Source organism: Candoia aspera, chromosome 7 (genome assembly GCF_035149785.1).
Source record: "Candoia aspera isolate rCanAsp1 chromosome 7, rCanAsp1.hap2, whole genome shotgun sequence".
Lineage (NCBI taxonomy): Eukaryota > Metazoa > Chordata > Lepidosauria > Squamata > Boidae > Candoia > Candoia aspera.
In genome coordinates, this window is record NC_086159.1 from 63,354,818 (window position 1) to 63,426,906 (window position 72,089).

Below are 72,089 nucleotides of genomic sequence, written 5' to 3' on the forward strand. Positions count from 1 at the left end.
CAAAATCCCATGCCCAATATTCCAAAGGCTCCTGTTCATAGAAATGTAAGATTCTGTGAGGCCAAAAATCCTTAATTTCTATTTCAATTACTTTGGTTTCTGCATAAATCAAATCCATCAACTATGGAAGGATACTGTTTTAAAATTAATCATGTAAACTGGATGTGGTGGAGAATGGACAGAGGTTAGTGGGTAAAGAAAACAAATGCAGATTTTCTGTCCTTTATGTATTATAACACAAAAGGCTTCATCCTGCTTCTGTCTAGTTATGTCTTCTGAGCACCCAGGGCATTTAACAAACTTCTTTTTACCAATGTTCGTTTTGTAACATGAAATAGGGATATATTTATTATCCCTGTTATCCTTTTCCATTTCCTAAGACTTTGAGTAGTTTATAGTTACGGTATTAACACAAAGTAAATAATTCATAGGGTTTTAAAAAATATATGTTGTGTTTAAAGCAGCAGTCTTATGCATCCTTAACTGTGAGAAAATACCACTGAGTTAATATTTGTTTATTAAATGCATCTTTCTATACATAATTTTGGTGTTAGTCTGAATGTGTTTAGAGTTTTACCTCATGACCATTGCTTGAATGAAGAGATGTGATGTAAGAAAATTCTACCTTTAGCTATATTTTTTTTCATTCCACACCAGTGTATTTTTCATGAAGAGACATGTATGTTGATTAAATACACAGAATTCCATCATATTTGACTGAACCATGTAATTATCAGATTACTGCTTGGTTCACTCCCAGGCATTTGTCTCTTCAGCATTTGAAGGATTCTGTATTAAGAGTATGCTTAATATCACCATTATGACCCATTAAAAAAAATACTCAAAAAACTTTTGTTCACTTACTTGTTTGACCAGTTGCATGCCTTTGGGCTTATATCAAGATAAAACATCAATATTTCTTCTTTATTTTTGTGAGAAATATCTCTACAGAATTGTTTGTATAATGTAATTTTGCCTCTCATACATTTTAAAATACTAGAAACATGTAGGCATTTAATTAGTCTCTGAAAATCAGGTGTAATTGCTGAAAGTATCCTTTTGTGCAAGTCATGATGATAAACCTGACCAGGGAAAACTGGATGACTCATAGATGTATATATTCATTTTATTTTTAAACCTTTTGTGGCAATTTTGTCTATTCGGTTAAAGCCTGTCATCTAAAAATAAATAAAAATAAATAAATACATTTAATTTTATTAAGACCTATGCTTCGTACTTAAGCTGCATCCTGATTTATTGTATAGTGGTCTTTTTTTATGGTAAGCCTTTCTTTTAATGGTAGAAGGATAATTATTAAACTGTTAAAAATGTAAATGTAAGCCTACAAGTAGAAAGGGTGGTACTACTTCTGTCTTCAGTGATCTTTGCTTTGTACCACTGCATCACAAACACTTTAAACCCAAAACCATTATTTAAAAGATAAAATAGAACTGAAAACTAGCATTTGATTTGGAAGTGCCCCAAGCTTATTAAAAAAAAAAGAATGAGAGAGGTTCTGGAAGCAATTACAGAGTGTGCAAAGTGGAGTGAATGAATTTTGCCTGTATTTGGAATATTCATTAGTAACACTAGATTTTGTTTGGTGAAATGTATTTCATTATTTGTTGTTATCCCTTGGGATACCTAAGCAGTAGCCTTGAGTTTCAGGAAAATTTTTCAAAGAACATTTAAAAATGTATTTCAAATACCTGAAATTGATGGAACCTTCAAAAAATAGTATTCAACTATTTTGAATACAAGACTTGTACTCAGATATAAAGTACAGGTAGTCCTCACTTAACAACCACAATTGAGACAGAATGTCAGTTGCTAAGCAAAGCAGTCCTTAGGTGAATCTGACCTGAAGTTTGACCTTTTTTGTGGTGGTCGTTAAGTGAATCAGTGGTCATCAAGCGAATCACACAGTTCCCTATTGATTTTGCTTGCCAGAAGATGGCCAGGAAGGTTGAAAATGGTGATCACATGACCACAGGATGCTGCAACAGTCATAAATGCGAACCAGTTGCCAAGCGCCCAAATTGTGACCGCAGGGATGCAGTGATGGTCATCTGAGCAGTGTAAGTCTGAACCATCTCTAAATGAATGGACATTAAGTGAGGACTACCTGTATTTAAATACAATACATTGCTAATATATGGAAACCTGATTAGTTATGAAAGGTAAACTTTAGCATTAAGTAAAAGTTATTTTGCTTACTGTAATTTCTATAGAGCTCTAATTAGGCATTTTCAGTTGCAGTGCACAATAAATATTTCCTTAATTTTTAATATATTTTCCCTCTGTAATGAATATTCAGTTTTTCACGAGTGTCAATTTATGAAGGCTGTTTTTTCTTTCATTCTCAAATAATAAATCTGCACATTTTAAAATAACTTGCAGATAGTTATGTTGATCTATTATTTGAACAACTGAGTAGAGTGAAAGAAATTGGCAAAATCTTCAGGATGGCTACAGTATAAATGTGTATTGTGATCATGATCCAGGTTAAAGAATTCTTATTAAAACCTGTTTATTATGTTGTTGCAGTTTAACTGGTCCTGATAAATTTTATACTTTTTGTGCAGATCTTTGCTTATCCAATGGTTTGTTTCTGATGATAGAATGACATCTGTGAGAAAAATGAATTCTTCCTCCATCTTGAACATTTGTGCTGGGTAGGTAGAGATTGAAGACATCTGAAGAACTAAAGGGTGTGGGGAAGTTCAGTTTAGTCATTTAGTTTAATGCCTTTTTCTGTCTTAAACTGTAACTACAATAAGCTTTTTAAAAAATCTCTAATAAAGACTTTATAATGTAACAGATAGCATGCACTTATATTAAATGTGCTTTTCAGCTTCAGACTGCTAATAAAAGCTTTTTGCTTGTGATTTTTTTAGTTTTGGGGTTGAAAGAAGCTGGCTTGAGTGATACGGTGGAATTTTTTATCAATTTTGCCAAAAACTGAAATAGATTTCAATCATTTATTCAGTGCAGACTTTCCTTTTGACTAGCTGAAAAGTGCATCTGATTATACAACTAAAATCACTGCCATATTTTGATCAGTACCATATTCTAAAATGACTTCAAATGTTTATATATATATATATATATGGTCAAATATATTCGCCAGTTAGGGTTTTGTAAAATAAAAATGAGGATAGCTAGTCATTAAATATTTATAACTATGCATGTAATAATTTCACACTGGCTTACCTTTATAACATCTCTCCATGTTATGTGCGTAGACTTGCATAGAAAAGTTTGCCCTTGGTCATATGGTATGTGTCAATTAACTCCTAAGCAGAAGCTGACAGAATGTCTGCATGACACAAAGTTAAACAAGATATCTTTCTGCAGATCAGAACACATACTATTTATGTTCCATTGTTTATAGATTCAAAATAAGGAACCACTTACTGAATATGGCAGGTGTAGATGCTTGTCCTTCTGAGCTTGCCACCTTCTTTAGGCACTTCCTCCAATAGCCTTAAAGCAAATTAATTCCTTGTATCATGGGACGATATAGCTAAAAAAAACCAACTAATTCATATAACTGTCATTTCATGAACTTCTGGTGGGGAAATGGAGGACTGAACAGCTGTGCCTGCGGGCTCAGCAGGCAGAACTGACAACACGGCAGTTTTTTCCGGCTCAGGCAGGTTTTTCTTGAAGCCCAGGAGTATTTTTCCAGAAAAAGGAAAACCCCTGGAATCACCTCATCTGTGCTTGCAGCCAGAAGATTGCAAACAGCATTCGCATTCAGCTAGTAAGAGCTAGCCGGGAGGCTGGGGCATCACCATTTCCAAGCCGCGCTGTAGCTTTAAAGGGACACAGCCAACCCATTTCTAAATCACCCAATTTATATTTCTGTTAAGTACGCATACCCTAAGAGAATCTTTCTATAGCAAGGAGAAGTGGGTTTTCTTGGTACTTATCATTATTTTTGGGATTACTTTTTTAAAAATTATTTTTAAGTTTTGCATCGTGTTTTCCCTCCAAATGTTAAGGAGGATTGAGAGTAAATAATTGTCTCCCTGTTATTATTTGTACTAAATTTGAAGATAGTAGCATTTTCCTACACGTTGAATAGGCAGTTTTGAACTTTCAGTTTTCTGCTGCTATATTCCCTGGGGAACTGGCTGCATGTTTCACTTTCACTTGTATAAACACATTTCGGAATCCTTTCATATCTTCGACCTTCGCTGGTTAAGCTCCTAGGGGGCACCATAATCTACTGTGTGAGACATGGAGGATTTTAAACAGACTTTTTCTGACTTCCAACAAGATTTAAAACAGATTCTTTCTGATTCCTACCAAGTTTTTATGCAAGGCATTCAGGACATTGTAGAAAATATGAGGTCTAAAATGTTTCATCTGGTTGGGGATGTCGTGGATGAAACTGAGGAATTTAACAGCGACAGAAATGTCTCTTCTAAGAGTGAGATCAGGACTTCTGTTGAAATGCTGGATGAAGATCGGGTAGTTGAATTGAAGAAATTAAAGGGAGAGATTGAGTTGCAAGCCATAAATGAAATTGATCTCCTGGTGGAACACCATGGAAAAGAAGGGTTTATTGTGTATGAGAGGTTTCCTGAAGAGAAGTTGGAGTTTTTGAGGGGGGCAGCTGGGCTGTTCGATTTTTTAAAGAAAAAAGCTCTGTACGCATTGTGGGGATATGTAAATGCTCTGGTTTATTTTGAAGTGGGATGTGGGTTAAGAATATCTGGATTGCTTTTCGGGTTTGGCTGATTTCGTTTATCTTTAACGATTTGGATCAAGATTATTAAGGTATAATAGAAAATAAATATCTGGTTTTAGGTTTAATATGATTAAGATTATTAAAATTCTTGTATTATCAAGTACAATGGCAGACAATTTATGTTTTTTAGTTTAAGTCTGATCTTTACTATAGTAGACAGGAATTTATAGAATAGTAGTAGGAAGGAAATAATTAAATTAATGGGGGTTATTTATTTATTTATCAAATTTGTCACTGCCCATCTCTTTCCACCAAGTTGATTAGGAGGTATGTGTGTGTGTATTGCTTTTAATATAAATGGAGGGAGTAACTGTATTTAGTGATTTTTATAATGTGCCAATGGAATGATTTATAGAAATAATGTGATTTTGGTTTAATATAGAGTAAGGGATTGATTATGGAACATTGTTATATATTCTTGCTCTTAAAAGTCAGAAGTCACCTCTTTTTGTCATTTTGAAAAAAATTCTCTTGTGTCTCTACACTTTTTTAGTTTTTTTTCCTTTGTAGTTTTTTTTCTGTAGCTTTTATCTTTACTTGAAACTTAATAAAATTATTATAAAAAAATCTGTGTCATTTCATTTCAGGGTTTCTCAACCAGGGTTCCACGAGAGGTCCCTGGGGTTCCCTGGGAGATTGTGATTTATTTTAAAAGATATTTCAAATTTGGGCAACTTCACATTAAAGAGGTCTCATTTTTTAGTTTTAATTTAAGAACAGTGTTAATGCATATATACAGGCCTACCCGTGAAACAAATGTAATAATTTTTTAACTTGTGGCCTATATTTGAGCCTGAATGTGCATGGGTTCCCCAAGGCCTGAAAAATATTTCAAGGGTCCCTCCACAGTCAAAAGGTTGAGAAAGGCTGTTTCATGTAATTATTTATACCACAGGAAACTATTAGAAGATGTGGCTGAAAAACCTCATACATAAAGACTAAAATCTTGTATTTCCAGTTGATCCACAACCCACTTGAGTTCAGTGGATGCCTTTATTTTTATTATTTGTATTGAGGTACAGTACAGGTTTAATTGCCTTTTATTCTTTTGCACTGCTTTCATGTGGGAAAGCCCTTAAAACGTGGCTTTTTCAACAGGTCGGGGGACAGGGTTCTTCATGACTCCATACTGATACTGGAATTTTATTCCATAGTTCTTTGTTTCCTTCTCTAGTATGTTGCTTATTAGTGTTTTCTATTTGTTTTAATACCTTGTAAGTTGCCAACAATCACTTCGGACGATTGAGACACACTATAAATCGAATAAACAAAACTCTGAATGTAATTGGACAATTATTGTTTATTATTATTCATGGAATTTATATAGCTGCCCATCTCACAGAAAGTGACTCTGGGCCTCGTAGGATAATTAAATAAAAACAATACATATATAAAAATAAGCATTTATATATATTTTTAGTTTACTATTTTTTTAAAAGTTTCAAGAGTAGAACCATGAATCTGAGTTTTATTGTTTGAATTTCACGCTATCCATTCAATGGCTTTTTACAATTGCATTCTGATTAAATCTGTGTAGATAAATGTCTCAAGTTTAGCTACAGCTGAAAGACAGTAACTATTTCAAAGCTTGTGTCTTACATGTTCTAGCAGAAATCTTACATTTGATTTACTTGGAAATAAAACCAACTGAATTTATAAGATGAACTGAGTCGTCCTGCCTCTCTTGTCTGAGTTTCATGTGGATTTGTGGGACAGGCTATAGCCGATCCTCAAATAGAAGTGTAAACTTTTAAACATTCACATTCATCATTTCTACCACAAAAGGTATTTGTATAATACTGTCTATCCTGCAAAGTAGATTAGACCAGAAGATCAACTCCCCCAGGTAGACTACAACTACACTTTATTCAGTTAGGCTACAACAAAAGGTTCTTCCAAGTTTGATTGTGCCCTACGTCCACCTTCTCATACCTTGTGAGCGACAGAGGTGTTTGCCTGAGCGGCTTCCGATTGTTAATCTTACTTCCCAGGATTAAAAAAAAGTTTCAGCCCCCTTTGCTTAGGTAACTGTTCTTGCATGTTTCCGTCAGGGTCATCTCCCTTACTCTCTACACCCCCGCAACCCTGCGGGGCAGGCTAGTTGAAGAAAGTGACTGGCGGCCACCCAATACTAGCGGGGACTTAAATCTGGCTCTTGTCTAGAGTTATGCACAGGGATTCTATGATCGTAAGATCCCGAATTCCTGCGCTGAGACTACCGTACCCAGAAGCAAAGTGATTGGCTTTCGGGAAGAGGAGCGCAAGAGTCCCTGCTCGCTTATTACTCGGCAATCCGAGCCTCTTCCACGAAACCAAAGTTCACCCCGAAGCCTCATCCTTCAACTGAGGAGATTAATAGGTGTGAATCAAAATGGCAGTCGTCGCCGTGGTCAAAACTAGCTTCTAACCGCCCTTTTGCTTTTTACCCGGCGCATTTTAACGTCCAGCCGTCGAAAGGCCTGCCAGCCCGCGCAAACTCGCGCTTCTCGATCCCGACCGGCAGCTTAAGTCCGCCACGAGAGGCTTGGAGGAGGGGGACCTTGACGCTTCTCCACGACGATTGGCTGATGTAGGGGTGACGAACCCCGTGGGGGGAGGAGTGCGACCCGTTGGCTCCGCCCACAAAACGCGCGGCGTCTCGGCTTGCCGTTCGCGTCGGCGTCGTCCGCGGGGCTGGGAGGTGCCTGGCGCCCTCACGTCCTGCTCCTCCTCCCCCCTGGCGGACTCCCTCCCCTCCCCCGCCGGCGCGAGCGCTGTGGTGAAGCCGCCGCATTGTTTGTGCCGAGGGGGGGAGGAGGAGGAGGAGGAGGAGGGGAAGATTCTCGGCCCCGGGCGCCTCCGCACCCAACCCGCAGCCGGACTGCGGCCCTTGGCGACGCGCTCCGCCTCCCGCCCCGAATGCGTCGCTGCAGCCGGATCCAGCAACCGCCACCCCCTCCGCCGCCACAACCGGGAGCCCGCGGGCAGCCGCGACGGCGCGGGCTGCTCCTTCGCCGCCGCCTCCGCCGCTTCCTCCTCGGTCTCCGTTCCGCCGGGCGCTAACAGCCGGAGCGAGCGCGTCCGCCGCCATTAGCCCAGACCCAGCCCGGTGTCTCGAGTAAAAGGAGGGCCTGTCAGCCGCGTCCTTGCGGCTCCCTCAGGTGAGCGCTGAAGATCTCGGGTGGGGGAAAGGCTGGCTGCCCTGGCACAGCCTCTGAGGCGGCTCCCCTGGGGCGAGAGCGCGGAGGCAGGATGGCATTGGGCGGGCGCCATGTTTGCGGCCCGAGTATTGTCCCGGCAGGGGTGGGGAAAGCGGCGAAGGAAGGAAAGGGCGCGCGGGGGGGCCGCTCGCGCTGGAGGAGGCTGGAGAAAGAGCTGCTGGGCCTGGCGTGGAAGGAACCATTCGCGGAGTGCGGGGGATGGTGGGGGAGGGGAGCGCTGTGGGTCTGGGCAGGAACCATTGGCGCAGAGACGGGGTGTGGGAGGGGAAAAGAGGCGTGCTTCGGAGCCATTCAGCGAGTGTGTTTATGTCACGATGGGCGCGGACAGGGCGGGGAGAAACCAATGTTTGGGGGTGGGGGTGACTCGTGCGGGACGAACTATTCTAAGATGAGAAGGCATTGTAACTTAATGTTCTTTTCCTGTGCGGGGGAATCCAGTGGCTGGGAGGCGGCGGCGGTGGGGGGGCGGTCGGGGGAGTTGCTCTCTGTATCTCATTTCAGGCTTTCATATCAATTGTCTTCCTGGGTATACTCTGGAAAGGGTTAGGTTTGGTGATGTCAGGGGGAAGGATTAATTTCTGTGGAGATTACTTTCACTTTTTGGGTGAAACGCAATTTGTCCTTCCATTGACTTGGTTGCTGTGCTACAGTGGGTTCTAACGACTAAACGGGTATATATTTGAGTGTAACCATGCAGAAGATTAGGCTGCTGGAGTTCTTAAGATTAGCATTTATAGATTGGGTTCTGTTCTGCCCAGAGTTATTGAGAGTTGGGTGGCATACAAGATTAATAGATTATTATTACTATTCCTCTGAATATATCCTTTTAAGTGAGCTGAAAGAATGTTCTCATTATGCTTTTTATTATATAGATATAACTTCAGCAAATAGTAATGTTTACTTAACAGTTTTCTAGAATCTTCAATAACTTCAACTGCAAGACGTTTTGACTGCTATTGCTGACGTTTGATCAATTAGGTTGAGCAAGTCTGTTACTCTATCATATCTGTTCATTGTCTGAAATAATTATTACAGCTGTTGTGCCTGTGATTTAAGCATTCTCTGAAGATGATGTAGATAGTTTATGTTGTATTAACTTACTGTTCAGGGTATGTTTAATGCATGCCTAGATCTGGGATATCTGGCTTACTGGCTTTAAAATGATAATAATGGCCTACTGTATAAGAAAGCAAACAGAAATTTATGGCTATACTGTACAACGCTATGCATTTATCTGAGTGCGAAACCAGTTGATGTCTTTTCTGCCACTTTACAAGCATAGTGGTATGTTCTGAATTGCTGTTTGTAAATTATACTTGTAAAATTGTTATAAACATTTTCTTATTTCAAAGAGAAACATTTCAGTGTTTCGTATAGAAACTAAACTTGTCTATCAGATGCTATTTTAAAAATAACTCAAATCTTTTAAGTCTAAACCTAACAAATTGGGAGTTTTGTAAAGGTTTATATTTTGATGCAAATTTTGTAGATACAGTGTTGTATGCATGAAAATATGTGTTATATAGCCAGTGGAATAAAGTTTAAGCCTAACCGTGTTGTTAATTCTATGAAACTCTGCACATATTTACATTTCCTACCACCAGTTTAATATTCATGCTTAAATACAGAAATGCTTTCTTAATTATGCTTACCACTATCTTTTCCAAAGTTAAGTTTTCTTAAAATATATACTGTCTAAAAAGACATTTTACTCTATAGCAGTTTAGCAATTCTGGTGTAAATATTTGTACAATAATTGGTATTATGCATTACCTATATAAAGTTCTTCCCAGAGCAGAAATTTATTCAGTGTTACTTACATTTTCTAGTCTTTACATCATATTACTCCACTTACCTGTTTATATATATATATATAAAAAATCCTACAATGAATGAAGGAAAAGCTAGGGGGCACTACCCTGTAGACATTTCATTGAATGACTAAGAAGGAAGCAGCTGTTGCCTGTTGCATTTGTTTCTGTCACATATTTTGCATGGCAGGAATGCTTTCTAAAACAAATCAATTTCAATAACAAGTTACGTGGTTATTTCTAATTGTGCTCTAGAATTGTATTTTATTTTGTAATAAAGCTTTATAATGAGTTTGAAAAGTGGAAACAAACTAAGCTCCTAATCAGGGTAAATTATAAGCACAAGTTAATCGGTGATTCAGAAAAACTGGTACTATGACTTAAGACAGAGTTTGCACAAGGGTCTTGATACATATTCGTATTGGAAGAAGTATGAGGTTTAGAGAGTTAGCAGGGATCTACGAGGTAATCCAACCCCCTACACCATCCCTGATAATTGACTGTCCAGCCCCCCCTGAAAACCTCCAGTGAAAGGACTGACTGATTGATAGCTCTTAGACTTATGTTAACAAAATGTCTGAATAAATGTTTAAATGTATATTTAAACTGTTGGAAAAGCGACTTTACTGCTCAAGATTAAATATATTTTGCTCCTAATGGTTTATTTGTTTGCTTATTTCTAATTAGAGGGCATGGTTCTTTCCTGATTGAGTATGGAATCTTCATAGGTGGGAATAAGATATTACTGAGATTTGTTCCCTACTCTTCACCAACTAATTTGACTCTATTTGCTTATGTTCTTTGGCTTATTGTTGGTAAGGGAGCTCTGTACAAATGTCTTCTGTGTTCTTGAGCACTGTATATCCATATGCTAAAGTTTGAGAGGGGAATTACTGGGAATAGCTGAACTCTATCATGTATGTCTTAGTGAGTAGTCTTTATCTGGGTATTCTTGACTAGAATGATCCAAAGATGGATTATTTTTCTTCATGTTTTAAATGTGTACTTTTAGACTAACCTACTTCAGCCATTGAGGTTTACAACTTTTCCAAATAAAACACTATGTTTGTGGTACACGGGGATCATCAGTTGTTCTGTCTTGCACCTTTGCTAAAATGGAATCAACTGATTACTTAAACTTTCCACAAGAAATGAGAAAAGATGCGCTCTGATTGGCTCACTGTTTTGGATTTAGAGTTTTCATTTGTTTTCCAGGAAATATCCCCCCTAATTCCTGCTAATAACAGTGAAACGATGTGTGATTTTGTCCCATTTTTAGTTCCCACTCTTCATGAAAGGTCTCCAGATCTTTTATAGCAAACTCTCTGTGTGTGTGTGTGTGTGTGTGTATGCGTGTGTAAGAAATGAATGTTAGCAAAGATAATTTCCTCCCATTTTACTTTTGGGATTCAAAATCTTCCCTGGACAAGGCTGGTGTTGCTCAAAGGGCTCCTAAGTTGCATATGGGCAAGCAAGACTGAAAATTAAATGCTGGCTTTGGTAGTGCAACAATGTAATATGATCTGAGAATTTAAAAAAAAAAATAGGCAATCTGCATCATAAGTGGAAGTTACTTTTTGGTCAATTATTATTCCAGATAATTTTTTTCTCCATTGTTTCTGAGAAAGATATAGTTGTATTTTGCTCCAGGTGTAAAAGCTAGAATGAATGGAGTACCAGTGGAATCTGATAAATTTACAAGGAATTTCATGCTTTGGATATTTATATAATTCTGGATTTGCAAAATTATTTACTAGAGATAATGCTTTTAAATAAAACAGTAGATGTTTAGTTTATACTGTCTATAAAAAGAAACAAGATTTTATTTAGGAGGTATAGTGATTGACAAGTTTACTTGTTTAGATAAATTTACAACTTGTTTTTTTTTCAGCAGGATTCCTTTACTATTACATCAACCATCCAAATATTAATTGTCTGCCAATAATTTAATCAGGTAATACAATATGGGGGGATAAACCCATTTCTTTTTGGGGTATATCGGTTACAAGGATCTTATACTTCAACAGGTGTCCCAAAGTTCTCATACTACAGTACTAGGGTTTATGTACACTGCTTCTCAAATAAGGGTGTACACAAAATGGGGGAAAATGGTTTTAAGCCCAGAACATTCAAAATGGAATGTTCCTCATATTCTGTCTCTGAAAAATTCCTAGTGTTCTGTAAAAAGTAATAAGAGCTAGATACGTGCCTTGTCCTTACCCCCTTTTTTGTCCTAGCATCAAAAAAGAAATGAATTAATAGTCCATTCTGAATGCATATTATTAATTAAATTAGTCAAATGGTTGAATTTTTAAAAATAAATCTTCCCACAGTGAACAATGAACACAACAGTTAAAGTCTGTTTCTTGCTCTCTGGCATGCCCACACAATCATACAAGTGAGTCAAAGAAGTAAGCACAGCAATGGCTTCTCTTCAGCATAACCCACAAACAACATACTAACAAAAATACACACCTGTAGACATCAGCAAACAAAGCATCATAAATATGCATTTACCATCTAAAAGTTTAATAGTGTATCACTAATATTCATATGCTACACAGGACATATTTTTGCATTTGGGAATTTGACAGAAAAGGAAAGCATAGTCCCCCTAGGAACAACAAGGTTACATTGCAACCATGAATTCTAATTTACTTAGTAAAGAATGTAAACTGATACTTAATATACCTATCAAGCATTCACAAGTCTTTTTTTGATATCCAGAATGGTATCCATTTTTGAACATGTTTTTGTTTGCTTATTTAAATAATTTATATGGTTGCCCAACTTACAAGTAGCAACTGTGGACAGCTAACATATGATTAAAAATATAAAAACAAAGGAAGCAGTAAGAAAATGCAAAAACATGCCAAAATACCGCACCACCAGAATCAAGTCACATGTGCTTAATTGAGTGTCCTTCATTCTTGCCCTCCTCATCAGCCAGCATCAGACTGTTGCAGCAAAGATGGAACTGTATCTCCACATCTCCTTAACTTCAAAGAATTTAAATGAAAATGAGCTAATCATGTGAGGTTGGATTTCTTGAAACAACTGGAACGAGATCACATACATATCTCTTGTCCTGAACTTGAAACAAGCAAGGGATATTTTGTTCTGAACATGGAGCAAAGCTTCAGAACGTGGGATGTTTTCTTCCAAGTTCAAGACATGTAAAGGTGCCATTTCTAACTAGGAATGTTGCATCAGACTTGCCTTTCTCTTCCAGATGTGTCCTAGACAGAGCTTTGAAATATGAGAGCTGTCCAGAGAAGAATAAGGATAAATGCAATACAGACAATACTGCCTAAAGATGTCAGTATATTAAAAAGGCTGACATTTTTACCCTTTTGAATGTGAGAGGTGGGAAAATCTATAACATCCTGTGGCATAACCTGAGTGTGGGAAGGAGGATAATTATTGGAATAGAAGAAATAATATAAGTACTATATGTATGTATGCTTGTGTGTTAAAAGTTTTTTTCCCCTGCAGCAATTGTGAGGATTATCTTTGTTCTGAAGTCATTTAAGAGCAAAGCAAAAATTTCATACATTTTCATGAGTTTATATACATAAATAATAGATAAAGCATTGGAATTTAATTCTAGATAAGTGTATGTAGAAATGTAACTTCAATTCATATGGAAGACAAAAATAATTTTGTGAATGCCTGTAATTGACTTTTTTAAAAGTAAGGATTATAGAATAATTTAAATATTATTTTAAGATAATAGTAGTATGAGTAGGCTTGTATAGCTGGATAGATTGAAACTCTGTATCATTTTTTTTCATGTAAATTAGCCTTTCTGTTAATTCTTCTGTCTCAAAGTTATCCCTATAATACAGGAATATGTTTCTGTTTCTAATGCAGTATATAGATAGGTAGATACTTATACTAATTACTTAGTAAAACAGATGTGGAATTCTTCAATTTAACTTGTGTGTTTTGTTTTCTAGTGTACAAGTATCTTTCAAAAATGCAAACACTAGTCGTACCCTTCAAGGGAAAAAAATCAGCTTTCCTGTTTTCATAGTATAGCTCAATCTTACTGTTCTAACAATCACCTTTTTGAATTGTAGGTAATCATTACCAAATGAGGAGGAAAGGAAGATGTCATCGAGTATCTTCAGCACGGCACTCTTCTTCTCCATGCAGTATTAAACGGTCCCCTACTAGAGAAACATTAACCTATGCCCAAGCTCAAAGGATGGTAGAAATAGAAATTGAAGGTCGCTTACACAGGATCAGTATCTTTGAACCCTTAGAGATTATATTGGAAGATGATCTTACAGCTCAAGAATTAAGTGAATGTAACAGCAATAAAGAAAATAGTGAGAGACCACTGGTCTCTCTCAGAGCAAAGAGGCACAGAAACAATAAAGTTAAAAAGAAAAATGAAACACTTCCAAACACACATGGCATTCCATCCACTGCAGGTACTCTTCCAGAACCGAAAGTGCATGTTGTTGAATATAGTCCACCTTCTGCACCTCGTAGACCTCCAACTTACTATAAATTTATTGAAAAGTCTTCAGAAGAACTAGATAATGAAGTGGAATATGACATGGATGAAGAAGATTATGCATGGTTAGAAATAATCAATGAGAAACGAAAGAGTGATGGAGTCTCTGTTGTATCACAAAATATGTTTGAATTTCTTATGGACCGTTTTGAAAAAGAGTCTTACTGTGAGACTCAGAAACAGGGTGAACATCAGTCTTTAATTGATGAAGATGCAGTTTGTTGTATTTGCATGGATGGAGAATGTCAGAACAGCAATGTGATTCTTTTTTGTGATATGTGTAATTTAGCAGTGCATCAGGAGTGTTATGGGGTGCCATATATACCTGAGGGCCAGTGGCTTTGCAGACAATGTCTGCAATCCCGTTCAAGGCCTGTAGACTGTGTACTGTGTCCAAACAAAGGAGGTGCCTTTAAAAAGACTGATGATGATCGGTGGGGACATGTTGTATGTGCTCTTTGGATTCCAGAGGTTGGATTTGCCAATACAGTTTTTATTGAGCCAATAGATGGAGTCAAAAACATTCCCCCTGCCCGATGGAAGTTAACATGCTACCTCTGTAAACAGAAAGGTGTTGGTGCCTGTATTCAGTGCCACAAAGCAAACTGTTACACAGCATTCCATGTTACGTGCGCTCAAAAGGCTGGTTTATATATGAAAATGGAACCCGTGAAAGAACTAAGTGGTGGTGGTACAACATTCTCAGTGAAAAAGACTGCATATTGTGATATACATACACCACCTGGGTCTGTTCGGAGGCCTCTGAATATTTATGGAGAAGCTGAAATGAAAAATGGCCTCTATAGAAAAGAGGGCTCTGCCAAAACTAGGTCTACATCAAGGGTTAGAAAAAAAGCTAAAAAGTCAAAGAAAACAGTCGCTGAAACGTGTGCAGTTATGCCTGCAGTATCTGCTCCATGTATCCCTCCTCAGAGGTAAGAAAATAATTTTAAAAAATTCTTAACAGTTACCAACTTGTTACTTAGGACCAAAAATTAATGCTTGATATGCTTTTTCAGGACAAGCTACAGTATTTTGTGCTGTTGTTTGTTCCCTTTGTAGAGTAGAAGATAGCTTTCCAAGTTTCACTAAAGGATCCAGATCATTAACAATTAAAGGAAACTGTATGATCATTCTCTTAGATCTTACTTTCGCAATAAACTTTAGACATAAATGGTTTTCATTCATCATTTTCCTTGTACTCAGTTGGAATATGTAAGGCCGGTGAGTATTTGAAAATGACTGCTAGATACGTATTAGGGCTATATAGTGTTTCTGTTTCAAAGGCAGAAAGTTGCTCTGGAGCATGTGAATTTGCATATGCAGCATCTGTAACTCATTAAACCAAATAAGACTTTCCTTTGGATAATGCTGCAGCTGTATTAAGGACAGCTACATGATCCTAGGAAAAGATCCAGCACTTGAAGGAGTTGCTGTGTGAGTGCCCAGTCATGCTCCAAAGCACCTTTTTGCCACTGAATCTGAAGCTATGTAAACCAGGGGTGGGAACATACCACTGTCCTGTTGTTATTTCCCTTCAACTGGTATTTGGAGGCATGCTATTTCCAACCTGGAAATAACACTGACTTTCTAAGACTTTCAAGCCTGTAAGTCCTTCATGCACTTATCCTGTCATCTTTTGAAACCATCCAAGTGAGTGACCAGGATCATGCCTGATGGTAATGAATTTCACAGGTTAATTATATACTGCAAGAGGAAGTATTTTCTTGCATTTGTGCTAAATTTACTTCCAGTCAGCTTAATTGGATGATCCTAGTCCTAACGCTTTGATTCTCCTTGTCCATATTCTATATTCCATGCAAGAATTTTTACATGCTTTGATTATGTCCCTGTTCAGTTGCCTATTCCAACTATTTGGAATTACTGATTTTGTTTAATAATATTTTGAAGCATTATATGTTTTCTTTTGTATAATTCATTTTAGTAATATACTGCTTCAGAAACACATTTTTGGACAAGAGTTTTCTCTTAAAGTGATTGCAGAAAGGATCTAATTTTCTAATTTATTACCCAAGTTGCAGACACACCTTGTGGAGAGAGAAGAGGGGGTTGTATTCCATTTTGTGTGTTTGCTAAGAAGAAATAAAATTTAATCCTTTACGTATCTTGTATTACAGCTTCCATGATCCTACATCATTGGCATTGTAGGCTGGAATAAAAGGTTTAGTCTGGCTATTTGAAAGACAAAATATTGCTTGTTCTTGTTATTTCTAATGCCTTGTATATTCCAAACGTTTAACTCTTTGACCTCCATGATGTTTCTAAAACTAAAGTGAACTTAAAGTACAAGCTTATAAGCTATGAAACAGACAACTTTAACTAATGTATGCTGTTTCTTGTCCATATCTCATATTTAAACAAAGTCAAGAAGTTCTTTCTGTGGTTTATTTAGCTTGATACTTGAACCAGATACCTATGGTTTGTTCCCATTGTGGCAGGCCACAGTTTGAAGCTAGGAACAAGCTATGTAGCTATATACACACACACACACACACACACACATATATATATATACACAAACACACAAACGTGTGTGTGTGTGTGTGTATATATATGTATATATATATATGTGTGTGTGTGTGTATATATATATATATATGTATATATATACATATATATATATATATATATATATATATATATATATATATAAAGCAATATTAAAGCAACCTTATAGAGCTACTTTTATGTAGCTATATATATATACTACTTTTATGTAGCTATATATATATAATATATATATATTAAAGCAATATTAAAGCAACCTTATAGAGCTACTTTTATGATATTCCTTACTTGATTTCTCACAATTTTCAAACTATGCTTAACATAAACTGGAACTTCAGAACATTCTTCTGTATGTAGTTCTGAATAATTTAATATTAAGAATTTAAGAATATTAGGTTATAAAGCTCTTACAGAGCTATTAAATGGTAATGCCCTGCTAGCATTAAATAATACGAATATTCAAGTGTGTTAAAATAAAACAGTATTGTGGTACTTTCAAGTTACAGATGTATAGAATCCTTTCAATTGGAATCTATGTCATCAGGTGCATGGCCTGTTACTTTAAATACTCTTTAGAATTTTGTCCTGTTGAAAATTTCCATTCTGAACATGTTAGTCTAATAACTCTGCTAAGGAAAAACATAATAATTGTGATATTTCTCAAAAATGAGGATTCCATAATAGTTTGTGATATACTTTTTTTAAAAAACCCTCTCTTTTCTAGAGATACCTTTTTTCATAAATTGAATATAACATAAATAATGCTCAGGATTTAATAGGTATTTGTGGGCAGTATTAAATTATTAAACCAAGTGAAATGAAGAAGGCATACAGTATTTCACAATGCATTATAATAGGAGAGAGTATTATGTATGCTCTCCAGGTTCCTGAATAAAAAGTGGGTTCAGCATGAACATTTTTCAGTATCTTTAGAGAATGATCAATAAGTTAAGATCTTTCACTGAAATCTCCTTACAGTATATTGATTTGTGTTCTCTGTTATGTTTTGTACTTCTTCCCATCAGGTCCATTCAGTGCAGTCATTAACAATTTATTGTTCAAGTAATATATTAGATTCCTGGTCTTGATTTAAACAGCCTTCTGGAGGAGCAAATACACTTTATTCAGATTGTCAGTTTCCTCTGGATTGTAATTCTCAATATTACCTTAAATTTCATTCTGGAAAATGCCCACCATTCATGAATAGCATGAGATATTAATTGGGAAATGCCTGATGTGCTTGCTGAATAGGATATAGAGACTATATCCTTCTTTCATTCATTCATTCATTATAATATTTCAGGGCTTTTAAATATGTAGTATATTTATTTATGCAATTGTTTAAGGCCTATTTCTTATAACAGTTTCTCTAATATCAGTTTTTAGTACTCATCTATACTTACCTCCGCTCCCAATATTTTAGTTACCTCATTTTTGCAAATACTCAACCAGATTGGTTCATAATGAGACGTAACTTCAGGAATAGGGTGCACCTATTGATGCTTAGATGAAGCAAAGCAAGATGGGATAGTAATAGAACTACAGGACTTCGATATAGCAAACATGTAGATAGCCAGCTGCCTAGCTTATCTATCAGTTGAAAATTATCTCCTAGGAGATCAAGAAGAAGCTGTGAAACTTTTGTGAATTAAAGTGACTAACAGATGGACACGCTTGTGGTATTAAATCTGCCCAAAATAAATACATTGAATTGACTTAAGTATTGTGAACTTTTATGCAGATTTGCATTATATAATGGTAACAGAAAATCAGTTAACACAGTCTGTAATGAATACGTATATTCATTTGTTCATTTGAAGATTTTGGGATAGATGAAAGGTTACGAGTTCGTTCTGTAACCTTACTCTGGCCATCTCAGTAAATATTTCTAAGTAAAAAAAGTAAAATAGTGTGATATATCAGGTTTTGTAACTGATCACAATATTCTGAATGTGAATAATTGTAGTTAGTTCCCCATGTCAAAGATGCTACTGTATGTTTGCTTAGCATTCATCTTTAATGTACAATAAATCTTTTAAATTTGGATAGGATTTCTACAATTTGTGGTACAACATTCAGAAGAGGATTAAAAAAAAAGAATCCTTGCCTAACGTTGTTCTTTGAATACCAGGTCATGTAAAGATGTTCATGTATTGGAATATTTTTGAAAGAAGAATAAAATCTAGTCAGATTTATAATTAAAAATATGTCCAGTGTTTTGTTTGAAAATATTATCACTATTTCCTTCTCTCCTTTTCCAGATTAAATAAAATTATGAATCAGGTGGCGATTCAGCGAAAGAAGCAATTTGTAGAAAGAGTCCACAGTTATTGGCTACTTAAAAGGTTGTCCAGAAATGGTGTTCCTTTATTGAGGAGGCTGCAGTCCAGTTTGCAGTCACAAAGAAACACACAACAGGTACTTTTATTTCCTTACTCCAAATACGATTAAATTATTTGGTATTATTTGAGTTGATAATATATGCTACAGGTATCCAGGATCAGTATAATTACCGATAGTATAAATTATGTGAGTGCTCGTGTTTTCCACGAGGACTAAAAAATATGAATTAAAAAGTGTAAATAGAAAATTAAGTTGTTAAGTTTTACACAAAGAAGAAAAGGCATTCCTGTCAGCATTGCCAATGATTTTATAGGCTAAATGTACTAACAGTTGTATTTGCAATATTTGCTAAGAGTTAAGAGTAGACTAACTACCTAATTACTGTTACAACTAAACTAACATATAAATAACTTTTTTTTCTTTCTTAAGAGGGAAGATGATGAAGAAACACAAGCCTTAAAGGAGAAATTGAAGTACTGGCAAAGACTCCGTCATGATCTTGAAAGAGCACGGTTGCTGATAGAGCTTATACGAAAACGAGAAAAATTAAAAAGAGAACAGGTATGTAAGGCTGTAGGTTTTGTCTGAGGTTATTCATCTTAAGTTTCACATGGACTTGTTAGTCAACTAAAATGTATAGCTGATAGGGCTGTTTTTCCCTTGATGGGAGAGAAGATTTTTTTTTCTTTTACAAAATATCTACAGTAATAGCAAGCAGCTTAGTGAGGTTTAATGACTTACCTTATAGGGTAGTGGAGGGAAGGTACAGCAATATTGGAACATTTATGTCCTCTTTTGATGACTTTGTAGAAATAGCTGCTCATCTGTTCTTGTGCTGTCCTTTTTAACCCAGCAGTCCAAGATAATAGCCCTTCTCCTCTTTAAGTGCTTAGGCTAAACTGAAGTGGAAGTAGTATTTTTTTTTTCCTATTAACAAATCAGTCGATTGATACCTTCATGAAAGTAGGCTAATTTTGCTCATTTGTGATTACCACAGGGAACCAAGTCCACTCTTCCAATATTTTTTTCTTTTTTCTTTGTACTATATTTAATTACTATACTTGAAGTTCAGGTAGTAATAATAATCGTAATAGGGAGCATTTCTGAAGGAATAAGCCCATCTCCAGAGAAAGACTGAACCCTGTGTCCTATTGCGTTGCTGAAGCATGTTTGTAAAACACAGTTCAACATTAGTTATTTCTAAGATTGGCACTGTAGAGAAACATAAGCCCTTGTCCTAACTTCAGGAATTTGGAAAGTATCTGTATAATTCATCTAGGCTTCTCAATCTGTGTCCCATGTCTTTCAATACAGCAAATCTGCTGCTATGATACTCTGCCCAAATCCAAGTTCAAGAAATACTTTTAAAGAATTGCTCGGATAGGCTGGTAGGCTCAGTTCACAAGTATTTTGGTGATAAATATTTTGCTTTAAAACTTCCTGTACAGAATTTCCATTTCACTTTGAAGTAACTAGTTGGAAAAAAAATAGGCGAATAGTTCATTTCATTGTGGATAGAATTAGACAAGTATGCACTCTCCCCAAAATCAGCTTGAAGCAAATTTCCCAGAGAGGTATTAGCATCTGATATCACTAATATAATTTCAAACAACACTCTCCCAGTAAACCATAAAGGAAATCTTTGGATTTGTCTATTTGGTATTCTGGTAGGAAACTGTCCCAATCCTGAAATACTCATGCTTTCCTAAGTAGTCACAGAATTCAGAGTAGCATGCGATCATTGCGATAGTACGTCTGATTATTTATTGTCATTGACAGCCTACCTTCTAGTAAAACAGTTCAGGCAACTCAGAATTATGTTGCTGTTCAAACATCTTTACTGTTTTCTTCATTTTGACCTATTCTGAGCATAATTCTCAAATTTCTTAGTTCCCTGAAGTCTTTATGTATGCTAATATACACACACATACTTAAGTCCAGGGACTTGTTATCTTTCATTATCTGTTTATTGCTGCCTATTTGTTGCTTTGTCTGGAATTTCCACATATTGATTGACTATAAGATTGATACAGATCTCTGGTTCCTGATTATTTTTATATAGTAGTATTACTTCACTGATCTGATTCTGTTTCAAATTCCCACTCCTTTTCTTTATATATTTGACCTTATAAGCACAGAGGGACTATTTTGTCCTAAGTATATTTTATCCCATGATAACTCCTATCATGGGATAGAACATACCTAGGACAAAACACTCCGTCTGAGTGTGACATTTGGCTTTATAAATACAGTAGGTAGTCCTCAGGTTACAGCAGCAATTGGGACCGGGATTGTTTTTGTCAAGTGATGCAGTCATAAAGCGCAACATTATGTGACCGCATCACTTAGCAACAACAATCCCAAGAGTCCCAGTTGCCATCATAATGCCAAGATGTGCAGGTTGTTAAGTGGGAAGCAGTGGGAGTCCCAGGTAAGGAGCATGGGAGTGCTGCAAGAGTGGGGGAGGCTGATGCAGTCCCTGGGAGGCCTGGTGCAGGCCAAGTGCAAGTTGGGGGAGGCTGGGTGTGGCCTCCTTGTGGGAACCCAGCAGGGAAGGTCACAAATGGTGACCACGTGTCCACGGCTTCTTGCAATGTTGCAATTGCAAGCTGGGCACCTGAGTGCCTCGATCATGATCACATGACGTCAGGGTGGTGTGATGGCCAGAGCTTCGAGAATTGGTATGCCCATTTTTCGGTGGCACCATAACTTTGAAAGGTTGCTGAATGAATGGATGTCAGCCCTGGTCTACCTGTACCATGTTTTTAGTTTCTAGTTTTTTTAGCACTCCTGTTTGTTTGTTTGTTTGTTTATTAAATTTATGCCACCTGACTCCCAGTGCCTTGTTAAAAAATCTCCATGTAAATTTCTTACATTGAAACGAGTAGTTCAAGCAGCGGTGGCCTAGAGCTTGTGAAAAACTGCTACCTAAGATCTCTAGAAACTGTGAACATTGAATAAATGTAAACTGAAAAATAGCCAAATTATTGTGTCAGCATTATTTCAAATAATAGGTTATCAGAGAGCCAGTTTGGTCCAGTGGTTAAGATGCTGGGCTAGAAACCAGGAATCTGTGAGTTTCATGCCTGAGGCATGAAAGCCAGCTTGGTGACCTTGGGCCAGTCACACTCTCTCAGCCCAACTCACCCCACAGGGTTGTTGTTGTGGGGAAAATAGGAGGAGGAAGGAGTATTAAGTAGATCGCCGCCTTGAGTTATTTATAAAAATAAAGGGATAATAAATAAATAAAATCCTTTATTTTGGCAATGCATGTATTAGCTCTTTCGATTTGTGTTGGTGTGTGAACAGTTCAGTGTTTTTAGTCACATTCAAATTCTGACTCCAAGATTCTGAGGGATAGTTGATATATAGCTAATGCTGTGACTTCACCTTCCCCTGCAACAAACCTTTGAAAACGAACATCTTTTAAAATTTATTCAGAAAAAAAGTAATTATAAGCTGCAGTTTATTTCTTCTATTTTTCTTCTTCAACTTAGTAATTTCTCTTCACTCTCATTTTTCACCAGTAACCAAGCTTCCATGGTTTGCAAAGTTTCCCAGGATGCTATCTTCTGGTTTGGTAAATTGGTTCTAATTTAGCATAGTTAAAACAAGATGTGAGAGTATAGGATAGATGATTGAGCTGTTTGGGCCAAAAAGGAATGAGAATTGTGACTGATGTGTGTCTGTTTTTAAAGGTCAGTCTCATTCGAATTTGGGGTTGAATCATTAGTCTTTACATACACATGGGAAAGGAATGAATATTAATCTAAACACATGAATGACTTGATGGGTTTTGATGAAATGCTAAGAGAATTATTGAGAAATACAAGGGTGATGAAAAGTTTTGAATGTAAAAAGAGCATTGTGTGTGTGTGTGTCTGTGTCTTAAGACTAGATTGGGTAGAAAAATGGACATAGAAGAAAAGGAAAGAAGTAAAAGAAGCAGAAATGAAAATATAAATGAATACAGGAAGAGAAAATATAAGTCCTGTATAGCAAGTATTAGAAACATGTGTAATCTCCAAACAGGATGAATAGGAAATGGAAAGAAGGTATATAAGCTGCTTGGCACAGAGTGAAATGAGGTATGGTGCACAGTGCCATAGAAGTGTATGTAGACATGCCCGTAGAAAATATGAAAAAGGATGCTTGATGGAATGAAGAAGTGAAAGAAGCTATGGATGACAAAAAGATACATGCAAAGTAATGTTTATGTAATATGAATAGAGACAAGAAATTGCAAAGAATTTAATCAGTGAAGGCAAAAAATCAAGATTAGAAGTGGCAGAGGAAATACAGGAGAGTGAACATAATTGAAAATAAAACTAAGAAAATTATTTATGATCAAACTGAAGTGAGGGAATGCTGTAAGGGGTATTTGAAAGATTTTCATGGGTATAGATATGAGAGTAGAACTGAAACAAATGTTATAAGTGTTAATGTCCAGAAGAATTATAAAAGAGAAGTGATGTATGCTGTGAAAATGTTGAAAAATTTTGAGGTTCCAAGTATAAATGGTACAACTGCAAAAATGTTAAATTTATTGGTTTGCTTAATGGATGGCTGTGCAATATGTTTAACAGACATATGATGACTTCCGTTGTGCCTGACACTTGAAAGAATACTGTTACTGTTCACCTGTACAAATGGAAAGATAATGAATAAATTCAAAAGTACGGGGGGCTTCAGTGTGCCTGGGATGGCTCTGGGCAGAATTCTGAACAAGAAGGTATGAGAGGTGACAGTGAACAAACATAGAATGTGCAGCTTTGTTTTATGCTGGGAAGGGTACATGCAGATCAGATTTTTGCTTTCAGGAAGTCGTTGAAACATGTGTGAATGTGATAAATTATTGTGTGTTTGTTAATTTAGAGAAAGCATAGAAGGTGGACTGACTTGAATTTTGAGATTTTTGCCCATATATGGAATTGCAGGTAGGTTGCTAAATGCAATAAGAGCAGTATATAGTGGAAGTAAAAGTATCCATGAGAATAAATGGAATGTTTAATGAATTATTTCACATTGAATAAAATAAGAATCTGTGATGTCTCCTTGGCTGTTTGTTTATGAACAAATATATAAGGAATATTTTTTGGTGACATTAGAGATGTGCTGGTTTGGGAAGTGAATGTATGTGTACTTTTGTGTGCAGATGATAGTGTATTATTGACTAAGAACTTGAATGATCTTTAGCAAACGTTAGATTGTGTACAGCATTGATCTGAAAATCAACTGAAAAGCAAAGTGGTTGCATTTGATAGGGAAAATGCAATAAAAATTGCAAATTATATATACATAGTGAAAAACTAGGACATTTAGAGGAATTTGTGTACCTTGGTAGAATTTTTACCAAAGATGGGAAAACATAAAAATGCTAGTAGAAAATTACTGGTCTGTTGTGAGGAGCAAGTGTCAAAAGAAACCAAAATGAATATGTAAAGAATATCTTTCTGTCCATTTTGTTATAAGGAAATGAGAATTGGGTAGATCAAGAGATTAAAAATAAATTGAATGTATGGGAATAGATTACTTAAGTGTGTGTGGTAAACTAAGAAGAGATAAAGTTAAGAATGAAAGAGGGCTTAATATCAATTGAAAACAAAAGTGAGCGACCAGTATGAAAGAAGTATATTGAGGTGATTTGATCATATAGAGAGAATGAACAAAGATCACATTGTTAGCTAACTACAGGTAGTCCTTGTTTAGCTACCACAATTCGGACCAGCAACTTAGTCATTAAACAAAATGGTCACTAAGTGAAAAATCACATGACTACAACTGTGCTTACAATTCTACTTCCTTTGCTTTACAACATCAATAGAATACAAATGCAAACAGCCAGGTGAGCCCAAATGGCTGGGAAGGCTTCCAGAACTCAACTCACACAGAAGCCAGGTAAAAGGGCAAATTTTATAGCCCTTTTCCCCCATTCCCCTGCCCTTTGGAATGCTTGCCGCCTCACTGGGATAATTAGTAAGAAGAGAAATAGTCTTTCTATTTACATTCATTAGAGGGGAAGGGATTACAAGAGAGTAAGCGGGCATACAATGGGGAATATACATCGAAAGGAATGTGGTAGCACCGGCTGTTTGCCTAGCACACTTGCCACTGTGAGCTACCAGCTGCCTAGGAGGCAAACAAAAACCTTTAGTGTGAAACTGATTAGGGTCTTGTCAATTTCAGGCAGCAGCTGCCAGCCAGCTAATTAAGGTAATTAGCACTTTTTAGGGATGCCCTGCAGCTCAGGAAGAGATAGCTTGTTTAGACCATCTCTCTGCTCTGTGGGGGCTGGGGGAAGAGTCAGGCACAGGACAAGGCATACTAAATGAATGTTATGGCAAACGCACGCTGTGAAGGTTGTAAATGAGGGCATTGATTGCAAAGTTACTTTTTCGTCACCTTTGTAACTGAATGGTCGCTGTCCAAGGCAGTCGCTAAACAAGGACTACTTGTATATTTATGAATGTAGGGAGAATTAATGGGCTGAGAGGAAGGGGAAAGTGGAAGATGTCATGGTTGGCTGGAACTAATGAGCTCCTCAAGATGGGCAGAACAGATGACAAGTTTAGAAAAGAAAAGACAATGTATGAATTGATATATGGACCTGGTAGTTCCAGGGATGGTTTCCAAAGTTACTAAGGTATGACAAAGTATATGTTGGTATTTCTTTGGCTTACTATATGTTACTTCCTTTCTGTGTTTTGCATAATGTTGCTTACCTCGCTGCTGCTTTAGGGATTCACTGTTGTGTATGGATGGTACAACATAAAGGATTGGCACTTGGAGAATTAAGTTTGATTTAATCTATATAATTCTAATAAAGTTGAATTTTGGTTACAGTTAGTTAATATTGGGATTATAATAACCTATTCTCAAAGAAAGAAGGAATGAATCTTTTTTCCATCAACAGATTCTGTGTATATTACTGATTTCTGTAGCAGTGTAACACTTAAGATATAAATCATGTTTATTTTTCCAATTCTGTTTTTAAAAGTGTAGGAAAACATCATCATATGCTGGAAAAGGATGGGAAATCTTAATACCCAATAAGATAATTACCATTATATGGTTATTTTTGTTAAATTATGTTACAGAATCGATAGCTTTCAAAACAAATGAACATCAGACTTCCTCTCCTTTTTACAGGGTTATACCAAGGATAAGTACAGTGAAGCTTCCTGAATCTTTTGAAAGCACATTACAGTTACATGTCAGACAGTTCATTGTTTCTCCTACCAGGCTCAAGAATCTTTCTTGCTAACTGCTACCATTGAATTTATTTATATGATCAAATGCACCCACAATGCATGTAATTAAACTCTGAGCTAACCAAGTAAATGTAAAGTAAACCTTTTCTACAACTGAATTATGTTACTATCTTTATTTTCCTGTGCTATTGTAAAATTATGCACATATGGATATTTCTGTGCCTATAACTCATTGTGAAAGTTTCATTATAATGGTAGAATTTATCACTGAGTGAACTCTTCTTAGGTTTGAGCTTTAATCATGATTTATTAAATGTAGGTTTTATAGCAATAAAGTAGCCAGTGATCATATTTTGATGATGAGCTAGATTGTAATTGTCCTCCATTGTGCAGATCAAAGTGGAACAGGTTGCCATGGAGCTTCAACTGACTCCATTTACTGTATTATTGCGTTCAGTACTGGACCAGCTACAGGAAAAGGATTCTGCTCGCATATTTGCTCAACCAGTGAATCTTAAAGAGGTAAACTTTAATGTTTCTGATATACCTAATATTCCATTGGTACAGCAGAATGTAACAAATATAACAATCTGCCATTGTTTTGACTGGAAAAAAAGTTTAATAAATAAAATATAATTTAACTACATTAAATTTAGAAACAAGGTTAATTGCTTCATTAATTACATAAATTCTGAAGGCATACAATATTAAAATCTGAGAAAAGATCAATTCAAATATGCAGTCCTAGATTATTTGGCTTATATGCTGTTTTCTAATAATAATTTTATTAAAGATTTACAACAGACTGAACTAATACAAAATTAAAAAAAAAGGAATAAAAAATAGAAGGTGCAGAAAGGAAAAAAGAAAAAAATAGAAAAGAAGTAGAAAAGAAAGAAAAAACAATATAGTAAAAAAAGAGAGAGAGAAATATATAAAGAAGTGACTTCCCCCTTCATCACAACAAGTATAAATAACTTTAGTAACAAATCACCTTCTCTTAAAATAGAAGAAATGATCTCTTCTTCCCATGTCCCATCTCTTATCTATAAAGAAATCCATAACACCTCATTATTTCAGTCCTGATGTCGGCCAAAGTTCATTGGGTTACCAGAGATAACAACATATCTGTCTTAACCTTGATCAAATAAACCAACTTTATATTCCTTCCTTTTGCTTCTAACAATCTTGATCTTTAGTCCTTCAAATAATGTCCTAGAACTTGATTTCTTTTCATTTTTTCTTTGCCCCTTCTCACAAAATTCTTTAAAGCTTTAACAAGCTTCTTTTGGAAATCCAATTTAGGAAAATTATCTAGGTCACTCTCTCGGTTTGTTATATATATATCCATTTTAATTATTAAGAAATAGCCAGTTTCTTTTGTATGTCCAGTGTAACATCTTTTTCCATGTCATTCATGTAGCCTGTCATTTTTAAATCCACTTTCAAATCAGTCTCAATCGTGTCAGGTAATACTTGTTCCTCTGCCATAGCATCTTTTAAACACAGTCTGTCTATAGAGGCAGATACTCTTAAATTTAACTTCTGGGTCCATTGTTCAAAAATACCCTTCAACGTTAAAATATTTTGTTTCATTCTGTATCAGTAAATTGAGTTTGAGTGTTCTTTAATTGTAATCTTTAATTCCTTCTAGTTCCCTCTAGTGTCCAATTTTTAAGGTTTTATTATGTTTATGTGTGTGTGTGTATGTATATGTATATGCATATATATATATATTAAGAATTCAAAAGAAAAGCATTTTCCTACAGGAAGGATTCTTTTTAATTAATTCCAAAATCTTATTTCAATTTATCTGGACCCTTAGTCTGTAACTTTCTAAAATCAAAGTTTTAATTGCCCTTTTACTATTTATTCCAGAAAAAAAAAAATTGTATTTAAAACTTCTTTCGCTAAGGATTGAAGGAAACTCACCCGGTGCTATAAAACTTGTCAATCCAAAGTTTTCTAATAGCTGAAAAGCAATTAACAAGTAATTTCCAAAAGTGATTAGAAAAGGAAGTATGCGAACCCAGTGTCCTTTTGAGGTGCCAACTTCGGTTTGAGCAAGATGGCTATTCCCTCGTCTCCCAGAGCTCTAAACCTGCTGAGACGGCTGTCCTGCAATCTCCTCGCGGGGAGCAACTGTTTGGATGCTTGTGGACGATCTCAAATCCTCTCTTTGTCCAGAGAGGAATTACAAAGAGCTGGTCTACTCGCTGGCTGTTAATTCTGCCACAGTCGTCAGCCTCTGCTTTACGTGGAGCCATCTTCCACTATTTCTTCCCTGGAAGTCCTGGCTTAAACGTTAAAATTAACTTGGTTAGGCTAAACTCACTTTGAAATAAAAAGATGCATTTAAATATAGGATGCATAGAATAAGATGTGAAAGCTAAGTTCAAGTTGTCAACAAACGCACCATATTTGTATGGCTCATACTTATTTTTATAATGTAACCAGGCTATTTTGCTTTTTCTTAGTATTTTCTTACCGTCTGTTGCAACTTCTCAAAACAAAATTTTGAATTTTAGTGTATTATTCAAAGTGCATATAAGAATGTGCAGAATATTCTATGCATAAAACTGGCAGTTCTGGATGGCCCATGCCCAGACTGAAACAAGCATGTTTGGGCATGGATGGTTGTCCAGAGCATGGGCAGCAGGAAAAAGGGAAGGTCAGTGGAGTGAGGTAGCAGGCAGGGTCTAAGGGAGGAAATGGAAAGCATGGGAAGATTGTGGGATGGGTGGGGAGACTAGTTGGACATGAGTGGCACCAGGGGGGCTATTCAGGTGGAAACACTCAACTAAAGTAGGTAAAGGAAAGGAAGGCATGGGAAACTTGGGGAGGGTGGCTGACCAGTTAAGAATTTGGTCCTTGAATTTAGATGCGACAAGAGCAATGCCAATATGCAGCTAAAGGAAGGGGAGGGGAGGGAAGACTGGAGTGAGGGCAGGTGCACAGACCAGGAAGATGAAGACAGGAGATGGGGCAAAGATGGTACAGTCAGGACCAGAAATATTGGAACAAGGATAACTGTTTTGGCATTTGGTCTATGTACACCACCACATTGAAGTTGAAAGGAAACACCCAGATGGGAACGAAGTCAGGACTTCTCAGCTGTAATTCAAGGGGTTTGACAAAAGTGGGGCTCTAACCATTCCGGAAGTACAGCCAGTGGCATACACATACACACATCGTTGGTGGCTCATACATAATGGAATAAACAGCATAATTACAAACATAAGGATCACCTTTAATACCTGGATGAAAATCCTTTGCAGTCAATGACTGCCTGAAGTCTAGAACCCACGGACATGACCAAATGCTGAGTTTCCTTGCTCGAGATGGTTTGCCAGGCCTTTACCGCAACTGCCTTCAGCTGCTGCTTGTTTGTGGGTCTTTCTGCCTTCAGTTGTGTCTTCGGTAAGTGAAAAGCATGCTCTATTGGGTTGAGATCAGGTGACTGACTTGGCCATTGAAGAACATCCCACTTGTTTGCCTTGAGAAACTCTCGGGTAGCTTTTGCTGTATGTTTTGGGTCATTATCCATCTGCAATATGAAGCGGCGTCCTATCAGTTTGGCGGCATTTGGCTGAATCTGAGCAGAAAATATAGCCCCGTACACTTTGGAATTCTTCCTGCTGCTTTTATCAGCAGTCAGGTTATCAGTAAACACCAGTGGCCCAGTTCCATTGGCAGCCATACATGCCTGTGCCATAACACTGCCTCCACCATGTTTGACAGATGGTGTGGTATGCTTTGGATCATGAGCTGTTCCTTTCCTTCTCCATATTTTCTCTTCCCATCATTCTGGTGCAAATTAATCTTGGTTTCATCAGTCCAAAGAATCTTATTCCAGAATTGGGCAGGCTTTTTTAGGTGTTTGCTGGCAAAGTCTAATCTGGCCTTTCTGTTTTTGAGCATTACCAGTGGTTTGCACCTTGTGAAGCCTCTGTATTTACATTCATAAAGCCGTCTCTTGACTGTAGATGTTGACAATGACATTGCTACCTCCTCAAGAGCGTTCTTGACCTGGCCAGATGTTGTGAAAGGGTTCCTCTTTACTATGAGCAGAATTCTGCGGTCACCCACTTTAGTTGTCTTCTGTGGTCTTCCAGGCCTTTTGCTGTTGCTGAGCTTGCCAGCTAATTCCTTCTTTTTCAGGATGTTCCATACTGTTGTATTGGCCACTCCCAATGTTTTTGCTATCTCTCTGATGGGTTTATTTTGTTTTCTCGGCCTAACGATGGCCTCCTTCACTCTCATGGACACCTCTTTGGACCTCATGTTGAGAGTTCCAGTGAACAACTACCAAATGCAGATGTAACGCTCAGAGCCACCTCCGGCCTTTTTTCTGTTTGATTGGTCATGGGGTACCCAGGAAACAGCCACACCTGGCCACGCAGTTGCTTGTCAGCCATTTGTTCCATTACTTATGAGTCACCAACGATGGGTGTGTGTGTATGCCACCGGCTATACTTCCTGAATGGTTAGTGCCCCACTTTTGTCAAACCACTTGAATTACAGCTGAAAGTCCTGACTTTGCTCCCGTCTGGGTGTGTTTCCTTTCAACTTCAGTGTGGTGGTATACAGAGGTGAATTGCCAAAACAGTTACCCTTGTTGCAATATTTCTGTTCCTGACTGTATCAGCCTTGTTCTGCTTACCCTGTAAGGCCCCTCCAGATTTGTCTTGGCCAAATCCCAGAATGATTGACATCTTGCAGGGTTTAGTTCAACTGGATTGAGACCCCACCATCCCTAGAATGGTCTGACTGAACTTCTGAGCTACAGTGTGTTCTGTGCATGGAACAAAACACATGTTTTTGTTTCAGGCACTCCCATTATTATCTATATATCCATCCTATCTACATGTCTACCATTTAAAAACTGTATTTCAGGTTCCTGATTATTTGGATCACATCAAACATCCCATGGATTTTTCTACTATGAGAAAACGGTTAGATGCCCAAGGTTATAAAAATCTCAGTGAGTTTGAAGAAGATTTCGACCTTATTATTGAGAACTGTATGAAGTACAATGCAAAAGATACAATATTCTACAGGGCCGCCGTGCGGTTAAGAGATCAAGGAGGGGTTGTTCTGAGACAAGCTAGAAGAGATGCTGAAGCAATTGGATATAATAATGAAACTGGAATGCACTTACCTGAACGGCCTAAACTTGAATCTCCTCCACCTTTTACCTGGGAAGATGGTAAGGAGATAAAAGTCAAATATTGAAGCAATGTTTTCAAGTTTTTGTATGAACACACATTGTTGTTTGCATGTATATCCAACACAGTAAATGCACACTTTTAGGCATGTGGCAAGAATTGTATTTAATTAACTCTATATAACAACAATCCCATACTGCAAATTATTTTAAAAGTAGTTCTGCATTTCAAAAGTGAACTGTGATGCAGGACTGCTATTAAAAAGAAAAAAAAAGGAAAAGATGACACACTATTTGAAGTATGTGTATGTTATGTTGTGTTATAGTGCTTTTGAACCTTGAATCCCTTTGAAGATTCTGGAGCTTGGAAGAGACTATTTGATGAATGGAGCGCTTTTGTCTGATGAATGGAGCGCTTTTGTAATGTGGAGTCCTTGGTGCTCTCTGAGCCTTGTTTTCTTGCAGACACTTCATTGCCAGGCTAGGCAACATCTTCAGTGCTTTTGTAATGTTTAAATGTGACTTCTTCCTCTTTTCTTCACTGTCCATTACCTTTTCCTGTATTTTTATATCTATTTCCCCTTCCCTTCCTACTGTTCTTTCCCAGATTTTCATCCTTCTTTTATTTATTTCATTACTGCTTTTTCTGTTGGAGAAGAATGTGTCTATATATCCCAGACTGGTTTATATGTATAAAAGAGAATGATTGGTGCTTGGAGATGGGGATCAAGTGATGTAGTAAATGGGGCACCATATTTTACAGATAATTTTAATAGGTTATTAATTACATACACACATTTATTGGGTAAGGGATATGGTTGCACTGGATTCTTTTAATCTGGAGTTGGTAACCCTAAATTTACAACGCAGAGAAGGTGGGCTTTCCGGAGGGATTTAATTTTCCTGTCTATTCTTCCTTACCTTAAATTTAATATTAATATTAATATTTTATATTATTAAATTTAGGATTTAATTTATCTTTTGGGTAAATACGGTGTGCGTACCAACACTACTGTGGTAATAATTTATCAATTACTTTGCAATGACATTTCAGAAAAGACCATTCTTTTGCTCAAGGCTCAACAATGAACCCAGGGATCCTGCCATTGAAACAGTTCATACAAATAGTACGAATTCCTACTAGAATAATGGTGGAAAACAAAAGCATAATGGCAGCTCACACTAATACATTTTAGTAGATGTATAGAGAATTATTGATGGCCTTATTCATCTTACATTATTCCACCAGTCCTTTCTCAGAAAATAAATTATTTTCTGCATCATTAAGTAACCCCCCCACCAGTTTTTAATGTTTCATAATTTTTGGAACAAGTTTCAGCTTAACTCAGGGCTGTATTGAATTAGATACAAATGTCTTTGCCAGAAATGGATGGCATTCTCTTTTAATACAATGGCTGGAGTCCATTACTGCTAGAGCTTTGTAGTATGAAAGTAAAATGGGAGGAGGAGGGGCTTTGCTTAAGGATGCTCAGTATCTTGGATAAACAGGCATACAGTCTGTGTGTTCTAACACCACATGACACATGCTGAAAATTTGAAGTGATACGTTACTTTGAGATGTAAGAATAAGCTGTGCATGAGTGATACAGAAAACAATTTTTTGACTGGTTTAAAAAAAAGCTGATTTGAGCATTATCTTTAAGCAGAGGTTAGATCTGGTCAGCCCTTACCTTGTAGTTGAGTAAGTGGCAGCTATTTGTGCTATGCCTTCAGGAGTAAAAGTCCATGTGCAATGTGGTTCATGTCTGTAAATTGGATTCGGAAAAGTGATGCTGTCGTTAGTAATACGGTACTCCACATTGGATTGCTGCAGGAGGAATGAATTTTCTAGCAATCAAGATATGAAGTTAATATATTAAATCAGTTGATTGCCAGATGAACTCAGAGTTACCTGTTGAATGGCAGTATTATCTGACTAAGTGAAGTCTTGTAAAAAAAAGTTCCTGAGATATGCCAAGGGTTGAATCTGAAATGTAAAGTCAAAGCCTTATCATTCCATTTGGTGCTATATACCAGCAAAATCCTGCAGCAAAAGCATAGGGAGATTTCATGTTTTAAAACAATAACTAAGGTAGAACTTCAGGTCTCTGTTGTATTAGTTTAAAGTAAGATGCTACTTCAGTGTTTGCAGTGTAAGTCAATTAAAGTAGCAGTTTTTGTTTTATTGCGTATCAGTGTTGCAGCTGAGTCAAGCTGTTCCTTCCGCTATAGAAAACTATTGTAAAATGCCTGTGTTTTAATTCAGTGGATAGGTTACTGAATCCTGCCAACAGAGTGCACATGTCTTTGGAAGAGCAGCTGAAAGAATTGTTAGAAAAGCTTGATCTCACTTGTGCAATGAAATCCAGTGGGTCTCGGAGCAAGCGAGCAAAGCTTCTAAAAAAGGAAATTAACTTGATTCGCAGCAAGATCAGCCAGCAACATCATCAGCCCCCTCAAATTGAATCAGGTATTGGAAGTTTTGAAGAAGAAAATGCAGTATTGGAACACGAAAGTGAAGAAGAAGGTAAGAGACTTCTTGATTTAAGTCATAATAGTAGATTCAAAGGGAGACAATCGGGGGTGGGTAGAAGAGCTAATTTACTACTAATTGTAAAGTTTGAGAAGTCCAAAACTGTTCTAAATAGGAGTGTAAGGGGGGGGATGGTTTTGTTACTGCATAAATATAGCTTGAAATAAAGTTCTTTCTGCTATTTTCCCCTGCCCAGATTCAGACAGCATGTTTTAGTGGTAAATTCTGAAGCCATGGGAAAACAACAACAACTGTCCTTTCCCCCATATGTTGTTTTTTTTTGGGGGGGGGGGATGGAGAGTCTAGAAATATTTGCAGAGGTTACTATTACACCTAAATTTACTTTACCAGTTCAGCATACATTTGTTGATGTATTTAGTAAACTTACAGAGCAACCCCATGCATTTTTATTCAGAATAAAGATCCATTATGTTTTGTAGAGATTACTCTCAGGTAAACACATGTAAGAGTGCAGTTTCCAAAATGTTAGTTTTGTACAAGCATAATTGTAAATATGTTCAATACTAGATGAGAAGTGAAATGCAAAATGCTGTAATAATATCTTTGCTTTTTACCTCTAAGAAGTAGAAAAAATATTGTAAATAGAAACCTTAGATTTTGTAGAAAGCAAAAGAAAGTACATGAACGAGAGACATGCAATCACAGCATTATTTATTTGGAAATCAAGTTAACTCCTAAGTCATTTATAATCTGTAAGAGGTTGGTGGTGGTGTCATAGCCAGTTTAATGGGAGAGGTGAAGAGGTTAAAAAAATTCCAAATTGTGGTTCTAAGTCATAAAGATAGAAGATGCAAGATACTTGTTTCCAGAAGAGCTTTTGTAATCTGATGCCTTCCAGATTTATCAGTTGACAACAGTTGACATTGTGTAAATTCCAGTGTAAGCAAACTGTAGTGCAGGAAGTGGGAAAGCTATTCTAATTTTTCCAAATCAGATCAAAAGGCACCAGAGGTACATAGGTGCAATGGCCCTTTAAGCACTATCATAAAGATGCCTGCATCTTTTGGGTAGAACATAATAGAATTATTGAATGCTGTAGATGGTATTATATTAAAATATTGATACAATATAAATAGAGTGAGTAAAAAGAATTGCTGTACGAAACATTACACTCAAGGTGTTTTTTTGGTTGTTTTAGTGTTCCATCAAATTTCAGGATTTTCATCTTATAGTGGGGATAGTTGGAAGAGGGATCCAAATGGTACATATTTTTTCCCTTTTGACCTTCATATTTTTAATGTAATACAGTATGTGAAGTATAAAGAATGGTTTTGAGTAAACATGCACAGATCAAATTGCATTCTGGCACAATAGAATATAGATTAGACTTTTTTAAAAAGCCATATATATGCAGACTTGTTCAGTTTCTTCCAGACTGAAGCTCCTGGTGACATTCCACATACCTTCATTATTAATAGGATAATAACTGAAGTTCATACAGCACTAAAACAAATCACTATATGAATAAAACAATGACAAATTTTAATTCATCAGAAAGGATCACTTTTTCCCTTTAGAAGAACTCTGTATTTGTCCACAAATTTCTTAAGGTATGCTGACTAAAATCTCAGAAATTACTCTAATTATATTTCAACTTGAAAGGTAAGCTATCAGCTGTCCCTGATCTTCCAGTGTGTTTTTGTTTCAGATCATTTAGTTGATAGGAATCTAAATATCCCCCTTTGTAAATATAAATTTTAAAACCCCTGAATTGATTATTTAAATGTGAAATAAAGTTTTATAGTGGAGGCTTTTTAAGCTTGTGCAAAATAAAATAAAAAGGTTAAGATACGAATGTGTGTGCTCTGAAATTATTTTTTCAGCCAAATTACCATAGAGGTTAACATCTGGACTTGGGATTCAAATAGATTCATTAGTAAAATTGTACAATAATATATTTGGTTAAATTGGTCAGTACTTTCAGTAGATGTAGGGGAGATAATGTGAAGAGTTAAACGTGCAAGCTATTCTCAAGGGGGGCTTGTTATTGTCTATACAAAAAGCATCCACAACAATATAGCTAGGCTGACGAAGTAATTTTATGGAAATAACTATCTTGTTTATGTCCTTATCTAATCAGTTTCATGCATGTAATACAGGTAGTCATCGCTTAACATCTGCTCGTTCAGTGACTGTTCGAAGTTATGACAGCACGGAACGAGGGGAACTTAAAATGGGTCCTTGTAGTTGTGGTCATTGCAGAGTCCCCACAGTCACACGATTGCCATTTGCGACCTTCATTGCTGGCTTCCGACAAGCAGAGTCAATGGGAAGGATGGCAGGAGATTGCAAATGGTGATCACATAACCGTGGGACTCTGTGACTGCACAGGATTTGCCTAACAACAGCAAATGGTAAGTAAGTCGGCATGGTCATGTGATGTTGCACCTTATGACTGTGTCGCTTAGTGATGGATTTCCCAGTCCTAGTTACCATTGGTAAGTGAGGACTACCTGTATTTGGAACCTAAGTAAGAAAATTCTAAAATATTCTAAAATTCCTAATGCAAAACTGCTGTAAAGAATCTGTAAAATGTCATTCAGATAAATAGAAGATAAAAGAGGAATTGATTAGATGAGTTCTCTCAAATAATTTAGTATTTTCTGCCAAAGTATTTTAATTGAATCAAATTGAAAAGTATAGCCATAGTGATAAAATTGCTTTCTAAATACATTAATTTTAGCCCCTATTCTTTCAGTTAAGGAAAGTTTTAAAAAGAAAAATAAATAAATAAATGAGGTAGATACATTTACTCAGTGTATTCTACCCAAGTATAAATACTGTAAGGCATGAATACTGTTTTATTAATATAATATTTAAAGGCTTAAATCTTCCATATGGATCAGAACTCTTTAGTTGAAGTCCATAACTCCAAAATTCATAATGTTGGTTCCTGTGAGGATTTCTGCTGCCAAATAAAGACATTGAATATTAAAGCCAACCTTTTCTTTTACTATTACAACATTCCCACATAAATTTAGGCATTAACTAGGAAAGATAGTTTGCTTAAAGTTTACATACATGAGATGCTTTACTTTGTATCAAACACTATTTACTGCGGGCTACATATTTGATACTAAGTTTTATGTAGTAGCTCTTATAACTTACCAGTTTTCAAAAAAACAACTTTATTAATTTTTTCAGGAGATAAATCTCCCCCTAAACTTGAACCATCAGATGCATTACCTCTTCCTTCAAACTCGGAGACTAATTCAGAGCCACCAACCCTCAAACCAGTAGAACTCAATCCAGAGCAGAATAAATTTTACAAAAGAGTAAAATTTGACAATGAATTGTATAGTACTTCCATTCAGAAAGAAATAAACGGACACACTCCAGAACACTTACTTGACAGTAATCTCAGTGAGTCGACTGTTTCTGCTGTAGCTGAGTCATCAACTGATGTAAACAGACGTACCTCAATTCTCTTCTGCAAATCGAAAAGTGTAAGCCCCCCAAAGTCTGCAAAGAACACTGAAACCCAGCCAACTTCTCCACAGCTAGGGACCAAAACCTTTTTGTCTGTAGTCCTTCCAAGGTTGGAGACACTACTGCAGCCCAGGAAAAGATCAAGGAGTGCATGTGGAGATTCTGAGGTGGATGATGAGTCCCCTGTAAAGCGTCTGGATACAGGTAAACACTTGTTTTAGAATACTTTTTGAAGGTGACGTAGATAACTATTGAATATATTATTTACATTAAATTGATAATATAAATACAGAACCTGCCTTGCTTGGTATATTCTTTATCTCGGATTAATTTCTTAAACCTAGGTTACTTTTTGTACAGTAGATATTTTTGATCTGCTCTTGAAATCTGTTGCTTCCTGGCTATATATAGTTCCCTTTGTTTCTAATGAACAGAAATTACTTTATTTAAAACTCAGCTGCAAAACATAGCCATGTCCATGTAATAGTTTGACCACTTCTTTTGGGGGTTGAATTCCATGAGATGGCATTTGAAAGTGTGTGTGGGTGTATGTATATATGTGTGTGTATTTATATACATATAGGTATATATAACGTTTCTACAAATGCTTTCGCAGGGCTATATTAAATAGATTCTGTATCAGCTTTTATATACTTCTGCAATAATTACGTTGGGGTAAGTTTGTCTGGTCTTTCTGTGGGTAGGTTTATGCAATGCTTCTAATGAAAACTAAATAATGTTTATCCTCAGTACTGATAACACTGATCTGAAAAAAAAATGTTAAAATTTCAAAATCTTTACAAGGGAGTGGGTAACAGACATCTTAATTACTACATTTAATTTTAGTGTAGATTGTTAAATAAACGTCCTATACTGTTTATAATCTTCAAAGTGATAGAAATCCATGTACGATCAGGAATTTTATCTCACATTAAAGTCAGCATGCTTGGTCAGAAATGTGTACATACTGGAACACGTGCTGTTTTCTAGATATTGGGAAGGAAATGATAATGCTATCTGCAAACGGACTCTCTCCAAATTTCTTGGACTTTTTGTTCCTGAAAACAACTTACTTGTATCATGAAAATCAGTTTATTTTATCTACATACATACGCCTAGTGTAGAAAACTTAAATGAATGTTTCACATTTACATTTTCATAGGTTACCAATCAATATAAAATGAATGCATGAAGTCCATGTTTCATTGAGTAGCACAGTATGGTTGATTATTGTTTTTATTTCTGCATATAAACTTACTTACAAGTTCCTGTTTAGAGACTATGAATTCTACCTGTGAATTTGGATCTGTGAAAATAATAATGACTGGCTGACAGTTCAGTATGTATTATTGTTTTCTTTAAGACAATGTTTCACACTATGTATTTTCAGGTTGGATGTACACTCTACATCTGCAGACTTTGTTTTGCTTTGAATAACTGTTTGAAAATGATGAAGCTCAGGTTGTAGCTCCATGATGGCCTTGTAATTATTTAAGATGAAAGTTTATAAAGTTCGGGAATTTATAACAAAAATTTCAGAGTAATTTACAAGTCAGAATAAAACATGACAAAGAGAAACACAGCATCTAACAGTATAAAAATAATGTCAGTCTTAAAAAAAGGGGGAATTCTCCAGTTTAAACCTAATTCAGGTAAAAGCCCTTGAAATCAAAAGGGTTTCATTTGCTCTCCAAAAGTTGATAGAAGAAATGGGAAGAGAGCTTTCTTGAGGAAGAAGGGGACAATACAGTGTTGGGTCTAGATTTTAAGATTTTTTTTTTCAGATGGTAGAAACCATTCATAGACTTCCCTTAAATTATTTCACTGTCTAAGGCCGAAGGGAGATAGAAAACCAAGAAATAAGAACTAGTCTGTATTAAGCATCATATTGAATTGAATTCAAAACTGAAAAGGTAAATGATACAAGTTCCTTGGAACTCCTGTTAAAATACTTCTACTCTAAGAGTGATGAGTCCCCTTTCTGTAGCTGTCGGGAGAAAAGAGCTAACTTTTTTCCACCTTCCTGTATAAAGTGGATACAAGATGTTACGTCACCCAAGTGGCTGACTTTTTCTTTGTCTTTTTTTTTGGGGGGGAGGGAACTTTTAAGAGATACTGCGCTTGTTCAAAGACACATTTGATGATTTGTTGCCAGATTTGGGGGATGTATTCCTGAGTGGATCTGGTGCTGTAAGGTTTGGTTGCTGTCTGCACCTTGGGGGCCTGCCTATCCATGTATGGAACTTCTTGCAAGTGCCATAGCGGTGGATAAAAAAATTATGACAACTTCATGGCACATGAGCATTACCTTGACCATGCATAGACATTGTTGAATATTGTGCCTGGCTTCAGGCAGTGTGCAAAATTGCATATTCAAAAACATTCTTGTTTGACCTAATACAATAGGGTTTTGAATATGCTGTTCAGGTAAGCTTTTAAAATATTTGAGCTGCTTATATTTGAGCATATCATGGAATCGTTTGTTTAAATTGCTTTACTATTTTAGAAAGGTGAAAAATAATGGCAGCTTTCACTGTCTGCCTGAAAATAGGAGTATTGTACTTGGTGAGCTTTGCTTTTAAATTTGATGCCTCAGACCTGCATATATTGAGCCATCAAAGAACCATTCTGTTCTGTTTCTGGTGGTAACAGGAGTGATGATCTTTCTCCAAGTTAACATAGTGTTATGATGTACAGTATATTAAGTGAAACTGATTGCTTCAGTTAATGATTTGAGTGACATGGTTTTTACCAGATGTCCATTTTTTTACCTGCAATCTGTTGAAGTCCTCAAGCATGATCTGGAGCACTATATATTGGATTTAAACCAGTATATGTTGGATTGAATCATGCTTTGATTCCACTGAATCAGTGATATTTAAGATTGAAGTACAACTCTAGATCCACTCTAATGTTTTGTGTCTTTATGTAAGGATTGGGTTACTGGGAATGCATCCTGTGGTAAGCAGCTCTGTATTTGCTAGTATGGTTTTGTGAGAATAAAGAGAAATGTTCCACTGAAGTGTGGAGAGAAAAATATTTTTGTTCTAACTGCTCTATTATTATTGCTGTGATTATCAGTATTTCTAGGCATAATTTATGATGGTATCTAAAATACTGAAAGGAAACTGTATATTTGAACTATGTAGTTGGGAGTAAAGGAAAGAGGACTTCATTTTTCCTCAACCTCAGGTTTTATATATTTACAAAGTGTCTCTTACAACTTTAATAATAGAAGTAGTCCTCGCTCACCGACCACTCATTCAGTGACCATTTTCAAATTACGACGGTGCTGCAAAAGGAGACTTATGACTGGTCCTCAAAGTTGTAGCTGTCTCAGCATCCCCGCAGTCCCATGATCATGATTCAGGCGGTTTTCAGCCGGTGCGCATTTACGGCAGTCACAGCGTCGCACAGTCATATGATCGCTATTTGCAACCTTCACAGCCAGCTTCCAACAAGCAAAGTCCATGGGAAAGCTGGCAGGAAGTAGCAAGTCGTGGTCACATGACATCACACTTAATGACCCATGGTGATTTGCTTAACGGCCGCAGCTGAAACTGACATAATTTGGGGTGGTCACGTGACTTTTCACTTAATGACCATGCCACTTAGCAACAGAGGTGCTGGTCCCAATTGCAGTCAGTAAGTGTGGCTACCGGTACCCTGATAATCTTAGCATTGTGTTAGCATTATTGTGGGACTTGTTTGTTTATACACAGAAACGTGTACATACGGGCATATTTCCTGGAAAATTACAGTTATTACCTGTTTTAATTTTATTCCATCATTGCTTTAGCGACATCCAGTTGCAACGGGAATTTAATAGCCCCTTTTCAAATCTTAACTAGAAATAAAGGTTATGATTTAATGCAGATTAATTCATGTGAATTAGTTCAGCAAAAAAAGTATTAAAGTCTGGGGCAAGGCAGACTTAAAAGGCAAAAGAAAAAAAATTAGGCTAGGGAATGGAGTCCCCATGGACTGCCATTGTACTTACTGATAATTTCCTTCTTCCTGAGATGTAACCATACTGAGCCTGCTGGGGTAGATAATGTAAGCATTCAAAGTTATAAAATTGAGGGTTCAGGAGCACTTCAATATGAAGTACTAGCCTCCTATGACTGGATAAATATTGAACGAGTTACTCATATTGTCTCTGTAAGGGTGTGCCTATATATTTGGAGGGTGAGGATGAAATAGCTGACACTTACCTTTTAGACCTCAAATCTGTTATGTATTCAGGGTCTTTGGAAACAGATTTTTGTTTTAGCCTCATCAATTTGCCTTTTCGTGAAATAAGTGTTTTTGACTGAACATGTTTTATGTTAGACATTTTAATAAATAATGCTTTCTAATAATTTAATCCTCTCACTAACTTGAAAAACTAACCCAGAATAATATGTACTGTTAGTAGCTAACAGTCTCTTGCAACGTTTTGTTCAATATTTTTAAGAGGGGTTATTTTGTGCAACATATGTGTAGAAAATGATACTACTAAACAAACAAAAAAGAATTCTAATGCCCTTGAAGTGAGATAAGCTCACAAAACGAACGGAATATAAAGCATTTGAAAGGAGCTCTTGCAAAGCACATTGATATAAGCAAAATACCCCCTCATTGAAATGTTAAAATGGTCATGTCCCCCAGAAGGCTTAATACATTGTTCTTGAACCTCAGCAACTTTAAGCTGTGTGGACTTCAACTCTCATAATTCCCCAGCCAGCATGGCTGGCTGGGAAATTCTGGGAGTTGAACTCCACACAGCTTAAAGTGCTGAGGTTCAGGAACACTGGCTTAATATAATTGCTTTGAGGCCTTTCCCTGCTTGTCTCCATACATGTGCGCATGTGCAGAGGCTTTGCTGATGGGCACAGCTAATGTGTTGTCTATGACTGTAAACCTATGGTACCTTTTTTGATGCTTGAATTGTAGTTTCACTTCCTATTCATTCCAGTATAGATAAATTAGATCAACTAGTTTAGTAAACTGAATACATTTTTTTTAAAAAAAATTACAGACAAATATTTAAAACATGACATATAAAGAAGATGACCTCATAATTGTTTGGAGGTATGTAGAAGTGAGTAAAAATTAAGCCCAGGCTTTGTGATCTGCATTCAAGTAAAAAGATTTCAAGGCTATTATCAGCGTATTTAATTTCACATAAAGAAAATCAGTTTAGTATTACTATTCTCATTTTTTTTTTCAAACAAGATCCTTAACAAAATATTTCTCTTGGGTAGTAACTGTGGTTGCTGCTGACTTGAAAAAAAAAGTTATTCTAAGATAAGGATGTCTCTGGATTTCCAACTTCTATGCAATCTTTGAAATCTGTTTATAGAAAATTCTACATCTTTGTGTTCTGACTGTCAGAACTCATTCTTACTAAATACAATCTTGGGAAAAGATGTGCCCCAGTATAGAAAACATCTTGTTTTTGTCAAAAATACAGAAAATGATAAAGGTGCTCAAAGGGCATCTTTTCTTCTCTTTGGGCAATTGACAATATCAGGACATGATATTTTTTTAAAAAAATATCCTGCCGAAAATCATGCATTATCTAAGTACAATCCGAGTATATTGAAACTCTGTTTTGTAGGTTCAGTTTCTTACCTACTACATACATTCTTAGGAAGTTCTTTATCAACATTCATTCTGTGGTTTATCTGCTTTCTTTGACATTTTTAACTACTATATAAGGTTTAAAGAGAAATTTGGAAATAAATTAAGTAATTTCATTAGTTAAATTCAAGCCAACAACTGTGGTTTCTTTTTTCATTTCTATTTGCTGAATGAATTAGTAGCTTCTAGTAATCTAAAGTGTGTTACCCCACACCATATATGTTCAGGATAGGTTTTCATCACTAACATTTTTTCTGTACTATTGTGGCATCAGGCAAGTTACTAATATTGACTATTAAATATAGAAATAGGTGCACAAGTATCATTTCAATTTTTCATTGGAGAAAGAAAGGGCATCCTCCAAATCAGCCCATGATCTTTATTAAAATATTTAACTTTCTGCTGATACTGATTTCAGCAATGAGCAGCAGATTCAAAACAGACTGTTTCAGTCCATTATATCTTACTGTTTTTACTATTTTGTATCTTTTTAATAGCTTTATTATTTGCCCAGAGAACTCTTTTCTCTAGATTAAAAATATACTAAAGAACTAGTAGAATAGATGGATAATTTGCATAGTTTCTGCTAATCTTGCTCTGGTAACGCTGGGAGGAGGGCTTATTTATATAAAGCTCTTTTCCTTTCAGCGAGACTAAATGGCTTTTTCACTGTCTTCCAGGTTCTCATATTAACTAATATGCTGACTATTTATCTATTTGGATCCTAATTATTTTCTATTATCCTGAACACGGACTGGAATTCAATGTAATGATCATTTTGGAACGCAGAAAGACAATTACATTTCAAGTAATTATTTTGGATCATGTTGGAGACATCAGCCATCCTTATAACAAAATCAGTATCTTGAACACTGTTGGAGGAACTCTTTGATATATATGAACCTATGCTCTTCATTCAGTATATTTTCCCATCTCCGTAAGTTATAAAATTGTATGTTGCAATCTATGTGACATAAATTGGCTGCAGTTTACCAATCCCCAGAATTCTTATCTTAGATATTTTCCTTGTGGGTTGATTGGTTAAGAATGTTCCTTTCCATTACCATTCCTCTGCAAACTAATCCAATCTTCCATTGGCCAAGATCTAGACTTTATAATACGAACACCACTTATGTAACCATTTTCCACTTTATTTGTTGCATAAAATATGAATATCTACACAGCATGTAATAAAGACACTAGTAGTTTTTAAAAAATAAAGCATGATGTTATGCATAAACATGTTTTTACACAAACTCTTGAGTGGTAAAAAGCTAATCGTTGAAATTGCTCGCCTTTCATAACTTCAGCTAATGTCTACATAAGCCAACCTAATCCTGCGTGCTTTAGTTACCCAGAAAACAAAGTAGCTTTGTGCTATTTAAAATAGATGGGCATAGTTTTCCTAAATGCAGTATCTCATGTCTGTCTTTACAAATGTTAATACTTTTACCTTTTTGTTTCCTACTTTATTTTTGTTTGCTTGTTTGTGTGGCTGTGCTTGCATTTTTTAAAATTTATTTTGCTTTTTTCAGTTGTTTTGAGAGAGGGACCAGTAGAGAATACTATTCCGGTGATCACAAGTCTGTTTTTTTTTTTTTAATACATTTTAAATGCTTGGTTAGCGGTGTTAAACCTTTTCACTGCATTCTCATCTTCAGTATACTTCAGTTTTATGTTTAGGGTAACACCCTTTTAAGTAAAAAGCAATAATTCCATTTCGTGTGGGTGGGTGTGTATCTTGTATGTCAGTAAAATGAATAATTTGTTGAAGTAAATAAAATTGTATTATATAATACGTATAATTGCCGATATAGTTACCTGTTTCAACCTCCTGATAATTTCACATACACACATTATCTCTTGTGCAGATATAGTTGCTATCTGGAACAGTAATAGTATAAAAAGAAACCTTCAAAACTGAGGCACTTCAGTTAGCTCTCTTTTTTTAGATTTTTATCCCAACTTTATAATTTTTTATAAATAACTCAAGGCGGGGAGTTATTACCTAACACTCTTTCCTCCTCCTATTTTTCCCCTTTTTTTAGATTTTTATCCCAACTTTATAATTTTTTATAAATAACTCAAGATGGGGAGTTATTACCTAACACTCTTTCCTCCTCCTGTTTTTCCCACAACAACAACCCTGTGAGGTGAGCTAGGCTGAGAGAGTGAGTGACTGGCTCAAGGTCACCCAGCCGGCTTTCATGCCTAAGGCAGGACTAGAACTCTCAGTCTCCTGATTTCTAGCCTGTAGCCTTAACCACTAGACCAAACTGGCGATAGTTAGTTATTGTGGCATGATGTTGCATAATAAAAGCCTATTTCTTCAGAAGGAAAATAGACTTTATGGGTATTTTTAACTGTGAACAATCATTGCACAGTTAACCTTTCAGATGTCATAGACTTTTTTTCTGTTAAAACCAAATTAACTGTTCATTTTCTGAATGTTGTTTCAACTATCTGTACCAAAGAATGGAGTGTTCTTGAAGTATTGTTTGAGATAACAGTGAGAAGTTAGATATATGCAAAAATCATGGCGAGTTAAATAAGCCTTTGAACCAAAGACTTAGGGTTTGGGGCATATTTTAGGTGGATGTGATAGAATATCTGATACGCAGAAGTTGAATTCAGATGTCCAAGTCCATCATTTCCCCAGCAGAGCAGTCCTTGAAATTTTCCAAAGTTGTTTGAAATGTCAGTATATATATTCTAGATGGTTTTCTTCTCTTCATCATTTTTCCATCTGTGTTAAGTCAATCTGTTAACATAGCTTGTCAGCTGATTCAGAATGTGAATGGAACTGTATCTGTTCCCAGCAATATTCATGCTATCTACATAATTTTGTGTAGATAGCATGTTTTGCATTTATTTTTGCAACTCAGCATTTATAAAAGACTATGTAGGTAATACTAAGTAGACATAGGGAATAAAACTAGGTGTTCATGGATTTAGACTCATGTCTAAAGGGCTCAAATAGGAAAAAGCATGTAATTGCTTTGAAATACAATATTCTTTCTAGGCTTTTGAGAAGCATACAGTCCCTGCCATGGTTTGTTCCCTACCCCATGTCTGTGTCTCTTTTTGAATTGTGGTCAGACTTACTTACCATATTTTGCATTAAGTAACTATAAAACTATGAATTATTTTCCCCCATTTACATGATGATTTAGACATACAACTGCTGTTACTAATAATATCATCTTTGCTAAAATACATGTATGTGGTTACTATTCTGGATAGCAGGAACATCTTTACCTTTATGCCATCTCATAGAGTGAGCATGTGTATAGGTATAGATATAAAATGTTTAATGTTAATACTTCTGGAAACCTTTGTAGGTAACAAGCAAAACCCGTTTATTTTGCTGTGAGAAAATATCTGCCTTTAATATAGAGTGGGCAGTATCTGCTGCCTGCTGTTATGCATTAATCTGTATGAAATTCTGAGCCAGACAGTATCTTGCTAATATTAGTAGGTACATGTTTTCATCTTGCTGCTGCTTCATATATGAGTGCTTGTGTTTCTTTTGACACATATATATTACAAGAAAATGGTAGGAGATACAGGGTTCTAACTTTCCAGGTGGAAATCTCTGAATTTTATTCAGCAGGATCATATACTCTTGGATTATTTTGTTATATGAGCATCACATGGTAACAGCCATTTAAAATAGTTGTTTAACAATGAAATATTGGGAATATTTTATTTGTGACACACAATTTTGTGCCTGGATTGTTAGTCATAAGAATACTATCATTCTTTAGTACCTTCTCAGCATGTCAGCATATCCACAATAACCTTGCAAATGTTTTCTTATTGTGTTAGATTTCCCAGCCTCTTGTCTCAAATTAAGAACCGTGAAACAGTTAAGATTATAGAAGTTTGGATTCAATGAGTGTTGTATTAAGTTTTGTATGAGATAGCATGTGTATACAATAATGCTGGATGATGATGATGATTTTACATGTATGGAAATAAACAGTCTCCTGACTCCTTTTGATCCAAACATGCATGAGAAGTGGAGGACAGTGACTTTTCATTTTCTTCTGGCCAATGGGGAAGAATAATTATACTTTCTTTTGCAGCTATGGTGGTTTAAATACTGAATATACCCACATGGTTACAATTTGAGATTACATGTTTTCAAAGCAGTAATTGAATGAGGTTTTAGTTTTGTCTTGTTTCCTCTGATTTGATTCTGCATGTTATTTCAGGAGCAGTACTGTTTGACATGACTTGTAATTATTATTTCCTTTGACTGGACCTCCTGTTTCTTCTCTGGTGCCTACACATCATTTGAAGTTTTTCTTAATTAACTTTTTATCTTTTCACATATTACAGCTCTGTTAATTGAGACAGTAAAACATGCATATTAATATATATTGAAACATGTATGAAATTGCAACATCCTTCCAAATTAGGTGTATTTTTTCTTTCTTTGTTAACCTGCCAGGCCTTTCAAATGGTTTTGGAGATGGCAATAAAGAGTCAGAACTAGATGACACTCCAGGGAGAAAAGTTGAACCTCGTCGCCGTTGTGCATCAGAGTCTAGCATATCTTCAAGTAACAGTCTGTTGTGTAACTCAAGGTAAAAATGTGTTTGCCTAAGTGAAACCATGTTCAAAGTATAGTGGAGGGATCAGCAGTGTGAAGCCTGTAATACTCTAGATGGCATCCATAACACACACACGTTAAATTTAGAAAATTATTCCTCCAATATTCCATGAATATTGCAATATTGGAGGAATATTGCATTTACATACTAAGAGAGAGAGAGAGAGACCTTTGCAATTTTGCATGAGATAGATGTTAGTCCTTGGTATAAGGTTCTGGATTTTGAGTTCTCGGAAAAAAGGCAACTTCTTTGCTAGCAATGCTGTGACAATCTATTCTAGAAAATTGGCAGATACACTGGAACAATGTGGTAAATGGCGCAGGAGGATATAGGAAGAAATTAGTGCACATTGTATCCCCATTTCCTCAGCCAGGGATTGCAGGCAGTTTCAAAAATTGAAAAGCGTTTCAGGATTAAGTTTATAGGATGTAGTTTGAAATTTCAGCATCTGTGCTTTAAAAAGTGCTCTATATTATTGTGAATTCCTGATTTAGAATTGAAACAGTTCCTTACAACTTGGGCTGCCAGATAGTAACTATAAGTACAGCATGAACACAGCCCTATTAGGATTTTTTGGATCCCTGAGCAAAATAATATTTTGCTGATTTCTAATACATTTTAAAATATGTGTAGTTTTAGCCTGCCAAAATGTGGAAAAGGTAAACCAGCATTAATACGAAGACACACCTTAGAAGACAGAAGTGAATTGATATCATGCATTGAAAATGGAAACTACGCAAAAGCAGCAAGAATTGCAGCTGGTAATTGACACATTTTCATATATATAAATATATGGATATATATGTATATAAATATTTGTCTATGTCCATAGCTTCTAGTTTGCTTGGTAAAATAAAAAGGCCATGTCTCTCCAAGCCTGGGCATCTATGCTCAACAAAATGGATAGCTGTGCTTTTTTGTATCGATACCAGTTAATGCCATGATGTGTAAAAGAGCCTTTTCAATTTGCACATTTTTTTTACCTCACTGATGCTTCCTCCTGATCGATAACTCTCTTCTCCACAGCTCTTTTAAATCTCAAAACTGATACTAACAAATTCAAATTATTTTAAACTTCTTATCTGTTTGTAAACACACACAATAAATTTCATCAATGCCATTTCCTTCCTATAAGACTTATGATAAGGTTTTGTCTTAATTTCTTCATGGCTATCTGTCACTTACCACTTCCTTTATATAAATTATAAATCGTATGTGTTGGATTCAAATATAGATACAAATATCTGGCATAACTCAAAAGGTCAGGGAGCTCTTCTAAACACCTAAGCTGTGGTGCCAGCTGTTGGAGGGGAAACACTATCTCTGAAAAGAAATAAATAACATCATTTTCCCTTTCAGACACTTTGTAGCATTTTTTGAAGGAAGGGAAAAAGGGGACGTATGGATGACCACTTTCACTAGCATTGTGGCAAGCTGTTAGGGGACAAGGATTTGGGTATAGACTGTCATGAATGTCTGTCTTAGGTACAGGTAGTGCTGCTGCTTTGAAAGAGGTGGTGACATACCCACATTTTAAGAGGTTGGGCCAGTTATTCTGGACAACTATTGACCAGTCTCCAGTCTTCCTTTTTTGAGGAAGACTGTTGAGAAGATGGTTGGGTGGCAATTACCAAGGACCCTGAATGAAGTAGATTATTTGGACTCTTTTCTCTCTGGGTTCAGGCCTAGGCATGACTTCATTGGTCACTCTTATAGATGACTTGTGATGGGACCTAGATATGGTTTAATACGCCCTTCTGTGTCCTGCTTGATCTTTCAGTGGCCTTTGATCATAGTATCCTTTGGAATTGCCTGTAAGGGTTGGAAATTGATACAGTGTTGCAGTAGTTCTGCTTCATCTTGAGTGAACATTTCTAGTTGATATTGGTAAAGAAGGTGATGTTGGGTACTTCATTGTGGGGCGCCTCAGGTGGAGCCCATGGCCAGAAAAACTTTTGCCCAGCTTTGGCTGGTATGCCAGTTGTGGCCTTTTCTGGATCAGGAGGCTCTGACAATACTAACTCATGCTTTCCTACTTTGTGCTTGAATTACTGTAATCTGCTTTACATAGAGGTGTTCTTAAAGACAATTCAGAAGCTTCAGCTGGTTCAGAATGCAGCTGAATTACAGCAGAGTAGCAGCAGTTTTGTGGGAACTGCAATGGTTACTGTAGGCTTCCAGATCCAGTTTTGGTTATCACCCATAAAGCAGTATCTACCTTGGGGCCTTGTTACTTTTGGGGCTGTGACCTAGGAGAAGTGACCCATCCAATCAATACAGGCATAGAGGGCAGGCGGAGAATCCTTCCTTTGAGAAGTCAAGATGAAGGGACCTAGAAAACGAGCTTTCTATGTGGCAGCCATCCTGCATTTTATTTTGTTGATTTGAATCTGTATGTTTATGGTTGCTTACTATTTTTGTTTTACTGTGAGCCATCTATAGTCATAGAAGGTAACATATAAATATCTGTAAATAAGTAAATGATTGGCACTTGCTAGAATTACAATCCAGTCTAGTGAGTATAAACATATTTTTTCAAGCTCCATTGTATGGCTGGCAGATTTCTGTCAGCAAATGATCTTTCTGTGATTATTCTCTATATCAAATATTGCATTATTAATATGTCAGCCTTTCCGCATACAAAGATTTGTTTTAAGACAAGTTCTAAACCAAATGGTTTAGACTGATTTTTAATCATGCCAGATCTTAGACCAGATAAGATGATGTTGATTAAAGTTGTTTATCAATTTCTTCATGCTTACGTTCTCAAGAAAATTCCTGAATTTGCTTTTCCATCAGCTTAAGTATACGGACCACAGGGAATTATTTTCTAAAATAACTTTCTTCATTTTAGAAGTTGGACACAATAGCATGTGGATTTCAACTGATGCTTCCAGTTCTGTCCTTGAACCTCTAAAAGTTGTGTGGGCCAAATGTAGTGGCTATCCTTCCTATCCAGCACTGGTAAGTTAGCACTCAATCAGCAAAACTCTTGGGGGAAAAAAGTCCAATTTACGGAGTCGGCATCTGTATGTAGGAATCAATTGATTATATTAGAAATAAAACCAAGTGTCTTAGGCAGATCTTAAATTTAATAAGTAATTTCTTAATTCTTAAAATGATAAATATCTTGTTATTTCAAGTTGTCAGGGAGCAGTTCTATCTGTTCGCCATGTAAACTCAGTTATACAAATTCCCACTTTTAACGTGTGCATGTGTGTATCTTGCATGTCATAAAAAATAAGCTAACTTGCACCCATAGAAGGAAGTACCAGTGCTTAATGAAATAAGTTTGTATCAGATTGCTCATTTACATGCAAACTAAGTTTAAAAACAAAACTTTTTCTGAATCTGTTTGGGATAAATTGGCATAGCTAAACATTGATCATAAAAAGATAACACACATAAATACATAAAAAACGCTCTAGATGTGTGTGTGTGTGTGTCATCCGTTCAGTTGTGTCCAATTCTCGGAGACTGCCTGGACAAGTCCCTGCAGTTTCCTTGGAAAGATTTCAGAAGTGATTTGCCATTGCCTCCTTCCTTGGGCTGACAGAGTGACTGGCCCAAGGTCCCCCAGCTGGCTTTATGCCTAAGGTGGGACTAGAACTCACAGTCTCCCAGTTTCCAACCTGATGCCTTAACCGTTACACCATACTGGCTCTCTCTGTGTGTATATATATATATACACACACACACACACACACTTCACATCTTGTTATTAAATGTGGGAACAGCAGTCTGGAAATAATGTAATCAGTTATATAATAATTTGTTCACATGCTTTTTAAGAACTAAGTTGCACCTTCTGCAACTCCATAAATCAAACACGTATTTTCCCAGGATTGCTCTGCAGCTACAGAGGGTGGTTATTCACACCCTGTAAAAGACACAGCTGCTTTGGAGAGTTCCAGAAAGGTGCACATTTTTGTCTTTGAATCCCAAGCCCTACACAGCCTTTATGTATTTAAGTTTATGTCCACTGGGTTGAATATTAAGTCCATATATAATTAATTTAGGCCCAGTTTGGGGGGAAACCTCTTTCAGACAATCCCTTTACTAAAAGCACACTTCAATATGGTCTCTTGACTTCTAGTAGAACATTTGGAAGTTGCTTGAGGAACAGCTGTGGTGAGGAGGGGATGGCGAAGTTAGTCTGGATATTAGGTTGGGAGCTAGAGTTTCTCAGGACGGAAATGTTGATACAGTCAGTACTTAACTCTAGATTTCACTTGTTCATAGGTTTATGGTAATATTAATATTTAGATATTTTTGAAAAGATATTGTTAGTTATTTAGAATTATTTGCCTCTCCGTTTTATAGATAATTGACCCTAAAATGCCTCGTGTTGCTGGTCATCACAATGGTGTTACAATACCAGTGCCACCCCTTGATGTATTGAAAATTGGTGAACAAATGCAGACCAAATCAGATGAAAAACTTTTTTTGGTTTTATTTTTTGATAATAAAAGAAGTTGGTAAGTAATCTTTCTCTCACCTTAAAATGCATTTGTATTTGTAAGATACATAGATATTTGTTGGAAATATTTTTGGTTAGGCAACTATCGGTCCAGATGCTGTATTGGAGGAGCAGTGATTTATATATAAAAGTAAATGGTCTTTTGTAAGTATAGGCAGTCCTCATTTAGTGACTGCCTCATTTAGCGACCATTCACAGTAACAACGGTGATGTATAAGTAAGTTTGCAACTAGTCCTTGCATTTACAACCTTCACAGGTCTGTAAAGCAAAGGAAAGCTGAAGTAAAATTGTAAAATCAAGTTGTTTTACTTAACTTTTCTGCTGTAGCTCCTGCCCTCTGAAACATGCCCCCAAGGCAAGGTTAGCCCCATCCCTGTTAGCCTTTCAGAAGGCCCTGAAAATGTGTTTTTTTCCAGCAACCTTGGGGATCCCATGGGAAGCCTGCATGATGGTTATATTGTGATTAGATGGATGTTCTTCTTCCACAGTCTTGCTTTTATTTGTATTTTTACGTTTTTCACAGTTGTGACATTGTTTTAATTGTTGGTTGTATGCTGCCCAGAGTCATGTTCAGTAAGATAGGCGGCCATATAAATTAGTTAAATAAATAAACGACCAAGTTGCCAGTCCCAATTGTGGTCGCTAAACAAGGGCTGCCTGTAAATGGCATCAGTGGAAAAATTAAGCTTCATCCCCACATGGGGATGCTAGTTCAAAAGAGACATATTTTAAGTATCAACACATGTTTCTTCACATCTCAGTTGTGTGTTTGTTCTATTCAAATAGTGCAATTGTGATTTCTCTTACTGAAAAAATGTAAGGCTGTATAAGCACAGAAATAAAAATAACAAAACCATTTCTTTTAATAAAGCAAGTCTCCTTGGTGCCCGCAGTTTCTTCATACTTTAAGCAAGTGTTTCATATTTTGTAGAAACTTATGAATTGCTTTGATATAGCACTGTGTTGAAGATACAGCAATATATATACTGTAAATACTCGTGGATAAGCCAAAAATTTTAGGCTCAAAAATATACTAAAAAAATTGAGTTGGGCTTGCCTGTGAGTATACACAGTAAATCCAAATGCATCAGATGAGAGTTGATGGGAAATATTTTCCTTAAAGAGTACCATCTGAAACCATTGATTCTTTCCATTGTTCCTGAATGGGGAGGGACTAGTTGTGCCCCCAATAGCCGTGCTAGCTGTGGATAGCGGAATTCGTAGTCTAGCTCAACTGGATATCATCAGATTTTTTTAAAAAGGCTGTTACAGACAGCTAGTGATAGCCTTGTTTATTAAATATTGTAGTATGCTGCATATCAAATAATTTGGAACTTATAGATAGTACAGAATTTCAGGTAAGGGTCATACTGTTCCAGCTCTTTCTCAGCTGTATTGGCAGCTAATTCACAGTATCTGATTATAAACCTTATTTTGGTTTAATAAACCTCTAACCAATTGGGCTTAGATGCCTTAGGGAATTTTCTTTGGGAAAATATACTCCATTTCTAGTTTGTGGGATTTCATTTGGTATCCCAGGTCCATAAAAAGATCTGAATGAAATAAGCACTCACTGAATTGCCTTTCCCCTTTTGAATCCAGATCACTGCACTTCACAGACTTACTAATTATGTGTAGTACCAGCTCTGGGCATTGTTTTAAAAGCATACAGATTGCATGCAGTGTCCAAAACTTTGGTTATGATTCCCATATTTTTTTTTTCAAAAGTTGTCACTAAATTACAATTTTCTAATTTGACTGGGTGGTCAGATTAATTATTTCAAGCTTAATCAAAATGAAATAAAGATTAAATTAAATCTTGTTTTTGTCTTGGCCCCATCACTTTTAGAACTGTAGTTTGTTTGTCAAAGACTCACTGCTTCACCAGCTCCCAAAAGGTACACCATCAGTTAAAATGATAAGATAGACATTAAAAAAAAAAATTGCTTGAGAACCATTCAGTGTTTAATTTTTTTAAAAACTGTTTTAAAAAGTTTTTTTTTAAAATCTATTTACAGGCAGTGGCTTCCAAAATCCAAAATGATTCCACTTGGGATTGACGAAACAATAGATAAATTAAAAATGATGGAAGGTCGGAACTCAAGTATTCGTAAAGCTGTAAGAGTTGCTTTTGATCGTGCTATGAACCATTTAAGTAGAGTTCACGGAGAGCCAGTCAGTGACTTCAGTGATATTGACTAACATAGGTTGTCACCAAGGTACAAAACAACCTTGTATAGAGAACTACAAATTAACCTCTTTGTCTACAAGAATGTATTGAAGATACAGCTCCGTAATCATTGATCCAGTGGCAGAGTTCTGCAGACTAAACTGGTTGAGCAGCTTCTCTAAATCACCATTGCCATATTGATTAAAGTTTTATCATTATGTTGCTGTTTCAAGCATTTCCATTAAAATATATCTTGTTCATAGTGTTCATAAAATGTATATATATGTATAGTCAGCTCTTAACTTATTCTGATTTTAGATGTAGCTTTTTAAAATTTCTTTCTTTTGGTTGGGAAGAAGATAGATTGTCACTTCCATTTCTTTCCACATTAAAAAAAATACATAGGCACCACTATCCAGCATTAGGTGCTAAGTGACTTTTTAAGTAAATAACATCAGATTGGTTTAGTAAATCATATATTATGATGCGGTGCTGCTTATGTAACTTTTTTGTGATCCATAGTTTTTAACAAGACCTCTGAATGTTTGATTTTGCAAAAATCATTCTTTGCACAAAGTACCACATACCTAAACTGTAAATTTATAACAACAAATAATTATTTTAAAGAAGAAATTACATTATTTTGGAGGGTACTTTGTGAGAAAAACAACAGAAATAAAATTATGCTATGTACATCACTTGAAAAATCTCTAAAAACACTCCATTGTTGCCCAAAATGCCATTTTAGACATTTGTTGTGTTTTACACAAAACTGGCTTAAAGCTTGTAAGTATATTATTTCTCACAAACCCATATCTCATCTATCTCCCTTGGATTTTATGTGCCTCCCTGTGTTATATTTATTGTAGAAAATGTATTACTTTGCTTTATAAAGAGAAATAAATAAGAAAGTATATTGATATACATTTTTATACAGGCACATAAGACAATTTGCTTTGAGAGAAAAAGTCTTGGAAATGGTTGTATAAAATAACTTGATGGGTTGTGTGTAATTTGACTTTTTTTGTAACTTGTAATCTTTGCTTCAGTGAGGGGATTTATGTAACTTTTAATTTTAGAACACTTTGGTAGCAATAGAAAATTTGGATACATTTTTGTATGGTACATGTGATGTATATAGAATTAGTACTTTATTTTTATTTCAAAGAGGTAAAGCATTACATTTAGGGAAGGAAAATGGTAGGGTGGGTTTCCATTAATAACTTTTATATTAAAAAAATAAAGTCAACTATTGATCGTTGTAGCTACTTTCTTTCTATGTTCACTGGAATACTGAATTTGTAACAATGAAAATAGCAAGTATGTTTTCAATGTGATTTATAATGACTACGTTATTTATAAGTGCACTGCGTTGGACTCTTCAGTGATAATTTAAATACTGTACCAAGGTATATAATATGCAACACCAAATAATGCATATGAATGCACGGAATATTTATGCCCAGCTTTTTTTTTATATATATATAATGGGTTAGCAAATATGGTAAAGCCAATACTTTTAAAACCTTTTAAAACCTTTTCATTGGATAGTATTCTTCATTGTAAAACCTGCTTGAATCTTTATTTTAAAGCTACAGCCAATTTTGGAATAGTTTCTAATGTTTTTATTCTCTATGGTTTGTAATATACCCCTTAGAAGCTTGAAATAAAATTCCTTTCTCAAATGATACTTTTGTCATGCATTTGGCCCTTTAAAATGTCTGCCAAATATCCAGAAGTGTTGAATTTCCATTGAGTTCTAGTCCACATGATGGAAATTCCTCCATCTCTTGTGTTAGAGTTCATTTTGGGCAAAGGATCCGAATAAACGATGTATACATTCATGAGCTCTACGCAACATTTCATAATATCCCAAACATACAGTTGCTGCAAGCCAGGTTTTGTATCTTTATGTAAACTCAAATGAGTGCAATTGCCAGAACTCTTGGATCTTTCTGACGTTCCCTTTGATAATGAGAATTCAAAACTTCAACTATAAGTGGATATAAATATTAAGAAATAGCTGTACAAAAGATGCAAAATTTAACTAGGTCAGGAATTACATTTTTACAACTTTTTTTGACTAATGTACATTTTGAGTTTATTTAAATGCAGCTCCTACTTCATTCTTGCTAGATTTTTTGACCAGTCATACTAAATATATCCATAATACCAGTATAGGTCATATCCAATAAAGATGACTGCACTCAAGATGTGACATCAGTTATTTCAGTTATATTATCTTCAGTCTACATCAGTACAGACACATCTTTCACAAATACTGCAAAATCTTGTTCAATTTGTTGCCATTGAGAGTTACTCTAAATCTATGTTCAATTGCAGTCCAGCAGCAGCTGACAAGTATGGGGATAACTGGGCTGTGAACGAGCAGAAAGAGATGGCTCTTGCTTCCCAGTGCAGCTCTCCCCACCTCATATTGCCACTGCTGACTAGCTGTTGTTCAAGTAGATTCAGGTTTCTTTGCTGGCAGTCAGCTTGGAGACATGGCAACGAGAGTACCCAATTTGATTTTCCTACTGATAAAAGCAGAATGGTCCCAAAAACAGTGTTGGAGGACCAGAGGGGAGGGCTATGCTTGTACCAGTCTGAACTAGCTGATAAGTTCTGAGCTAATCCCACCTCCTAGAGTTCGCTGGGCTGCACCAACAACAGAATGGTTAATAAAGCATCAGGTTGTTTTCCACAGCAAGACCTGTGTAGGGTTAAGTGGGAAAGTACTATCAATTGCTTAGCTAAGGACAACTTAAGGCTTCCTCAGGACCATGAATTGGAGATCAAATGAAGGTGATGGCATGAAGAGACAGCTGGAAAAAGGTTGCTGGGACATGTTCGTGCTACAATTAGATGCATGCGTACTCAAAGAGTGGTAATCCAGTGGTAGCATTATGTTGGCATCTTGAAATGTGGGGGGAGATTGCACTGTGCCCCTAATACTGATGTTTTAAATACACATATATATAGAGATTCCAGATAGATTGAAATGTTCAGTCGGCTAGATTAAATTATTAATCTTTTGAAAAGTAGATTGACGAGATGTATGCTGTTACTACAAAACAATTGGACCAAATTGTTCCGAATGCTCATGAACAAAGAAAATGAGTGTTGGTGAAAGGTGAGAGGTCCCCTGTGTAAGCACCGAGGCTTTTATTTTCTTACATTTTTCAGTCTTGTAAAGGTTTTCATTTACCCAAGTTGTGCAGACTGCTACGCCCTCCCCCCAAAAAGATGGAACCAGGACACTGAAGTGAGAAGGGCAAAGACAAACTAAATTTGGTTTAATTTAATGTAGATTAATGAAATACATATTTGCTTGCTGCTCATGCATTCAGTGATTTCTCCTAACATATTAAAAATCACAATTCAACAGTAAACTTTTTGACTTGAGAGCTGAGTTCAAAAATCAGGGAATTTGAATATCTTCAGCTCTGGTATCTTGGATTTCCTGAATTTTTCATGACTTCCACATAAATTTCCGACACAGGCACTCCACAGCATTTCCTGTCTTGTATTTCAAGGAATGTTGATGGCTTTCCTTACTGAATAATCATCTCTGCTAAGGCCCACAACTGTTTGTAAATAGAAGTGTCTTCCTTTCTGTATTCCACAATAGTCTTTTCCACTTGTTTCCCACCAGGTGGTTAAGGCAACCCATTTCCATCATCTCTAGTTATGGAGATGTTTGTAATTTAGCCAAGAACACCTTGGAAAGGTGATAGTTTTTGTCCCAGAAGAGATTTCTTGCCTATACTGTTGACTAAAGTGAGAAAGTAAGCTTAGAATAAAATTGTATATACATTATTGCTGATGCAGCATCACAATGCATCCCCAACATTTAAAAACAGCAAGCAAACAAAAAACCAACCCCCATTTCTAGTTGCCCTTGATTGATTGATTGTTCAATTGAGACAAATGTCTATACTGTCCCAACTATTGGCAGCATACGTAAGCAATCTCCCAATGTAGACAGACAATCATTAACAATACAAATGATGGCCACTGCTCTTCCTCAGCTAGGTAGCCAGGGCATCAAAAGCCCATTAAAAAAAAAAAAGTTAAATAAAAATACTAAACAGCGTGTCCTCTTCCCCCCCCCCACCCCATTTGTCGTCCTTTCCAGTTGTTCATGTCCTCCTTTGCCTGTTCAGAAATCTGGTAATCCTACCCTAGAAAGACAGATGTTGACTACTAGATATATTATTCCAGTACTAAAGGCACCTGGAATTTACTGTATCCTGCCCCTCAGATGCAGTTACAGCCAACTATAAGTCTTTCCGGATGTTCTATATGTTCCTGTTTTCCATGATATTTGATCTATTCTTCATGAGCCTGTTTTAACTCTAGATTTTATCTCTTTTTTTTCACTCTTATGCAATTTACTTACTAGCTATTTCTTTAGTACAGTACTGGAAGAAATAAAGAATATTGATAAAAGTTATTTCTTCATGCTTGACCATGATTGTTCATGCTCTTCTCTCTATGCATGCCTCATCTATTGTCATTTTTATGGGACTCTGTTAAAAGGACAGCTTTTTGTCCTGGCATGGTCTGCTGTTGGTTAAAATAAACCTAAAATGACACGGAGATCACATCAACCTAATCCCCAAAGTACTCTCATACACTTGTGCGGTGGGGCATTTAATATTGCCTCTTGGCCAAAAAGAAGACCTAGAGAAATTCCTTTTCATTCAAGATAGGTAGCCTTCTTCATTGCTGAGATCCAGCCTGCATGTTTACAAAAAGTAGTGGTTAAATAGCAGAAGAAATGACAAGTTCCTTGGGATATACAACAGCAGGTGAAAGGAGGCCTTGTCTCCATTTCAGATAAGTGGAACTGGATTAAGGAGCCGGGAAGATTGAAACATTTTGTCTCTTCATAAGGAATTCAGATAATTTTCACCATGCCAGCTTCTGAGCTCTGCTTATGAGAGTTCGTTCTTTGTATGCCCAAGGGCTGGAAGGAGGTACTGGTAAGTAATCTTTTTCAGACATCTCTTAAGTTTCCTGGATAATTTTGCTAGCAAATTCTTAAGGAACCAATCTATTTCTCTTTTTCAAATTGTTCTTTAAAATGCCATGTATATTGGTTGTACTACAAAATGGATGGAAAGGAGGAAAAAGGATGGAACCCAGCCATTCAGAGTGGAAATTATAACGAAGAAATGTTTGCTTCTCTTCATCCTCATAAAAAGAACATAAAAAAAATATTTCTCACTATGATCAAACAGGTAGTTTATACTTTCTCCTGGGATGGAGACTTACCCATCCAGGATTTAACCCTTCCTATCCCACCCCCCCACCTTAAAATCTTGTTTATGGTTTGATTTATTTATTTCCAAAGCATGGAAAAATACAGCCTTAAAACACTGGTGTGGAAATGGAAGAGGGAAAACATATTCCTTTCTCTTGGGACCACAACATTGCAGAAGAACTGTGATAATAAAATGTATTTGGGGGAAAAAGAGCTCAGCTTAGCAAGATCAAATAATTTGTTCTATTTAAAAAAAAAAATCTGGGCTGTGTCCAAGTCTGCTGTGCAGAACCAGTAAAAAGAGCTAATGAACAATAAAAACAACAGCAAAATAATGAATAAATCAATAAACACATGCTATTTAATCATAATGGATACCATTATACCATTATTGGAGGGACTCCGTCATCAAAAATTCCGTCATCAAAAATCAAATGTGTTCATAAAAGCACACTGACAAGTACTGCAGGCTTCCATATCACAAACAAAAGAAACAGTTCTTTTTTTTCTCACAGCAACTTCACACCAACTGAAATTAAAGAACAGGTGGTGAAGAACAGGTCAGAACTTCTAGTATGTCAGAAATACTGTTGGGTGGTGAATCACAACACTGGAAACATTACTTTTCATTCATCCCTCATACTTCTTAACCAGTCTTCTGCAGCCTGCACAATAGGGAAGAACAATTTTTAGCTCTGAGGACACAAGCTCTGAAAAGTGTGTTATATCAGGATGGATATTTTGGGGCATCTGGGCCTGAGGCCATATTTAATTTTTAAAAAGCTTTTTAAAAAGCTTGTTACAGGACAGACAGACAGATGGATGATAGAAGACTTGAAGGAGGAGTCAGGGCTACCATTCCTGTGCTGCAAAATCTAGTTGACCATTAGATGACAGCAAACAGATATCATAAACTCTTACTCATAGTTGTTATCTAGTAGTTGTCTTGTAGCCCTAGTGTTAAAGGTCTTATGGACTGTTAGGCCTGTTTCTGGGCTCACTTACCATTATTTAAAATGTTTTATTTAAAACGCACAGTATGTGCTAAAATTTAGTAATGCAATCTTGGAGGGAATCTAGTGCTGTAAATGGGGCCAAAGGTCCGTGGTACTTGCAGCTTCCTCACACCACTATCACATATATGGAAAAGTCTGAATGCAACTTACATTAACATAAGCACAGACATTCTAGGGTCAATTGGAGGGGAGGAGGGGGCTCCTGAAGACACACAGAGACCAGAAATATAACTTATATGTAGATGGTGCACAGAGTGTTGGCAGTGGCCGTAAATAAAGTAAATCAAATATTGCTTGATTCTCTTCCCCCCCCCCCCAAAAAAAAAAAACTGTCTGCAAAAAAGCAGCTTTGTATGTGCAGTTTACTACAAGATCTTTTGGACTGAGGGTTATCAGCATATTTTGTTTACTCGACATGCCTGAATGCTAATTGGCTTGGCTTGGATGCATGTCACCTTCCCTGTAACACATCCCCCCAATGTAAAGTCAATACTGATTAAGGATCATTTTTGATCCTAAAACAAACTGGCTTTAAAAATATCATTGAAAAATGGTCTATTAATTGTACAAAGAAGAACTTAAAAATGCTGCTCGGGGTTAAGAACCATGAAACCATATTCTAGCTTTTATCTCACAGATAAAATAGTCCAGAGAAGAGTTGACAGAGCAGGGACAATGGCTCAGACAGATTTCTGCATAATCAACCCACATCCTCCAGATCTGCATTCTGTTCTGTTCCTGAATCTCTGAGATTGCCAGACCCTTGGAAGCAATCCAAAGAAGATCTCCTCTTAGGGCAAGTGTTTTAGAAATGCTGTGGCAAAAAAATGGGATCAAATCATTTTCTTCTGGGGCAGGGGAGGAGGAGGCTGGAATTGTATGGATAGATGGAACATGCATAGTCTTCTCACTACCAGGGCCAAATCCCAGGGCCCCTTACCAGAGAACAAAACAACAAAAACAAAAACATAGAAAGTACTTTGGTGCCCATGGTGAATACTTACATTCCTTCCATCACTGGGGAAACAGGGGTCACCCTATCATTAAATAGAGTTTGATATGGTCCTCGATGGTGATACAGCCAGCCTGAATGAATGTTACTCCTTCAAAATGAGTTTGGGACAACTGTTGCATGATCATCATAGAAATACCAGACTTACACATTCCAAAGGGTGACACTACTTCTTTTTTCACAGTTCTTTTCCTTAAAACTTGGGCAGACCTTGCACAAGAAAATGTCTTGATCTGTTTATGCCTATTAACCTGAATTTCTAATAAATGGTTCAGTAACTTCAGCTACAATATAGCTTTCAAAAGAACAACAACCGGGTGATTGTCTCTTGAAATAACAGATTATCCCCTCTTAACAAGCAATATCCCCTTAAAACATTTCATTTAATTTTTTATGTATAAAATTACAGTCCATTAAATTAAACTCTCCTTAATTTAAGGGATTCCTTGTGACAGAGAACGATCTTAAATGTAAAATATGTATTAGATATTTTATATTAAAGTTGTCAGGAGTGAGGGAAGGTGGAAAATATAAAGATTTCCTTAATGTATTCTAAAAATATTAGTAAAAAAGGACTGTTTATATTCCAGGTATCTACTGTAGCATCATGCAGTATATGATGTACAATTTATGCATAACACTAAACTTTAAGGCAACCTTAACCTTTTCTGACCCGATATGTCACATGATGTTTTGGGAACTGTATTCTCAGCATGCCTGAAAGGTGGGGAAAGGCTGTTCCAAGAAGTTAATGCTTCAAAATATACATATAGAAAGTCTCTGGTGTACTTATATTCTTCTTATATTCTTTTGCCAGCTGCATTGGACATGTCCACCAGATGGCAGCATTGGATTGGCACTTTGGAGCCATCTACCTTTTTTTTTTTCCCCCTAACTAAAAACTATTGAGTGGGTGGTGTAGGAGCTTTTTTCCATGTATTACTCCATGCTTAATCTCAGTATGAGTTGCTTTTCTGGTATTCTTCCCACCTCACACTTTAACTTTATTTTTTCTAAGTTTTTTCTCTGTACTTGTACGTGTTCTCAGTTTGATGAATTACCTCCCTCTGTCCATCCTTTCCAACAAGAAAAGGCAAATCGGCTTATTGCTACTCCTTCAGATAAACTGAATTTTCTCCCTCACTTCAGTGTGGAATGTTTTAATTTTGCATCACTGGAGAATCGGTGTAATAGGCTTGAAATGTTTGTCTCAGCCAGTGTTTCTCAGACTTCCCTACCTTGCATCTCACCAATCACTGTACCAGAGAAACAGGATCCTTCTTCCCATAATGATATATGTATGTTTACAGGTATTCTGTTATTCTATGTATCTTTCTTTTAATACATTGCAATAACACTGTTGACAATATTTTTACTGCTCTGGCTGTCAAATAATGAGCAATTGCTAATTGACTAAGAAATATTTGCAACTGTTTCCTCTTAAACCTAAATTAAAAACTGGTGCAAAACAATTATTTTATGATCTCTTTCAGAGAGGGCTCCAGTTCCAGACCCCCAGAAATATTCTGCTAAGGTGTCCAGCTTTGTACTCTATCTTTGATATATGCACTTTTATATGCATTTTCCTAGTGTTCATTTACAGCTAAGTGATTTGGACACTAAAGCTATCAGACTGGGCCACAAAAATCCCAAATAACCCAAAGATGTCAGCAAGGAGTTACTGTTTTGTGCCTTTCTTTTCTGTTGCCTATTGGATGTCTGGATTTTTGCAAACCAGATCTGGCAACCCTACCAAAGCACTTATTACAGGTTATTGGTGCATTTTAATAAATGTATACCCATCTGACAACTCAAGTTAGGGATGCATAGAAATACTGTAAATAAATAAAAAAAAACATACCTAATATTTCTTTATTTTAATAATTTAAATTCAAAAATTTAACAGCATATGTATAAATCCTAACAGCATATGTATAAACAGTTGAACTTCTCTGTTTCAGAAAAAAAATATCTTATAGTAACTCCTTAGGAAGTGTGCATGATTTAGAAAGGTAAAATACACTGTAATGTATATAATATAATATGTGCACCGAAGAAATTGCAAGACAATGAACTAGTTTTCGCAATGCTGCCTGACTGAATATAGCTATTCGTCTCAGGGACTAACTTTACAGTTTATTGTGTAAGCACTAAAAAATAATTCTGGTGGGATTTAATAACAGCCCTAGAGCAAAATACGTTATATTTAGCATGACCACTACTTTACTGTTTGTCACAGAATATTCCCTCTTTTGCTCAGTCGTGTTTAAGGCCATATGTTCCTTCAACAGCTATGAAATAAACCACTGAATACCAATATCACTAAAAGTAACACCTACTGACTGAAGCAGATGTTGTACACAACAACAAAAAGAGAATTTGGAAGTTTTATCCAGAATAAGAAACTGAAAAGGAAAATAAATGATTTGTAAAGATTCTCAGACTTGTCTGAAAGAGGGGGCAAAAAGGTCAAGATGGCGGCCACAACAATAAGATTGAAACTTCACCCTTTTTCTGTGACACACGTACAAAGGAGTGAGGCTTTGATCCCATAGTTATGGCCACCATCTTGTTTTTTCTGACCTCTTCCCTGTAAATACATTAGAAACTTGTATTTCCTTATTTGACTTTGTGGGAGGAACGTATTTATGTGAACTCATATTATGTCTTTTAACTATGCTTTTCATCTTGTGTTGCTAAACCACCTGTTTTTATATGTCATTTCCTTTCAAGCCACCACCTTCATTCTTTTCTGTGAAAACATACAAAGAATATCTGCATCTTCAAAAAAGTTAGGTTCTTAAGCAATGATCTTACTGTTTCCTGAATGTGGTGGAAACACTAGTCTTTTCCATCAAATAAATCAGTTATTACCAAACTCAGATAGATAGGTGTTCCTTAAGCTTTTTTTCTCCCAGGACTCCTTCCCACTTTTAAAAATTATGGAGGACCCCAAAAGAGTTTTTGTTTGTATGGGTTTGTTGTTTATTCATTTAGTCGCTTCCGACTCTTCGTGACTTCATGGACCAGCCCACTCCAGAGCTTCCTGTCAGTAGTCAACACCCCCAGCTCCCCCAGGGACGAGTCCATCACCTCTAGAATATCATCCATCCATCCTGCCCTTGGTCGGCCCCTCTTCCTTTTGCCCTCCACTCACGCTAGCATCAGCATCTTCTCCAGGGTGTCCTGTCTTCTCATTATGTGGCCAAAGTATTTCAGTTTTGCCTTTAATATCATTCCCTCAAGTGAGTAGTCTGGCTTTATTTCCTGGAGGATGGACTGGTTTGATCTTCTTGCAGTCCAAGGCACTCTCAGAATTTTCCTCCAACACCACAGTTCCAAAGCATCTATCTTCCTTCTCTCAGCCTTCCTTATGGTCCAGCTCTCGCAGCCATAAGTTACTATGGGGAACACCATTGCTTTAACTATGCGGACCTCTGTTGTCAGTGTGATGTCTCTGCTCTTAACTATTTTATCGAGATTCGTCATTGCTCTTCTCCCAAGGATTAAGCGTCTTCTGATTTCCTGACTGCAGTCAGCATCTGCAGTAATCTTCACACCTAGAAATACAAAGTCTTTCACTGCTTCTACATTTTCTCCCTCTATTTGCCAGTTATCAATCAAGCTGGTTGCCATAATCTTGGTTTTTTTGAGGTTTAGCTGCAAGCCAGCTTTTGCACTTTCTTCTTTCACCTTCATCATAAGGCTCCTCAGTTCCTCTTTGCTTTCAGCCATCAAAGTGGTATCATCTGCATATCTGGGATTGTTAATGTTTCTTCCAGTGATTTTAACTCCAGCCTTGGATTCCTCAAGCCCAGCTTGTTGCATGATGTGTTCTGCGTACAAGTTGAATAGGTAGGGTGAGAGTATACAGCCCTGCCGTACTCCTTTCCCAATCTTAAACCAGTCCGTTGTTCCGTGGTCTGTTCTTACTGTTGCTACTTGGTCGTTATACAGATTCTTCAGGAGGCAGACAAGATGACTTGGTATCCCCATACCACTAAGAACTTGCCACAATTTGTTGTGGTCCACACTGTCAAAGGCTTTAGAATAATCCATAAAGCAGAAATAGATGTTTTTTTCTGAAACTCCCTGGCTTTTTCCAGTATCCAGCGGATATTGGCAATTTGGTCCCTAGTTCCTCTGCCTTTTCTAAACCCAGCTTGTACATCTGGCAACTCTCGCTCCATGAACTGCTGAAGTCTACCTTGAAGGATCTTGAGCATTACCTTACTGGCATGTGAAATGAGTGCCACTGTTCGATAGTTTGAACATTCTTTAGTGTTTCCCTTTTTTGGTATGGGGATATAAGTTGATTTTTTCCAATCTGATGGCCATTCTTGTGTTTTCCAAATTTGCTGGCATATAGCATGCATTACCTTGACAGCATCATCTTGCAAGATTTTGAACAGTTCAGCTGGGATGCCCTCGTCTCCTGCTGCCTAGTTATTAGCAATGCTTCTTAAGGCCCATTCAACCTCACTCTTCAGGATGTCTGGCTCTAGCTCACTGACCACACCGTCAAAGCTATCCCCGATATTGTTATCCTTCCTATACAGGTCTTCTGTATATTCTTGCCACCTTTTCTTGATCTCTTCTTCTTCTGTTAGGTCCTTGCCATCTTTGTTTTTGATCATACCCATTTTTGCCTGGAATTTACCTCCAATGTTTCTAATTTTCTGGAAGAGGTCTCTTGTCCTTCCTGTTCCATTGTCTTCTTCCACTTCCACACATTGCTTGTTTAAAAATAATTCCTTATCTCTTCTGGCTAACCTCTGGAATTTTGCATTTAATTGGGCATATCTCCCCCTATCACTGTTGCCTTTTGCTTTCCTTCTTTCTTGGGCTACTTCTAGTGTCTCAGCAGACAGACATTTTGCCTTCTTGGTTTTCTCTTTCTTTGGGATGTATTTTGTTGCCGCCTTCTGAACAATGTTGTGAACTTCTGTCCAGAGTTCTTCCGGGACCCTATCTACTAAGTCCAGTCCCTTAAATCTATTCTTCACCTCCACTGCATATTCCTTAGGAATATTAGTGAGCTCATCTTTAGCTGATCTGTGGGTCTTCCCTAATCTCTTTAGTCTGATCCTAAATTGTGCAAGAAGAAGTTCGTGATCTGAACTACAGTCAGCTCCAGGTCTTGTTTTTACTGACTGTATAGATGTCCGCCACCTTTGGCTGCAAAGAATGTATTCAATCTGATTTCGGTGTTGTCCATCTGGGGAAGTCCACGTATAAAGCCGTCTCTTAAGTTGTTGCAAGAGAGTGTTTGTTATGCAGAGTGAGTTGTCTTGGCAAAATTCTATCAGCCTATGTCCTGCTTCATTTTGTTCTCCCAGGTCATGCTTACCTATAATTCCAGGTGTCATTTGACTGCCCACCTTTGCATTCCAGTCTCCCGTGATGAAAATAACATCTCTTTTAGGCGTGTTGTCCAGTAGGTGCTGCAGATCATCATAGAACTGCTCTACTTCAGCTTCTTCAGCATCTGTGGTTGGGGCGTATATTTGGATCACTGTGATGTTAGATGGCTTGCCCTGAATTTGAATTGAGATCATTCTGTTGTTTTTTGGATTGTATCCAAGCACTGCTTTAGCCACTTTACTATTAATTATGAAGGCTACTCCATTTCTTCTGTGGTTCTCTTGTCCACAGTAGTAGATCTGGTGGTCATTTGATGTGAAGTGGCCCATTCCAGTCCATTTCAGTTCACTGACGCCCAAAATGTCTATCTTTAATCTTGACATCTCACCAATAACCACATCCAATTCGCCCTGGCTGATAGATCTTACATTCCAGGTTCCAATGGTGTGTTGATCCTTAGAACATCGGATTCGCCGTTCACCACCAGCACCGTCGGCCACTAGTCGTCCTTTCGGCTTTGAGCTAGCTGCGTCATCACATCTGGGGTAGTTGAACTCATCCTCTGTTCCTCCCCAGTAGCATTTTGACCATCTTCTGACCTGGGGAGCTCATCTTCCGATGGTATACTGACATATCTCTGGTTGTACTGACCCATTTAGTTTTCACGGCAAGAATACTGGGGCGGTTGCCATTACCTTCCCCAGGGATCGCATTTAGTCTGACCTCTCTGTCATGACCTTCCCATCTTGGGTGGCCCTTCACGGTTTAGCTCATGGCATCATTGAGGTGCTCAAGCTCCAGCACCACGACAAGGTAACAATCCTTTGCTGAAGTTGTATGGGTTACATTTATTGATATTTACTCTATTACACATTAAAATTGACATTTTCACTGCCACTACTGCTTCTCACAATTATTTGATGGGATTATAGTATTGTATTATTTTTTTCAGCCTAGGCTGGCAAATAATACTGATTTTATGGACCCCTGGAAGTGTCTTGGGGAACCCCAGGGGGCATAGGGCCACACTTTAAGAAACATTGAGATAGATGCTGCTGCTCACAAAACACTGTCCCACAATTTATCAGAAGAGATTGAGCAACAGTAAGATGGAGCAAGTGGGAAAATTAAAAATCTTGTGGAACCTTAACATTTGTACCTTCCCTAGATGCTGTGGTTGGGGCAATCAATGGTGGTCTGACCACAATTTGAGGCAGACCTGTCATCACTAAATCTGTAAGACACCCCCCCCCCAAAAAAAAACCCCCAGGCAATTTCCATTTCCATAATGGAGCTAAAGGGTCTTTGGGAGTAAAACAGCCATGTTACCATTCTTGGAAGCATGCTGGGATTCTGGAAAAACAGACTGAATTTAAGACTAGAACATGGCAAGTATAAATTTTATAGCACAAGGTAAGGAAAATATATGCCGATCTTCAAAGACTGAATACATTTCCTGATTAAACTTTTCCTGTGTGACTGTTGTTCCTCATTTACAGAACCTTGTCAGGCAATAGGGGTTGGGTAGTAGCCAGATGTATCCAGAGTTTTGCTACTGAAATATCAAAACTCTGGTCCAGATAATAGAAGAAAGTCAGGATCAAGAGAAGCAGGAACACATAAATGGGATCAGAGTAGGTTTCCTTACGAGAGCTAGTTTGGTGTAGTGGTTAAAGGCAACTGGTTAGAATCCAGGAGACTGCGAGTTCTAGTCCTGCCTTAGGTACAAAGCCAGCTGGGGGACCTTGGGCCGGTCACTCTCTCTCAGCCCAAGGAAGGAGGCAATGACAAACCACTTCTGAAATCTTGCCAAGACAACTGTAGGGACTAGTCCAGGCAGTCTCCAGGAGTCAATACTGACTTGAAGGCACACATACAGATTTCTTTAAACAAGATCAAACCATTTGGGATGCAATAATGCCTTTTTAAATTCACAACAGCTCTCCAGATTCACAAGACAGCTGATACTTGATTTTTCAGTAAAATAGTGTCTGGGTTCATGCATCAAGTCAAACTATAAATTATTTCATGTCTGGGTTCATATTAAATGTTAAGCCGAAGCAAGCAAACCATATCATGGCTTAGTGTGATATCCAAACCTCCTAAGTGTAAATGGAGTCTACTATGAACAGCTAGTAATAAGTGAGGGTCTTTCCTGTTTCCCAAATAGGACAGTAATCCTGAAAGTAAAGCACAACTGTGTAGTAAAATGGCAATAAAAACACTCTAACTTCTGAGAATCATTAAGTGAAAACTGTAATATTTTTAAAAATGTACATAAGATCTGTGTTGCTATAATCTTCTAATAACTGAGAAAAAACCCTGAATAATAATAATAATAATAATAATAATAATAATAATAATATCAGTGACACTTTAAATAACTATTAAGTGATTATGAGAAAATTAGCTTCCAGAGATGCTGGCGTCTTTCTTAATTAAATGTGTTAAGAAGCATGTTTTAGCAACCAAGGCCACTAGTCTCTTAGCACTGAACAGTTAAAAGTAGATAATGTTCTTTGCAGGCCTTGTTCAGTAAGCTTTTCCAGTAAGTTAAAAATAAAAAGGAAGCTGATGTTGCTAGAAATAAATAATATAGCACTATGAAATTTTGGACTCGGATTTTCACAAATAGTGCAAGAAAGCCATTACAAAGCATTGGGGGAGGGGCTTATATGTAAACATGTTAATTGCTGTGATTGTCTCTGAAATGTAAAGCCCCGAGGTTGACTTAAGCAAGTGCCTGACATTGTAATTGTATATCCTTTTAATAATGATTCTTTTAACCTGAGATTCTAATCCTGTTTAGATGTTTACTTGCCCCTAGATAGCTGCAGTGAAAATTCCTGTGGAAAGCCACCATCATTAGTGCCCAATTAAAGTGAGAAGCTGTGCTAATAAAGCCAGAGTTACTTTACAAAGGAAGAAAACCAAAATGCTTAATGAATAGATTTCTGCACACTATTTGATATTCAAGATAATTAGCTTAGCCCTGCTCTTAAATTAAGGACAGCTTTAAAAGTCACAGAATATTTTGAAGGTGGTTTTATCCAGGAAGACCTTTCAGAATAATCAGGTGATGATCAGCCTTCTGTTCGACATCTAGCATATCAAAGATCAGGCTGCAAAAGTATGTTAGGAATTTTATTTCTTCAGCTGCCTGATTCTGCTCTGCATATTTCTTGCTGTTGAACTGTATCTTATTGCCTATGAAAATCTCTCAACCAATCACTACTGTTTACTCTATTTTTGTATTTAGGAAATGTGCCAATTCTTGTTGGGTGTCATTAGTTGTGCTGAGATGATGGCCCTAAAGTTAGGGTCCAAATCCAAACACAGGTCCACTTCTCTTTGATCAGACCCTGGAGTTTAACAGCCATTGAAGTAACTGGTTCTTGTAAAGAAAAGCTACCTTTTTGGTTGTTCATTGTAATGTTTGTATTTTGAGACTGATTCGGAATGGGCTATAAACTAAGATCAGAGGCCTGCGTTTTATAACCTAGTGCAGTGGTTCTCAATCAGGGGAACATGTACCAACCTCGATGTTCCTGGAAATCTTGTTGAATGAACACAGGAGCTGTTTCTTGTCCACAACACCTGTGTCCAAAAGCCCTTCTGGGGAAGGGGAGGGATGTAACTGTCTAAAAGATTTTTCAAGCTGAAGTTTGGTTTGACAAGAATTGTGGCATGAAGAGATATAATTCCTGGCATTTACTCTAATGCTAGTCTATCAAAAGTTACAGAGATGGAGACGTTGTCCCATTTTTCTTTTAATAAGAATTTTATTAAGTTTAGAGCAAAGATAAAAACTACAAAAAAGCAAAAAAAAAACCACTACAGAAAGAAAAAAAAAACTAAAAAAGGTATAGAAAAGATTAAAGATTACATAAAGAGGTGACTTCCAACTTTAAACATCAAGAATATACAACAATTTTCCCTAATTAATTCCTTACTCTATCTTAAACCAAAATCACATTATTTCTATAAATCATTCCATTAGCACTTATAAAAATCACTAAATATAATTACTCCCTCCCCTTATTTTAAAAGAAAAAGAAAATATATAAACCTCCTAAACAACTTCCCCCTGAAAAACAACACCTATTTAATTATTTCCCTCCTACCAGTATTCTATACATTTCTGTCCACTATAATAAGAATCAAACTAAAAAGCATATAATTTTTCTGCCTTTATAATTAATACTACTACAATTATAACAATCTTAATTATATTAAACCTAAAACCAAGCATTTTTATCTTATTAATCTTAATCCAAATCCTTACAGAAGAATGACATCAAACATACCTTAAAAGCAATCCAGATAAGCATTCTCAAACCCTTACCACACTTCAAAATAGATCAAAGCATTCACATACTGTATCTCTACAATAAACACAAGGCATTTTTCACAGAGAAATCAAAGAGCCCAACTGCCCCCCTTAAGAACTCTGACTTCTCAGCAGAAAACCACCTGTAGATAACAACCCCTTCCTTCCCATAACATTCCATCAGAAAGACAATTCCCTTTATGGTTTGCAATTTAGTCTGTCCCTTTAATTTCCTCACGTTGACTGCCCAGTCATCTGGCAATTCAGCAAAAGCCTCAATCTCACTGTTAGTAGACATTTCTGTTGTTGTTAAATTCCTCAGCTTCCTCCACAACATCTCCAACTAGATGGCACATTTTAGAACTAATGTTTTCCACAATGTCCTTAATATCTTGCATAATAGCTTGGCAAGAATCCAAAAGGATCTGTCTGAGGTCTTGATGGAACTCTGAGAAAGTCTGCTTGAAATCTTCCATGTCTCACACAGTAAATTATGGTGCCCCCTAGGTAATTAACCAATGAAAATAGAAGATAATGGAAAGTTTTCAGAATATGTTTACAAAAATTAGAGTCTAGTAACAGGCAGTTCCCCAGAAAACGTAGCAACAGAAAGCTGAAGGTTCAAAACAGCAGATTCAAAATGTAGGAAAATATTAAAATCTTTAAATTCAGTAC

General features: G+C 36.6%; 1 protein-coding gene across 3 annotated transcripts; it reads left to right on the forward strand.

Annotated features, from left to right (window-relative positions):
* The first annotated feature begins 7,774 nt into the window (after positions 1-7,774).
* BRD1 (bromodomain containing 1) lies at positions 7,775-56,111 on the forward strand. Of its 3 annotated transcripts, none has more exons than XM_063307939.1 (13): positions 7,775-7,899; positions 13,853-15,230; positions 19,086-19,242; positions 19,597-19,728; positions 26,772-26,900; positions 31,275-31,587; positions 33,812-34,072; positions 37,244-37,732; positions 47,610-47,745; positions 48,406-48,533; positions 50,627-50,736; positions 52,096-52,250; positions 54,272-56,111. In XM_063307939.1, exons 2-13 carry the CDS (start codon positions 13,867-13,869, stop codon positions 54,453-54,455), a joined length of 3,558 nt encoding a protein of 1,185 aa, XP_063164009.1. In that variant the 5' UTR covers positions 7,775-7,899; positions 13,853-13,866; the 3' UTR covers positions 54,456-56,111. The 3 variants fall into 3 exon arrangements, with proteins under 3 accessions (XP_063164009.1, XP_063164010.1, XP_063164011.1); XM_063307940.1 differs by having other exon boundaries at positions 37,628-37,732; XM_063307941.1 differs by lacking the exons at positions 47,610-47,745; positions 48,406-48,533; positions 50,627-50,736; positions 52,096-52,250; positions 54,272-56,111 and adding an exon at positions 43,834-44,042.
* The last annotated feature ends 15,978 nt before the right edge of the window (positions 56,112-72,089 follow it).

What these genes read in the sequence shown, in the direction of transcription:
- BRD1 (XM_063307939.1), top strand. Translation starts at nt 13,867, where the DNA reads ATGAGGAGGAAAGGAAGATGTCATCGAGTATCTTCAGCACGGCACTCT. An exon ending in CACAAAGAAACACACAACAG is followed by an intron (nt 19,243 to 19,596) that starts GTACTTTTATTT and finishes TTCTTTCTTAAG; the next exon opens with AGGGAAGATGATGAAGAAAC. An exon ending in AGCAGCAAGAATTGCAGCTG is followed by an intron (nt 48,534 to 50,626) that starts GTAATTGACACA and finishes TCTTCATTTTAG; the next exon opens with AAGTTGGACACAATAGCATG.